Source organism: Zootoca vivipara, chromosome 5 (genome assembly GCF_965207765.1).
Source record: "Zootoca vivipara chromosome 5, rZooViv2.hap1.1, whole genome shotgun sequence".
NCBI classification, from domain to species: domain Eukaryota; kingdom Metazoa; phylum Chordata; class Lepidosauria; order Squamata; family Lacertidae; genus Zootoca; species Zootoca vivipara.
The window spans coordinates 93842779-93913611 of NC_142588.1; the positions used below are offsets into that span (position 1 = coordinate 93842779).

General features: G+C 48.7%; 1 protein-coding gene and 1 pseudogene across 1 annotated transcript; both read right to left on the reverse strand.

The window, feature by feature from the left end:
• Nucleotides 1–19248: 19248 nt before the first annotated feature.
• On the reverse strand, nucleotides 19249–20489 carry LOC132592122 (spermidine synthase pseudogene; annotated as a pseudogene).
• Nucleotides 20490–23026: 2537 nt separating this feature from the next.
• LOC148685810 (maestro heat-like repeat family member 5) lies at nucleotides 23027–60170 on the reverse strand. The gene is made up of 19 exons (XM_088669908.1): nucleotides 60155–60170; nucleotides 58686–58733; nucleotides 57825–57875; nucleotides 56223–56335; nucleotides 42081–42197; nucleotides 41116–41217; nucleotides 37773–37913; nucleotides 33254–33373; nucleotides 32435–32514; nucleotides 32096–32249; nucleotides 31402–31497; nucleotides 30418–30522; nucleotides 29826–29965; nucleotides 27899–27913; nucleotides 27632–27734; nucleotides 26956–27105; nucleotides 25122–25276; nucleotides 23296–23413; nucleotides 23027–23194 (listed from the first exon to the last, which is right to left on the reverse strand). Exons 1-19 carry the CDS (start codon nucleotides 60168–60170, stop codon nucleotides 23027–23029), a joined length of 1992 nt encoding a protein of 663 aa, XP_088526034.1.
• Nucleotides 60171–70833: the final 10663 nt, after the last annotated feature.

The following is a 70833-nucleotide window of genomic DNA, read 5'->3' on the forward strand; positions in this document are numbered from 1 at the left end:
GTCAAAGTCGGCAGTCAAGGCCAGAAGAAGCCGAGGTAGGCAATGCAGGTCAAAGTCGGCGGTCAAGGCCAGATGAAGCCGAGGAACGCAATCCAGGTCAAAGTCGGCAGTCAGGGCCAGATGAAGCCGAGGTAGGCAATCCAGGTCAAAGGCAGCAGTCATGGCCAGGTGAAGCCGAGGTACGCAATCCAGGTCAAAGGCAGCAGTCATGGCCAGGTGAAGCTGAGGTAGGCAATCCAGGTCAAAGTAGGCAGTCAGGGCCAGATGAAGCCGAGGTAGGCAATCCAGGTCAAAGGAAGCAGTCATGGCCAGGTGAAGCTGAGGTAGGCAATCCAGGTCAAAGTAGGCAGTCAGGGCCAGATGAAGCCGAGGTAGGCAATCCAGGTCAAAGTCAGCAGTCAGGGCCAGGTGAAGCCGAGGTAGGCAATCCAGGTTAAAGTCGGCAGTCAGGGCCAGATGAAGCCGAGGTAGGCAATCCAGGTCAAAGGCAGCAGTCATGGCCAGGTGAAGCCGAGGTAGGCAATCCAGGTCAAAGTAGGCAGTTAGGGGCAGATGAAGCCGAGGTACGCAATCCAGGTCAAGCCAGCAGTCAGGGCCAGATGAAGCCGAGGTACGCAATCCAGGTCAAAGGCAGCAGTCAAGGCCAGGTGAAGCCGAGGTACGCAATCCAGGTCAAAGTCAGCAGTCATGGCCAGATGAAGCCGAGGTACGCAATCCAGGTCAAGCCAGCAGTCAGGGCCAGATGAAGCCGAGGTACGCAATCCAGGTCAAAGTCAGCAGTCAGGGCCAGATGAAGCCTAGAAACACAATCCAGGTCAAGTCAGCAGTCAGGGCCAGATGAAGCCGAGGTAGGCAATGCAGGTCAAAGTCGGCAGTCAGGGCCAGATGAAGCCGAGGTAGGCAATCCAGGTCAAAGTCGGCAGTCAAGGCCAGATGAAGCCGAGGAACGCAATCCAGGTCAAAGTCGGCAGTCAAGGCCAGAAGAAGCCGAGGAACGCAATGCAGGTCAAAGTCGGCGGTCAGGGCCAGATGAAGCCGAGGTAGGCAATCCAGGTCAAAGTCGGCGGTCAGGGCCAGATGAAGCCGAGGTAGGCAATCCAGGTCAAAGTCGGCGGTCAGGGCCAGATGAAGCCGAGGTAGGCAATGCAGGTCAAAGTCGGCGGTCAGGGCCAGATGAAGCCGAGGTAGGCAATCCAGGTCAAAGTCGGCAGTCAAGGCCAGATGAAGCCGAGGTACGCAATCCAGGTCAAAGTCGGCAGTCAAGGCCAGAAGAAGCCGAGGAACGCAATGCAGGTCAAAGTCGGCGGTCAGGGCCAGATGAAGCCGAGGTAGGCAATCCAGGTCAAAGTCGGCGGTCAGGGCCAGATGAAGCCGAGGAACACAATCCAGGTCAAAGTCGGCAGTCAAGGCCAGAAGAAGCCGAGGTAGGCAATCCAGTTCAAAGTCGGCAGTCAGGGCCAGATGAAGCCGAGATAGGCAATGCAGGTCAAAGTCGGCAGTCAGGGCCAGATGAAGCCGAGGAGCACAATCCAGGTCAAAGTCGGCAGTCAGGGCCAGATGAAGCCGAGGAACGCAATGCAGGTCAAAGTCGGCGGTCAGGGCCAGATGAAGCCGAGGTAGGCAATGCAGGTCAAAGTCGGCAGTCAGGGCCAGACGAAGCCGAGGTAGGCAATCCAGGTCAAAGTCGGCAGTCAGGGCCAGATGAAGCCGAGGTAGGCAATCCAGGTCAAAGGCAGCAGTCATGGCCAGGTCAAAGCCAGCAGTCAGGGCCAGATGAAGCCGAGGTACACAATCCAGGTCAAAGGAAGCAGTCATGGCCAGGTGAAGCCGAGGTAGGCAATCCAGGTCAAAGTAGGCAGTCAGGGCCAGATGAAGCCGAGGTACGCAATCCAGGTCAAGCCAGCAGTCAGGGCCAGATGAAGCCGAGGTACGCAATCCAGGTCAAAGGCAGCAGTCATGGCCAGGTGAAGCCGAGGTAGGCAATCCAGGTCAAAGTAGGCAGTTAGGGGCAGATGAAGCCGAGGTACGCAATCCAGGTCAAGCCAGCAGTCAGGGCCAGATGAAGCCGAGGTACGCAATCCAGGTCAAAGGCAGCAGTCAAGGCCAGGTGAAGCCGAGGTACGCAATCCAGGTCAAAGTCAGCAGTCATGGCCAGATGAAGCCGAGGTACGCAATCCAGGTCAAGCCAGCAGTCAGGGCCAGATGAAGCCGAGGTACGCAATCCAGGTCAAAGTCAGCAGTCAGGGCCAGATGAAGCCGAGAAACACAATCCAGGTCAAGCCAGCAGTCAGGGCCAGATGAAGCCGAGGTAGGCAATTCAGGTCAAAGTCGGCGGTCAGGGCCAGATGAAGCCGAGGTAGGCAATCCAGGTCAAAGTCAGCAGTCAGGGCCAGATGAAGCCGAGGTACGCAATCCAGGTCAAAGGCAGCAGTCATGGCCAGGTGAAGCCGAGGTAGGCAATCCAGGTCAAAATTGGCAGTCAGGGCCAGATGAAGCCGAGGTACGCAATCCAGGTCAAGCCAGCAGTCAGGGCCAGATGAAGCCGAGGTACGCAATCCAGGTCAAAGTAGGCAGTCAGGGCCAGATGAAGCCGAGGTACGCAATCCAGGTCAAGCCAGCAGTCAGGGCCAGATGAAGCCGAGGTACGCAATCCAGGTCAAAGGCAGCAGTCATGGCCAGGTGAAGCCGAGGTAGGCAATCCAGGTCAAAGTAGGCAGTCAGGGCCAGATGAAGCCGAGGTACGCAATCCAGGTCAAGCCAGCAGTCAGGGCCAGATGAAGCCGAGGTACGCAATCCAGGTCAAAGGCAGCAGTCATGGCCAGGTGAAGCCGAGGTAGGCAATCCTGGTCAAAGTAGGCAGTCAGGGCCAGATGAAGCCGAGGTACGCAATCCAGGTCAAGCCAGCAGTCAGGGCCAGATGAAGCCGAGGTACGCAATCCAGGTCAAAGGCAGCAGTCAAGGCCAGGTGAAGCCGAGGTACGCAATCCAGGTCAAAGTCAGCAGTCATGGCCAGATGAAGCCGAGGTACGCAATCCAGGTCAAGCCAGCAGTCAGGGCCAGATGAAGCCGAGGTACGCAATCCAGGTCAGAGTCAGCAGTCAGGGCCAGATGAAGCCGAGAAACACAATCCAGGTCAAAGTAGGCAGTCAGGGCCAGATGAAGCCGAGGTACGCAATCCAGGTCAAGCCAGCAGTCAGGGCCAGATGAAGCCGAGGTACGCAATCCAGGTCAAAGGCAGCAGTCATGGCCAGGTGAAGCCGAGGTAGGCAATCCAGGTCAAAGTAGGCAGTCAGGGCCAGATGAAGCCGAGGTACGCAATCCAGGTCAAGCCAGCAGTCAGGGCCAGATGAAGCCGAGGTACGCAATCCAGGTCAAAGGCAGCAGTCATGGCCAGGTGAAGCCGAGGTAGGCAATCCTGGTCAAAGTAGGCAGTCAGGGCCAGATGAAGCCGAGGTACGCAATCCAGGTCAAGCCAGCAGTCAGGGCCAGATGAAGCCGAGGTACGCAATCCAGGTCAAAGGCAGCAGTCAAGGCCAGGTGAAGCCGAGGTACGCAATCCAGGTCAAAGTCAGCAGTCATGGCCAGATGAAGCCGAGGTACGCAATCCAGGTCAAAGGCAGCAGTCATGGCCAGGTGAAGCCGAGGTAGGCAATCCAGGTCAAAATTGGCAGTCAGGGCCAGATGAAGCCGAGGTACGCAATCCAGGTCAAGCCAGCAGTCAGGGCCAGATGAAGCCGAGGTACGCAATCCAGGTCAAAGTAGGCAGTCAGGGCCAGATGAAGCCGAGGTACGCAATCCAGGTCAAGCCAGCAGTCAGGGCCAGATGAAGCCGAGGTACGCAATCCAGGTCAAAGGCAGCAGTCATGGCCAGGTGAAGCCGAGGTAGGCAATCCAGGTCAAAGTAGGCAGTCAGGGCCAGATGAAGCCGAGGTACGCAATCCAGGTCAAGCCAGCAGTCAGGGCCAGATGAAGCCGAGGTACGCAATCCAGGTCAAAGGCAGCAGTCATGGCCAGGTGAAGCCGAGGTAGGCAATCCTGGTCAAAGTAGGCAGTCAGGGCCAGATGAAGCCGAGGTACGCAATCCAGGTCAAGCCAGCAGTCAGGGCCAGATGAAGCCGAGGTACGCAATCCAGGTCAAAGGCAGCAGTCAAGGCCAGGTGAAGCCGAGGTACGCAATCCAGGTCAAAGTCAGCAGTCATGGCCAGATGAAGCCGAGGTACGCAATCCAGGTCAAGCCAGCAGTCAGGGCCAGATGAAGCCGAGGTACGCAATCCAGGTCAGAGTCAGCAGTCAGGGCCAGATGAAGCCGAGAAACACAATCCAGGTCAAGCCAGCAGTCAGGGCCAGATGAAGCCGAGGTAGGCAATGCAGGTCAAAGTCGGCGGTCAGGGCCAGATGAAGCCGAGGTAGGCAATCCAGGTCAAAGTCGGCAGTCAAGGCCAGATGAAGCCGAGGAACGCAATCCAGGTCAAAGTCGGCAGTCAAGGCCAGAAGAAGCCGAGGAACGCAATGCAGGTCAAAGTCGGCGGTCAGGGCCAGATGAAGCCGAGGTAGGCAATCCAGGTCAAAGTCGGCGGTCAGGGCCAGATGAAGCCGAGGTAGGCAATCCAGGTCAAAGTCGCCAGTCAAGGCCAGATGAAGCCGAGGAACGCAATCCAGGTCAAAGTCGGCGGTCAGGGCCAGATGAAGCCGAGGTAGGCAATGCAGGTCAAAGTCGGCGGTCAGGGCCAGATGAAGCCGAGGTAGGCAATCCAGGTCAAAGTCGGCAGTCAAGGCCAGATGAAGCCGAGGTAGGCAATGCAGGTCAAAGTCGGCGGTCAGGGCCAGATGAAGCCGAGGTAGGCAATGTAGGTCAAAGTAGGCAGTCAGGGCCAGATGAAGCCGAGGAAGGCAATCCAGGTCAAAGTCGGCGGTCAGGGCCAGATGAAGCCGAGGTAGGCAATGTAGGTCAAAGTCGGCGGTCAGGGCCAGATGAAGCCGAGGAACGCAATCCAGGTCAAAGTCGGCAGTCAAGGCCAGAAGAAGCGGAGGAACGCAATGCAGGTCAAAGTCGGCGGTCAGGGCCAGATGAAGCCGAGGTAGGCAATCCAGGTCAAAGTTGGCAGTCAAGGCCAGATGAAGCCGAGGAACGCAATCCAGGTCAAAGTCGGCGGTCAGGGCCAGATGAAGCCGAGGTAGGCAATGCAGGTCAAAGTCGGCGGTCAGGGCCAGATGAAGCCGAGGTAGGCAATCCAAGTCAAAGTCGGCAGTCAAGGCCAGATGAAGCCGAGGTAGGCAATGCAGGTCAAAGTCGGCGGTCAGGGCCAGATGAAGCCGAGGTAGGCAATGTAGGTCAAAGTAGGCAGTCAGGGCCAGATGAAGCCGAGGAAGGCAATCCAGGTCAAGTCGGCAGTCAGGGCCAGATGAAGCCGAGGTAGGCAATGTAGGTCAAAGTAGGCAGTCAGGGTCAGATGAAGCCGAGGTAGGCAATGCAGGTCAAAGTCGGCAGTCAGGGCCAGATGAAGCCGAGGTAGGCAATCCAGGTCAAAGTTGGCAGTCAAGGCCAGATGAAGCCGAGGAACGCAATCCAGGTCAAAGTCGGCGGTCAGGGCCAGATGAAGCCGAGGTAGGCAATGCAGGTCAAAGTCGGCGGTCAGGGCCAGATGAAGCCGAGGTAGGCAATCCAGGTCAAAGTCGGCAGTCAAGGCCAGATGAAGCCGAGGTAGGCAATGCAGGTCAAAGTCGGCGGTCAGGGCCAGATGAAGCCGAGGTAGGCAATGTAGGTCAAAGTAGGCAGTCAGGGTCAGATGAAGCCGAGGTAGGCAATGCAGGTCAAAGTCGGCGGTCAGGGCCAGATGAAGCCGAGGTAGGCAATGTAGGTCAAAGTAGGCAGTCAGGGCCAGATGAAGCCGAGGAAGGCAATCCAGGTCAAAGTCGGCAGTCAAGGCCAGATGAAGCCGAGGAACGCAATCCAGGTCAAAGTCGGCAGTCAAGGCCAGAAGAAGCCGAGGAACGCAATGCAGGTCAAAGTCGGCGGTCAGGGCCAGATGAAGCCGAGGTAGGCAATCCAGGTCAAAGTCGGCGGTCAGGGCCAGATGAAGCCGAGGTAGGCAATCCAGGTCAAAGTCGGCAGTCAGGGCCAGATGAAGCCGAGGTAGGCAATCCAGGTCAAAGGCAGCAGTCATGGCCAGGTGAAGCCGAGGTACGCAATCCAGGTCAAAGGCAGCAGTCATGGCCAGGTGAAGCTGAGGTAGGCAATCCAGGTCAAAGTAGGCAGTCAGGGCCAGATGAAGCCGAGGTACGCAATCCAGGTCAAGCCAGCAGTCAGGGCCAGATGAAGCCGAGGTACGCAATCCAGGTCAAAGGAAGCAGTCATGGCCAGGTGAAGCTGAGGTAGGCAATCCAGGTCAAAGTAGGCAGTCAGGGCCAGATGAAGCCGAGGTAGGCAATCCAGGTCAAAGGTAGCAGTCATGGCCAGGTGAAGCTGAGGTAGGCAATCCAGGTCAAAGTCAGCAGTCATGGCCAGATGAAGCCGAGGTAGGCAATCCACGTCAAAGCCAGCAGTCAGGGCCAGATGAAGCCGAGGTAGGCAATCCAGGTCAAAGTCGGCGGTCAGGGCCAGATGAAGCCGAGGTAGGCAATCCAGGTCAAAGTCGGCAGTCAAGGCCAGATGAAGCCGAGGAACGCAATCCAGGTCAAAGTCGGCAGTCAGGGCCAGATGAAGCCGAGGTACGCAATCCAGGTCAAAGGTAGCAGTCATGGCCAGATGAAGCCGAGGTACGCAATCCAGGTCAAAGGTAGCAGTCATGGCCAGGTGAAGCCGAAGTAGGCAATCCAGGTCAAAGTCAGCAGTCAGTGCCAGATGAAGCCGAGGTAGGCAATCCACGTCAAAGCCAGCAGTCAGGGCCAGATGAAGCCGAGGTAGGCAATGCAGTTCAAAGTCGGCGGTCAGGGCCAGATGAAGCCGAGGTAGGCAATCCAGGTCAAAGTCGGCAGTCAAGGCCAGATGAAGCCGAGGAACGCAATCCAGGTCAAAGTCGGCAGTCAGGGCCAGATGAAGCCGAGGTACGCAATCCAGGTCAAAGGTAGCAGTCATGGCCAGATGAAGCCGAGGTACGCAATCCAGGTCAAGGGTAGCAGTCATGGCCAGGTGAAGCCGAGGTAGGCAATCCAGGTCAAAGTCAGCAGTCAGGGCCAGATGAAGCCGAGGTAGGCAATCCACGTCAAAGCCAGCAGTCAGGGCCAGATGAAGCCGAGGTAGGCAATGCAGTTCAAAGTCGGCGGTCAGGGCCAGATGAAGCTGAGGAACGCAATCCAGGTCAAAGTCGGCAGTCAAGGCCAGAAGAAGCCGAGGAACGCAATGCAGGTCAAAGTCGGCGGTCAGGGCCAGATGAAGCCGAGGTAGGCAATGCAGGTCAAAGTCGGCAGTCAGGGCCAGATGAAGCCGAGGTAGGCAATCCAGGTCAAGCCAGCAGTCAGGGCCAGGTGAAGCCGAGGTAGGCAATCCAGGTCAAAGTCAGCAGTCAGGGCCAGGTGAAGCCGAGGTAGGCAATCCAGGTCAAAGTCAGCAGTCAGGGCCAGACGAAGCCGAGGTAGGCAATCCAGTTCAAAGTCGGCAGTCAGGGCCAGATGAAGCCGAGGTACGCAATCCAGGTCAAAGTCGGCAGTCAGGGCCAGATGAAGCCGAGGTACGCAATCCAGGTCAAAGGTAGCAGTCATGGCCAGGTGAAGCCGAGGTAGGCAATCCAGGTCAAAGTAGGCAGTCAGGGCCAGATGAAGCCGAGGTAGGCAATCCACGTCAAAGCCAGCAGTCAGGGCCAGATGAAGCCGAGGTAGGCAATGCAGGTCAAAGTCGGCGGTCAGGGCCAGATGAAGCCGAGGTAGGCAATCCAGGTCAAAGTCGGTAGTCAAGGCCAGATGAAGCCGAGGAACGCAATCCAGGTCAAAGTCGGCAGTCAAGGCCAGAAGAAGCCGAGGAACGCAATGCAGGTCAAAGTCGGCGGTCAGGGCCAGATGAAGCCGAGGTAGGCAATCCAGGTCAAAGTCGGCGGTCAGGGCCAGAAGAAGCCGAGGTAGGCAATGCAGGTCAAAGTCGGCGGTCAAGGCCAGATGAAGCCGAGGAACGCAATCCAGGTCAAAGTCGGCAGTCAGGGCCAGATGAAGCCGAGGTAGGCAATCCAGGTCAAAGGCAGCAGTCATGGCCAGGTGAAGCCGAGGTACGCAATCCAGGTCAAAGGCAGCAGTCATGGCCAGGTGAAGCTGAGGTAGGCAATCCAGGTCAAAGTAGGCAGTCAGGGCCAGATGAAGCCGAGGTACGCAATCCAGGTCAAAGGAAGCAGTCATGGCCAGGTGAAGCTGAGGTAGGCAATCCAGGTCAAAGTAGGCAGTCAGGGCCAGATGAAGCCGAGGTAGGCAATCCAGGTCAAAGTCAGCAGTCAGGGCCAGGTGAAGCCGAGGTAGGCAATCCAGGTTAAAGTCGGCAGTCAGGGCCAGATGAAGCCGAGGTAGGCAATCCAGGTCAAAGGCAGCAGTCATGGCCAGGTGAAGCCGAGGTAGGCAATCCAGGTCAAAGTAGGCAGTTAGGGGCAGATGAAGCCGAGGTACGCAATCCAGGTCAAGCCAGCAGTCAGGGCCAGATGAAGCCGAGGTACGCAATCCAGGTCAAAGGCAGCAGTCAAGGCCAGGTGAAGCCGAGGTACGCAATCCAGGTCAAAGTCAGCAGTCATGGCCAGATGAAGCCGAGGTACGCAATCCAGGTCAAGCCAGCAGTCAGGGCCAGATGAAGCCGAGGTACGCAATCCAGGTCAAAGTCAGCAGTCAGGGCCAGATGAAGCCTAGAAACACAATCCAGGTCAAGTCAGCAGTCAGGGCCAGATGAAGCCGAGGTAGGCAATGCAGGTCAAAGTCGGCAGTCAGGGCCAGATGAAGCCGAGGTAGGCAATCCAGGTCAAAGTCGGCAGTCAAGGCCAGATGAAGCCGAGGAACGCAATCCAGGTCAAAGTCGGCAGTCAAGGCCAGAAGAAGCCGAGGAACGCAATGCAGGTCAAAGTCGGCGGTCAGGGCCAGATGAAGCCGAGGTAGGCAATCCAGGTCAAAGTCGGCGGTCAGGGCCAGATGAAGCCGAGGTAGGCAATCCAGGTCAAAGTCGGCGGTCAGGGCCAGATGAAGCCGAGGTAGGCAATGCAGGTCAAAGTCGGCGGTCAGGGCCAGATGAAGCCGAGGTAGGCAATCCAGGTCAAAGTCGGCAGTCAAGGCCAGATGAAGCCGAGGTACGCAATCCAGGTCAAAGTCGGCAGTCAAGGCCAGAAGAAGCCGAGGAACGCAATGCAGGTCAAAGTCGGCGGTCAGGGCCAGATGAAGCCGAGGTAGGCAATCCAGGTCAAAGTCGGCGGTCAGGGCCAGATGAAGCCGAGGAACACAATCCAGGTCAAAGTCGGCAGTCAAGGCCAGAAGAAGCCGAGGTAGGCAATCCAGGTCAAAGTCGGCAGTCAGGGCCAGATGAAGCCGAGATAGGCAATGCAGGTCAAAGTCGGCAGTCAGGGCCAGATGAAGCCGAGGAGCACAATCCAGGTCAAAGTCGGCAGTCAGGGCCAGATGAAGCCGAGGAACGCAATGCAGGTCAAAGTCGGCGGTCAGGGCCAGATGAAGCCGAGGTAGGCAATGCAGGTCAAAGTCGGCAGTCAGGGCCAGACGAAGCCGAGGTAGGCAATCCAGGTCAAAGTCGGCAGTCAGGGCCAGATGAAGCCGAGGTAGGCAATCCAGGTCAAAGGCAGCAGTCATGGCCAGGTCAAAGCCAGCAGTCAGGGCCAGATGAAGCCGAGGTACACAATCCAGGTCAAAGGAAGCAGTCATGGCCAGGTGAAGCCGAGGTAGGCAATCCAGGTCAAAGTAGGCAGTCAGGGCCAGATGAAGCCGAGGTACGCAATCCAGGTCAAGCCAGCAGTCAGGGCCAGATGAAGCCGAGGTACGCAATCCAGGTCAAAGGCAGCAGTCATGGCCAGGTGAAGCCGAGGTAGGCAATCCAGGTCAAAGTAGGCAGTTAGGGGCAGATGAAGCCGAGGTACGCAATCCAGGTCAAGCCAGCAGTCAGGGCCAGATGAAGCCGAGGTACGCAATCCAGGTCAAAGGCAGCAGTCAAGGCCAGGTGAAGCCGAGGTACGCAATCCAGGTCAAAGTCAGCAGTCATGGCCAGATGAAGCCGAGGTACGCAATCCAGGTCAAGCCAGCAGTCAGGGCCAGATGAAGCCGAGGTACGCAATCCAGGTCAAGGCAGCAGTCAGGGCCAGATGAAGCCGAGAAACACAATCCAGGTCAAGCCAGCAGTCAGGGCCAGATGAAGCCGAGGTAGGCAATTCAGGTCAAAGTCGGCGGTCAGGGCCAGATGAAGCCGAGGTAGGCAATCCAGGTCAAAGTCAGCAGTCAGGGCCAGATGAAGCCGAGGTACGCAATCCAGGTCAAAGGCAGCAGTCATGGCCAGGTGAAGCCGAGGTAGGCAATCCAGGTCAAAATTGGCAGTCAGGGCCAGATGAAGCCGAGGTACGCAATCCAGGTCAAGCCAGCAGTCAGGGCCAGATGAAGCCGAGGTACGCAATCCAGGTCAAAGTAGGCAGTCAGGGCCAGATGAAGCCGAGGTACGCAATCCAGGTCAAGCCAGCAGTCAGGGCCAGATGAAGCCGAGGTACGCAATCCAGGTCAAAGGCAGCAGTCATGGCCAGGTGAAGCCGAGGTAGGCAATCCAGGTCAAAGTAGGCAGTCAGGGCCAGATGAAGCCGAGGTACGCAATCCAGGTCAAGCCAGCAGTCAGGGCCAGATGAAGCCGAGGTACGCAATCCAGGTCAAAGGCAGCAGTCATGGCCAGGTGAAGCCGAGGTAGGCAATCCTGGTCAAGCCAGCAGTCAGGGCCAGATGAAGCCGAGGTACGCAATCCAGGTCAAAGGCAGCAGTCATGGCCAGGTGAAGCCGAGGTAGGCAATCCAGGTCAAAGTAGGCAGTCAGGGCCAGATGAAGCCGAGGTACGCAATCCAGGTCAAGCCAGCAGTCAGGGCCAGATGAAGCCGAGGTACGCAATCCAGGTCAAAGGCAGCAGTCATGGCCAGGTGAAGCCGAGGTAGGCAATCCTGGTCAAAGTAGGCAGTCAGGGCCAGATGAAGCCGAGGTACGCAATCCAGGTCAAGCCAGCAGTCAGGGCCAGATGAAGCCGAGGTACGCAATCCAGGTCAAAGGCAGCAGTCAAGGCCAGGTGAAGCCGAGGTACGCAATCCAGGTCAAAGTCAGCAGTCATGGCCAGATGAAGCCGAGGTACGCAATCCAGGTCAAGCCAGCAGTCAGGGCCAGATGAAGCCGAGGTACGCAATCCAGGTCAAAGTCAGCAGTCAGGGCCAGATGAAGCCGAGAAACACAATCCAGGTCAAGCCAGCAGTCAGGGCCAGATGAAGCCGAGGTAGGCAATGCAGGTCAAAGTCGGCGGTCAGGGCCAGATGAAGCCGAGGTAGGCAATCCAGGTCAAAGTCGGCAGTCAAGGCCAGATGAAGCCGAGGAACGCAATCCAGGTCAAAGTCGGCAGTCAAGGCCAGAAGAAGCCGAGGAACGCAATGCAGGTCAAAGTCGGCGGTCAGGGCCAGATGAAGCCGAGGTAGGCAATCCAGGTCAAAGTCGGCGGTCAGGGCCAGATGAAGCCGAGGTAGGCAATCCAGGTCAAAGTCGCCAGTCAAGGCCAGATGAAGCCGAGGAACGCAATCCAGGTCAAAGTCGGCGGTCAGGGCCAGATGAAGCCGAGGTAGGCAATGCAGGTCAAAGTCGGCGGTCAGGGCCAGATGAAGCCGAGGTAGGCAATCCAGGTCAAAGTCGGCAGTCAAGGCCAGATGAAGCCGAGGTAGGCAATGCAGGTCAAAGTCGGCGGTCAGGGCCAGATGAAGCCGAGGTAGGCAATGTAGGTCAAAGTAGGCAGTCAGGGCCAGATGAAGCCGAGGAAGGCAATCCAGGTCAAAGTCGGCGGTCAGGGCCAGATGAAGCCGAGGTAGGCAATGTAGGTCAAAGTCGGCGGTCAGGGCCAGATGAAGCCGAGGAACGCAATCCAGGTCAAAGTCGGCAGTCAAGGCCAGAAGAAGCCGAGGAACGCAATGCAGGTCAAAGTCGGCGGTCAGGGCCAGATGAAGCCGAGGTAGGCAATCCAGGTCAAAGTTGGCAGTCAAGGCCAGATGAAGCCGAGGAACGCAATCCAGGTCAAAGTCGGCGGTCAGGGCCAGATGAAGCCGAGGTAGGCAATGCAGGTCAAAGTCGGCGGTCAGGGCCAGATGAAGCCGAGGTAGGCAATCCAGGTCAAAGTCGGCAGTCAAGGCCAGATGAAGCCGAGGTAGGCAATGCAGGTCAAAGTCGGCGGTCAGGGCCAGATGAAGCCGAGGTAGGCAATGTAGGTCAAAGTAGGCAGTCAGGGCCAGATGAAGCCGAGGAAGGCAATCCAGGTCAAGTCGGCAGTCAGGGCCAGATGAAGCCGAGGTAGGCAATGTAGGTCAAAGTAGGCAGTCAGGGTCAGATGAAGCCGAGGTAGGCAATGCAGGTCAAAGTCGGCAGTCAGGGCCAGATGAAGCCGAGGTAGGCAATCCAGGTCAAAGTTGGCAGTCAAGGCCAGATGAAGCCGAGGAACGCAATCCAGGTCAAAGTCGGCGGTCAGGGCCAGATGAAGCCGAGGTAGGCAATGCAGGTCAAAGTCGGCGGTCAGGGCCAGATGAAGCCGAGGTAGGCAATCCAGGTCAAAGTCGGCAGTCAAGGCCAGATGAAGCCGAGGTAGGCAATGCAGGTCAAAGTCGGCGGTCAGGGCCAGATGAAGCCGAGGTAGGCAATGTAGGTCAAAGTAGGCAGTCAGGGTCAGATGAAGCCGAGGTAGGCAATGCAGGTCAAAGTCGGCGGTCAGGGCCAGATGAAGCCGAGGTAGGCAATGCAGGTCAAAGTCGGCGGTCAGGGCCAGATGAAGCCGAGGTAGGCAATCCAGGTCAAAGTCGGCAGTCAAGGCCAGATGAAGCCGAGGTAGGCAATGCAGGTCAAAGTCGGCGGTCAGGGCCAGATGAAGCCGAGGTAGGCAATGTAGGTCAAAGTAGGCAGTCAGGGCCAGATGAAGCCGAGGAAGGCAATCCAGGTCAAAGTCGGCGGTCAGGGCCAGATGAAGCCGAGGTAGGCAATGTAGGTCAAAGTCGGCGGTCAGGGCCAGATGAAGCCGAGGAACGCAATCCAGGTCAAAGTCGGCAGTCAAGGCCAGAAGAAGCCGAGGAACGCAATGCAGGTCAAAGTCGGCGGTCAGGGCCAGATGAAGCCGAGGTAGGCAATCCAGGTCAAAGTTGGCAGTCAAGGCCAGATGAAGCCGAGGAACGCAATCCAGGTCAAAGTCGGCGGTCAGGGCCAGATGAAGCCGAGGTAGGCAATGCAGGTCAAAGTCGGCGGTCAGGGCCAGATGAAGCCGAGGTAGGCAATCCAGGTCAAAGTCGGCAGTCAAGGCCAGATGAAGCCGAGGTAGGCAATGCAGGTCAAAGTCGGCGGTCAGGGCCAGATGAAGCCGAGGTAGGCAATGTAGGTCAAAGTAGGCAGTCAGGGCCAGATGAAGCCGAGGAAGGCAATCCAGGTCAAGTCGGCAGTCAGGGCCAGATGAAGCCGAGGTAGGCAATGTAGGTCAAAGTAGGCAGTCAGGGTCAGATGAAGCCGAGGTAGGCAATGCAGGTCAAAGTCGGCAGTCAGGGCCAGATGAAGCCGAGGTAGGCAATCCAGGTCAAAGTTGGCAGTCAAGGCCAGATGAAGCCGAGGAACGCAATCCAGGTCAAAGTCGGCGGTCAGGGCCAGATGAAGCCGAGGTAGGCAATGCAGGTCAAAGTCGGCTGTCAGGGCCAGATGAAGCCGAGGTAGGCAATCCAGGTCAAAGTCGGCAGTCAAGGCCAGATGAAGCCGAGGTAGGCAATGCAGGTCAAAGTCGGCGGTCAGGGCCAGATGAAGCCGAGGTAGGCAATGTAGGTCAAAGTAGGCAGTCAGGGTCAGATGAAGCCGAGGTAGGCAATGCAGGTCAAAGTCGGCAGTCAGGGCCAGATGAAGCCGAGGTAGGCAATGTAGGTCAAAGTAGGCAGTCAGGGCCAGATGAAGCCGAGGAAGGCAATCCAGGTCAAAGTCGGCAGTCAGGGCCAGATGAAGCCGAGGTAGGCAATGTAGGTCAAAGTAGGCAGTCAGGGTCAGATGAAGCCGAGGTAGGCAATGCAGGTCAAAGTCGGCAGTCAGGGCCAGATGATGCCGAGGAAGGCAGGCTGGATGGTGGCGGAGGCAGGAGGGCAGCGGAGGTTGGAGCACAGAGCAGGCTGAAGTGCTGCTGCTGTGTCTTCTTCCTAGCTCTTTATATCTCCTCATAAATTTCTTTGTCTCGTCCACATTTTTAAATTGAAACGTCTTTTATTTGTAGTAGAATGAGACCCTTTCCGGGAATTCCCATTTGAATTCAATCTCATTTTTTCTCAGTATTTTTGTCAGAGTCTTGTAAGTCTGTTGTTTTTTCAGGAGACGAAGTGGGGTGTCCTTAAATATGATTATCAATTTTCCATCAATACAGAGTCTTTTTTCTCTGTTTTTCTTCAGAATCAGATTCCTCATCTCTCTATCTTTAAATATGATCAAACAATCACCTGGGATTTTTTCTATAGCTTTAGTAGCTTTTGTTTTGATCCTGAAGCATTTTGAATTGTATGTACTACCTCCTCTGCTTCCCTACTTAACCATTGTGCAATCTCATTGGTCAATTTCCCCATGATATTTTCCTCTGGTGTGTCCTCCGTATTCCAGCCGTCAGATTCATATACACTTGACCCACATACCCTTCGCAAAAATAAAGCACCCCTAAATGAACCACTGAGGGGAAGGTCCACTTCTCCCCAACAAAAAATTATTTCAAAAGATGGGAAACCTGTGACTGAAACAGAAAACCGAGCCCCTTCCCCTCACGTTGTGCAAGAAAACCTACACAGTGAAGTTGTCGAAGTCTGTACTTTGAGTACGCCCCGGAGACCAGTCCTCCAACAGAGAACAAATCGCCCAAGACCACGGCGCTCCTGAGGGAACCATGCCCAGTTCGGAGATCCCACACCCCACCTCACCCCACTCAGGGTAAGATATCCCAGACCAGGTTCAGAGATCCCAGGGACCCGCGGTCGCACAGGAGATCATGTACCAGCGACCCCCTCCCACCCCGACCAAGGCCACTCCACACACACCCCCACCCCACGGATCGCACCCCCGCCGATCCCACCATCTCCTGTGACCCCCTCCCTCACCGAGCAAACCCACTCCACACCCCACCTCACCCCACTCAGGGTAATACAGTAATACAGAGATGGTGAGGGGTTTGAAGGTGGGAGTTTGTTGGGGGGGGTATCTTACCTGGACACTTCTGTGGAACGTAAGTCTGGGATGTGGTCTGTCTCCCTGGGCAGTCTGGGTGGAGGGGTGGGGTAGATCTGTGACCCAGGCTGTTTTCGTAGGCTGTCTGGGTCCAGCCGAATTGGCGGGGGCGCGATCCGTGGTGTGTGTGTGTGTGTGTGTGGAGTGGCCTTGATCAGGGCCAGAGGGGGTTGCGGGAGACGGTGGGATCGGTGGGGGTGCAATCTGTGGTGTGTGTGTGTGTGTGTGTGGAGTGGGGTTGTTCGGGGTGGGAGGAGGTCATGGGAGGCGGCGGAATCGGCGGGGGCACGATCCGTGGGGTGTGTGTGTGTGTGGAGTGGCCTTGGTCGGGGCGGGAGGGGGTCGCTGGTATGTGGCCGTTCCCCATCACTCCCCATCCCAGGCCTCGCCTGCTACAATGATTCCGCCACCAAGAAGGAGCAGACTAACCTGGGAGACAGACCACATCTAATATCCACCCCACCCCTGGAACTAGTCCGCCTATGAAAACAGCCTGGGTCACAGATCCAACCCACCCCTCCACCCAGGGAGACAGACCACATCCCAGACTTACATCCCACAGAAGTGTCCAGGTAAGATACCCCTCCCCCAACAAACTCCCACCTTCAAACCCCTCACCACCTCCGTATTACCGTATTACCCTGAGTGGGGTGAGGTGGGGTGTGGAGTGGGTTTGCTCGGAGAGGCGGCAGGATCGGCGGGGGTGCGATCCGTGGGTGTGTGGAGTGGGCTTGTTCGGGGTGGGAGGGGGTCGCTGGTACAGTGGTGCCTCGCTAGACGAATGCCCTGCTAGACGAAAATTTCGCTTAACGAAAGGATTTTCTGATCGGAGGTTGCCCCGCTATACGATGAGGTTTTCTATGGCCACCGCTTCGTCTTGCGAAGCGTGGCCATAAAAACCTCCGATCAGAAAATCAGGGCATTCATCTAGCGAAAGGGAAACCAGCTGTAGCGTGGAAAGAAGGCAAAGGAAGATGAACTGTCAGCGCCTGTCAGCTGATCTTCCTCTGCCTTCTTACCGAGCTGCAGCTGGTTCCCCTTTGTGTTCCACTGAGCAGCGGAACACAAAGGGTAACTAGCGCGGGAAGAAGGGGGGGAGAAGCGGAGGGACAGATCCGTTCCTCCGCTTTCCCCCACCACCACCCCGCCCGACAGAGCCTGCATTTGACGGGGCTTCCGAACCCCCATCAGATGTCGCCTTTGTCGGGCGGGGGGGGGGAGGCGAAGGAACTATCCTGTGCCTTTCTCCCATGCCGCCTTGTCCCCCGGAGCCGAAGTGCAGCGATGCGGGAGCTTTTCGCCGTTTGCCTTCTCCGAGCCAAGGGGGAGGCAGACGGCGACAAGTTCCCACAGCACCGCAATTCGGCTCCGTCCCCTGGAGTGCAGCGCTGCAGGGGCTTTTTGCCGGCTGCCTTCCCCTTGGCTTGGGGAAGGTAGCCAGCGAGAAGTCCCCGCTTTCTCCCGCTCGCCTCGGCGGCGGCGCTAAAACAGCCGATCCCGGGCCAGCTTGAGGGCGAGTGCAGCACGCTTTCTCTTGTTAGCCCCGTCCGCTGCGCTCGCCCTGTCCTATGCCAGCTCTGTCGGGCGCTTCTTCGCCCGACAGAACCGGCATAGGATGGGGCTTCCGAACCCCCGTCCTATGGCGGCTCTGTCAGGTGGGGTGGGGGGGAAAGCGGACTCTGCTTTCCCCTCACCCCGCCTGACACAGAGCAGATCAGACGGGGCTTCTCTAGATCAGACAACAGGGCAGCAGGGGGAGAGGAACGAAATTGTTCTTCTCCGCCTGCTGCTGAGCCTGCACAGATCCCGGGGTTCGGAGAAGCTCTTGCAGCACTTGTCCGAACCCCGGGATCTGTCCTTGCTGTCGGCGGCAGGGGGAGAGGAAGGAAGGAAGAGAAAGGGCTGCTTTCTCTTCCTTCATTCCCCCCCCCCAACAGAGCCTGCATCTGATGGGGGTTTGGAAGCCCCGTCAAATGCCGGCTCTGTTGGGCGAGGCGGTGGGGGGAAGAACCTCTGCTTCTCCCCCCCCCCCACGCCACCTGGCACACACCTCTTTTGGCTCAGGGAAGGCAGGCAGGCAAGAGAGCAAGCCCCTGCCTGCCTTCCGTGAGCCAAGAGAGCAAGTACCGTGCCGCCGCCAGGCCCCCGGAGCCCATAGGAACGCATTAATTGACTTTTAATGCATTCCTATGGGAAATGGTGCCTCGCTAGACGAAATTTTCATAGGACGAATTGAGTCCTGGAACGAATTAATTTCGTCTAGCGAGGCACCACTGTACGTAATCTCCTGTGTGACCGCGGGTCCCTGGGGAACGGTCTGGTCTCGGGTGTGGAATGTCCGAACTGGGCATGGTTCCGTCAGGAGCGCCGTGGTCTCGGGTGGTTTGTTCTCTGTTGGAGGAGTGGTCTCCGGGGCGTGAGGGATTGTGGGAGTATGTTTGTCCGTTGTTAGTTGAATGTCCACTGGGGGTGCAATTTTTTTGACCACAAATCCATGTTTTTACCTGTGTTAGGTGTGTCAGCTGGTCAGTGTAAGTGCATGGTTACCTGCCCTCATGTGACCCTGAGGTTGTGGCCAAATTTCAGGGCGAACGGATAAGTGCTTGTGGGAGAAAAGTGGGGAATAACACACACGCACCTTCACCATTTATATATATATATAGATGAAGAAAGTGTTGAAAAACACATTTGTTAAGAAAGCAGAAGCTTTTTTTACTTGGAATAATTAGAGAGGAACTACTTAAGAAAGATATTACGTTTTTTCTGTATGCCACAACAGCAGCTAGAATAGTATTAGCAAGAAATTGGAAAACTGAAGATTTACCTATGGTGGACAACTGGCAGTTGAAGCTGATAGAATTTATGGAACTGTCCGAGCTGACTGGGAGACTCCGTGACCAGAGGGAAGAGTCGGTGGAAGAAGATTGGAAGAAATTTAAAGTTTATTTAGGAAATAATGGTAAGATTAGCAGTGTTTAATAAAAGATTTGGAAGTATAAAGAGGTTGTAGATGAGGATTAGTTGAGTTATTATTGTATATTAAGACTTAGTTAAGTTATTGTATTAATATTTTTGGGAGAGATAAAAAAAAGGTTTTATTGTACAACGTGAGGGGAAGGGGCTCGATTTTCTGTTGTATATGAATCTGACTTACATTTCTCCCATTGAGGAGTATCAAGCTTTGTTTTCACTGGGGCTGAAAGTTTCTTTCTTTTCTTTTCTTTTTTAATTTGATTCCGTTTACTATACAAAGAGGTTAACGGTTCTCTACAGACAACTCTGGTCTTTGTCTGTAGCTCACCCAATTAAAACGCCGCCAAGAGATCCCGCTGATGGGCTCAGGAATCGAGGCAGGCAGGCAGGCAGGCAGGGGGCATGTGACCCAAACCACCTGATCAGGCAAGGAGGAAAGAGTTGTGGGCATTCCGTGGAGCTGGGGGGCAAGGGGGAGCAAGGCAAGGGAAAAGATATCCAACTATGCCAGCTCCCACCCCACCCAATGCCAATCCCCATGCCCCCTCCAAAGGCAGAGCATCAAACCATTGTGCCTGGTCTTTCCCAACTAGATGGCAACCACTTTCAAGGGAAATAAATGGTCAGTTATAAATAGGGCATTTTCAGGGTGGGGTTTTCAGGCTCTACATTCATGCTCCACAGGCTGGAGAGACGAGTTCAAGCAATGGCCCAATAGCAAAGCCTGAGCTAGGTAGGTGGGGGTGGGGGGTTGTTTGGAAGAGGGGTCCTGCGGCTGGGTGCAAACCCAGAGTCCTTTCCTTTTTTAAAATACCTAATTGGAATGAATGTTTAGCTGGCAGGCTAGAGGCCGCAAGGCAAGCGAGGACCATGTCAGGCCGCCCGCCCGCCTGCCAGAGGCGATCCGCTAGGTGGGTGAGGCTTCTGGGGTTTTCCGTCCCGCCGGGCCATCCGAGGCCAGAGGTGGATCTGCGTCGGGGTTCTCAGAGCCTTTCGTGCAAATTCAGGCAGGACAAAGGCTGCCCGGTGGACACCTGAGTTATACTTCAGATTCCTTGCTTCCACTTCCTTCTGGGACAACTGTTGGACAGGGTCCCTGAAATTAGGGTTTCAATTCTTGCTGCAGAGCATGAAGCCGATCTGTCCACTGGGGTAGGTCGGGGTGGTGCAGTAGGCGTACTCGGCCACGGGGAACAGCGACTTGCAGAACTGCCACATCTCCTTTAGGAGGTCCAGGTGCAGCCACTGGCATTCGCCTTGGCAGCAGAGAATGCCGTCGTCCCGCAGAGCTGTCTTCTTTGAAGAGGCTTTCTGCAGGACCCATGGGGTCGGAAGGGTCTGTGATTATCACATCCAAAGCCTTCTGGTTCTGCATCATGAATTCGAAGCCGTCCCCAACATGCAAGGTAAGTTTTGGGCTAGAATATCCCACGGCCATCCCTGGGAGGTACTTCTTAGATGCTTGGATCACATCCTCGTCGATTTCGCACTGTACCATGGACTCCACGGAAGGGTGCTGGACCACTTCCCGCAAGACTCCTCCATTGCTGCCCCCAATGATGAGCACCTTCTGTGGGTTTGGGGGACTGCACAAGGGAAGGTTAGCGATCATTTCCTGGTACAAAAACTCGTCCCTCTCTGGGCACTGGGTGACTCCATCAAGGACCAAGACGTTCCCGTATGTTTTGCTCCTGAAGACCAGGATCTCCTGGAAGGGCGACCGCTGGTGATGCAGGACCTCCTGGACTTGCAGAGAGAGGGCCTGCCCAGCCCAGAGGCTGCACGTCTCGCGGAACCAGCCCTCTTGGATGACGACTGCTGGGGCTGCTGTCTCCTCCTCTGCCTCCCCTCCAGCTGCTGCCCTTCCTCCTCCTCCTCTGCCTCCCAAGCTAAGCTCCATGGCCAGCCAAACTGGGGAAGGTGAAGCGGCTGCCCCTCTGCTCCACTCTGCCTCGCCTCCGCAAGCGCAGGCCACCTCGGGGCTGAAGGTTTCTGAGACAGGGTTTTCTCGTGAGGAGATGAGGAACGGCGAGAACCAACACCAGATATGCAGGATTTCCCTGCTGAGATAGTCTTCAGAAAAGATGATTGAGTTCCTGGCCCTGGAGATTCTGCCCTCAGACCAGATGAGGCGCTAGGGCACAGAAGCATCCGAATCTGATTCGGATTCGCACATCCCCTGTTGGAGCATAAAAAGTGCATTTTTTATTATGTATTCATAATTCTTCTATAAAAAATATAGTCCATACACTATATGTATGGCCGCCTCTCTGGAGCTCGCTCGCTCGCTCAAGGGCTGCTGGCTGTGCGCTCGCCCACCAATTGGACAAAGGGGCGCTTCTCCCGGAAACTGGCCCCTCTCCATGGGTGGAAGGGGAGCTGGCGCCCTGCTCCGGGTGCAAGGAGCGCCAGGCCAGCCGAGCAGAGCTGGTTTGTGCTTGCGACGACGAAGCGCAGCATTGAGGGAAAGGCGCCTGCCTTCTCTCCGCGAAACTCACCGGCAACCCCCCCCCAACCCGTCGCGCATTTACAAGAGCTCAAGCGGCTCCCTCTGAGGATTCCCTTTCCCTTCTGGGCCGGCGGGATACCTGCCTTCCTCGCTCGGCCCCTGCCCCCCCCCCCCGCCCCATGCTGGGTACGCCCATGAGCAGGAGCGCCTCTTTCCCCGTTTCCGACACTCACAGCAAAATAAAATGCCATTCCAATGGCTGTCTCTTTTCGGTTGCGGCGATGTACATATTTTCCGGCCTCTTTGAATATTCTTTTATAGGTTTTTTTTGAAGATGCCGCCAAAGTCCTGTAACATCAAAATAAGAGACAAAGGATGCACAAGCCTGAAGCTGGCACAACAACAACAACAAACAACAACAACAACAACAACATTACTTGCACCCCGCCCACCTGATTGGGTTGCTCCAGTCACTACCCTCTGCTCCTCTCCAATTTCACCCAAGTCGTATCCCAATATCTAGCTCTCCTTCAAGGAAGGGATGCTTGAGAGTGCATGGCTTGTTGTTGTTATTGTTTAGTCGTTTAGTCGTGTCTGACTCTTCGTGACCCCATGGACCAGAGCACGCCAGGCACTCCTGTCTTGCACTGCCTCCAGATGTTTAGAAAGCTGGTGCAAATGTTAATCTGGTTTTAGGTAAAGGTAAAGGGACCCCTGACCATTAGGTCCAGTCGTGACCGACTCTGGGGTTGCGCGCTCATCTCGCATTATTGGCCGAGGGAGCCGGCGTATAGCTTCCAGGTCATGTGGCCAGCATGACAAAGCCGCTTCTGGCAAACCAGAGCAGCACATCGAAACGCCGTTTACCTTCCCGCTGGAGCGGTTCCTATTTATCTACTTGCATTTTGACGTGCTTTCGAACTGCTAGGTTGGCAGGAGCTGGGACCAATCTGGTTTTAGTCTATTGTTATTTTAATTTTTCAAAAGTCTCAAATTATTGTTGTTAGTTTTTCTAATCGATATTTTCTTATCTTTTCTTTTCAGCCGCTTTGAAGTTTGTTTTACTACAAGCAACAGCACATACATTTTCTGAAATAAGTCATAAGTTTATCCCCATTTCCCAGAAAGCAGGCCTGGGGGGGGGGCTGCTCTTCTTGCCTCACCTGCCAGTCCTTTTCACCTTCTTACCTTGCAAGAAGACGGATGCCTTCGAAAAAGGTTTCTTTACGTGCCAGCATGTCCCAGCAGCTTTCTAAGTGGAACATTTCTCCGTCTGTGATGCCTCCAAAACGGCCAACCAGATATTTCATGGCCTGCACTGTGGTCCTGAGTCAAGTGAAGAAACCAAGAATATTGTACTATTTATTTTTCCATTTTAAAAATTTGCATACTGCCCTTCACCCGTAGATCTCAGGGCAGTTCACAACATAAAAATACAAGATAAGAAGCACAAAATAAATAAGAAAAACATGAACAAACCAAACCAATAACCCCTCTCCCTCTCACAGACACAGTTGAAAGGGCGTAGGATGTTAATCTGCCAATGGCCTGGTTGAAAAGGAACCTTTTTGCCTGGCATCTAAAGGTATATAATGAAGGCACCAGGCAAACCTCCCTGGGGAGAGCGTTGCACTAATGGGAGCCACCACAGAAAAGACCCCTTCTTCTTTTGCCACCCTCCAGACTTCTCGTGGAGGAGGCACATGACGAGGGGCCTCTGATGATGATCACAAGGTCTGGGGAGGTTCATCTGGGGAGTTTGAGGTCCTTGACATCTTGCAGTCTTGAGCTGCTTGGCCTGATGGATCCAACCACAACCATCGCCCTCTGCACCCTCCCACATGGTTCCAGCACAAGCTGCAACCTTTCGGCTGTGATGGAGACTTAAGGTTTCCTGAGACGTGAGTCTCACCCCACCAAAATCAGCCCATCCAACATCCTTTCCCATCCTAGTGTCCTTCAGGTGTTTTGGACTACAACTCCCATCTTCAGCCCAGTTGGTGGGAGTTGTGGTCCAAAACGACTGAAGAGTACAGGAGTTGGGGAAGCCTGGGTCTCTTAGCTACCTAACCTTAGCAGAACCTCCATGTAGAAAGGAGGCCTATCTCTTGGGGGGAGGGCTGAGCCATCACGGCTATGGGTCAGGCTGACAAGCGCCCAGAGAGAGAAGGGAGGGCCACCCCAAATGCATTAGTAGGTCCCTTACGCCAGCGGATCGAGGCAGGAAGAGGGGCCTGTGATGGTACTGCTGCTCTTTTCCAGGACAAAGCTGAGGCGGAGGCTGAGTGCCAGCAGGATCCTGGGGAAGTTCTGTTCCAGCAGCCCCGAAGCCTCCGGTAAGGTGAGTATCCGGGACAGAGCGCTGGTAGCCTGGAGGGACAAAGACAGGAGAACGTCATTCAGCAGAGGTCATCGTCAAATCTCCCAACTTTCTATGCAGGAAGCAACATAGAAACTGAATGGTTTCCTACCGCTGTTGGAACTTGCGGATTGGAGCCCTTCCCCAGGATCCTCCTCAGCATAGGTTTAATTAGCTGGCTGCTGGCATACTGGTTGCTGACCAAAGTTCTCCAGACCGCTGTGGCTCTTCTGCAATTTTTAAAAAGAGATTTTTTCTTTCCCCCCTTTTCTTAAAAAAAGTCAGGTCAGCCCCCCCCCCTTTAAGCTTTATATTGCACATACATACATTAAATTCAGCTCTCCCCATTTCCACCTCACAAAAGCTTTGCACATTGGCAAAGCAATCTCCCCTAATTCCTATATGTTATTTCCCCGTAACACACTCATCTCTTTTTTTTCCCCCATGTTAAAAATAAACTTTATTCAAGAAACTTTTAAAAAGAATTATACACACACCAGGGGATAAACATAAATACACATTTAAGCCACCCAACATAAATTAATCAACATAAATAGACAAACCAAATTGATCAAAACTCGCTGGGCAAATTAAATCTTTCAAACTGTAAATAATATACAATATCAAATTAAACAAACGTAACATAACATAACATAACTCATCCCCAAATCAAATCATAACACATAAACATACGCACATAAAATCAATTCATTTTAAATTAAAATTGGCTTCCAATCGCCAATATATCGTTTCCCTTACTATCATCCCTTAATTTGCTTTGCCTCTTATTAATTCAAATTGATTTATTCCTGCATGTTTTCTCTACTCAAAGCAAATCAATAACTCTGTTTCAATATTTTCTTCCACATATCTCCATTCTGCTTCTGTTCTCTGTTTTGGTATATTCCTCATTGCCGCCGTCATCCTTGCCAAATTCATAAACTCTACTACTTTAATTTGCCACTCTTGGATTGTTGGTATTCCGGTTCCTTTCCATTTTTGAGCTAATACTAATCTCGCTGCATCACAAGCATACAAAAAAATATTAACTCTATCTCTAGGGATATTTTCTGGGATTAAACTTAATAATAAATATTCAGGGTTTTTTTCAAATGTGACTTTTAACATTCTCTTCAATTTCTCATATATATCATTCCAAAATTTATTTATTTCTTTACACTCCCATCAAATGCCACCTGTATACAAGCTTCATCATGTTTTCTTTAATTCCTGAACACGCTGTAAATCTCATTGTTGATCTCCACAATTTATCCCACTGTGTTTTGTAAATTGGTCTTCCTAAATCCTGGGCCCACTTTGTCATTACAGATTTTATCTCTTCATCTTTTAATTCCCACTCTAATAAAAATTTATACATCTTGGATAGCGGTTTAACCATATTATCAATCAGAATTTCTTGTAATTTAGATTTCCCCCCAATAAATCCTATTTCTTTATGGTTTTTTAAAATAAACTTTGTATTTGGAGATAATGTAACCAGCTAGCACAATGATGTTTTGTCTGTTCATATGGTTTTATTACAAATTGATCTCCTTCCTCCTTCACTATCAATTCTTGATAGGTTGGCCATTTTCCACTTTTACCTCGGCCGCTCATCATCGTCATCTCCAATGGCAACGCCCACCAGGGCGTCTTTGTCTCTAATAAATTTTTGTATTCATCCCAGATTTAAAATACCAATTTTTTAAATTATATGATCCGTGAAACTTTTATCATTCCCTCTGCTTTCCTGTAATATGTATGCGTGCCAGCCTTTGTTATTCCTAAATCCCTCCAATTCCAAGAGCTCTTGATTTTCTAATACCATCCACTCTCTCATCCATCAAAAACAAGCGGAGGCTTAATATAATTTAAGATCAGGGACCCCCCAACCACCTCTCTCCTTAATGTTCGTTAATAATTTTAAGAGGCCCTTACTCATCCCAGTCAGTGGAGCAGTCTAACAGGCTGTCAAGCACTGGGGTCAGCCGCTTCGCCGCGATGTTGGCTACTGCTGTAAGGGCCTCGTCCTTTGTTCGGGCGTCTGGGATGCTCGGGAGATGGTGGTAGATCTCCCTGATGATCATGGGCAGCTGGAAGAAGATAAAAGAAGACCAGGATGAGAAAGTGAGGTGGACCTGAACGAAAGCGAGGGATTTCGGAGAAATGATATATGATGAGAAAAACAAACAAACAAAACAAAACTGAAGCTTTTGGGGTTATAGGGTCAGAAGTTCCAAAAAAGATGGTGAAGTTATTTGTGTATCCTGTTTCTCCTAAAATAAAACATACCCATAAAATAAGCCATAGCAGGATTTCTAAGCAATTGTGCAATATAAGCCATACTTGAATTATGGTGCTGGAGGAGACTCTTGAGAGTCCCATGGACTGCAAGAAGATCAAACCTATCCATTCTTAAGGAAATCAGCCCTGAGTGCTCCCTGGAAGGACAGATCGTGAAGCTGAGGCTCCAATACTTTGGCCACCTCATGAGAAGAGAAGAATCCTTGGAAAAGACCCTGATGTTGGGAAAGATTGAGGGCACTAGGAGAAGGGGACGTCAGAGGACGAGATGGTTGGACAGTGTTCTCGAAGCTACCAACATGAGTTTGACCAAACTGCGGGAGGCAGTGCAAGACAGGAGTGCCTGGCGTGCTATGGTCCATGGGGTCACGAAGAGTCGGACACGACTAAACGACTAAACAACAACAAGCCATACTCTGAAAATAAGACATAGTGATAGGCGCAGTTCTGGAGGGCGCCAAGGAAGAGGCTAGGCTGGACATATAATTAAAAAATAAGACATCCCCTGAAAATAAGCCACCGTGTTGTTGTTTTTTGAGGAAAAATAAATATAAGACGGTGTCTTATTTGTGGAGAAACACGGGGTATGTGACTACAGCTGCTAGGATTCTCTATGCACAGAAATGGGAAAACGTTCTAAGTCCCCTGACATACGATATCCCAGTGAGGCTGAACTGGCAGCAGCAGGAAGAGATAGCAAACCCTGCGACCGAAGATGAAAGAGAGCCAGGATCAAGCAGGGTTTTCTTTCTTTCTTTACAGCCCATGGAGGGGGAGGGAACACAAAGTAAAGAGACGCAGGAAAGTGAACAGGCAAGTTCACAGACCGTGCAAGGGTTAAGTTCCGAGTCAGGGGAGGGGCAAAGACCTGAGCCCCCTCGTGATTACGTGAACGTAGGTGGAAGGTCGGAAAAGAAGCCGCGAATCAACGATACAGATTGAAATGCCCAGTTGTGTAAATAGCAAGAAATAAAAGCTATAGAACGACATTGCCACTACTGTTTGTGTGTGAAGAGAGCAACTATGAGACCCTGACAGTGGAGGGGGGGAGAGGAAAAATTATTAGGTACTGGAATTTAATGACTACAGTATTCGTTTGTTTGCTTGAAAATGTGTATTTAGATTTTCAATACATGTAGCTTACAAAAGAGAACCACAAAAGAAATAGAAAACAGATCCAAGAGCCGGCTTGACTCATCTCTCCTGTTAACCCTAGGAATAGCAGTGGTCCATTGACCTCAGTGTTGTCTACATTCTGTTTCCTTTGCATTGACATGGACAGGGTGGAAGAATGTACTTAAAATACTGCCATTTTGGAAGCCAAGCTGCAGCAGAATGGAAACAGAGGCGCCCGCCACAGACGTGGAAACCAATGCCTTCTTACTACCCAGAAGCAAGCTAATTCTACGTTCAAAGAAAATGTTTCACTGATAGGAAACCTGCTCTCTGCCTCTGTTTTGAGCCTTACCTCTTCCATTTCCATCCCACATTCCTCAAGGAAGGAACTCAGCAGGACTCCTGCGGCCTGCGAGGTGGCTCTGCCTTCTACTGTCAAGTTGTCAATCGCCATCAGCACAACCTCGTTGATCTGGCTGGGCGTGAGGTGCTCCCCAAAGGCCTGGCACAAAGAAGAAAGAAGAGGGAGTTTTCTTCTGCTCCACATCTGGCCACTTTTCAGTAGACCACGGGCGCCTTCACAAACAAAGTGACCTATCTATCCACTCTGCCTTGCAGAGGGTTGAACTAGATGACCCCCAGGATCCCTTCCAACTCTCCAATTCTGATGGTTCTCTCTCCTCCCCATTTTATCCTCATGAGGTACTTTAGACCGAGAGGCTGTGACGGACCCCGTGAGTTTCCTGGCTGAGTGGGGATTTGAACAGGCTTCCTCAACCTTGGCCCTCCAGATGCTTTTGGCCTACAACTCCCATGATCCCTAGCTAGCAGGACCTGTGGTCAGGGATGGTGGGAATTGTCGTCTCAAAGCATCTGGAGGGCCGAGATGGGGGAAGCCTGCCCTAGGTGGTGTGGGCTGCCTGAGGAGGTTGGTGGGGCAGGGCCCCATTTGCCCGAATGGACAAACCTCTGCTATCTGGGAGCTGGCTGCGGTCTTAGCAAGAAAGAGTACAAAAAGCCACACCTACCTTGGCCACTTTGGTGATGTCATCGATGTAAATGGAGGGGCCAGAGATGAAAAAGTCCTCTCTGGCCCACTTCACCACGTGGCCCTTCCTCTGCAGCTCCCTGCTCTGCACTTCCGTTCCTAAGAAGGGTCATACAAAAGAACACAGCATTAGTGCTCCCTGCTCAAAACCTCCCGTTTTCCCATTGGGACCAACAAAAATATTATCAATTTCACCTCAAAAATTATAAATCAGGGGTTCCGGTTTCCGCCTGCAGGAATGGCGGACCTGTTTTCCATCTCTCTGACCTTTGTAAGGAATTTGGCGGTTGCTAGGGGAGTAAATGGCAACCCCCTACCCTCTCCGGGGGTTACGGAGAGGGGCCGCTGGCCCGCGATGCCCCCAGACCCACTCCGACTGTTTTTGGAGTGGGGGGAGCTTGGGCTGAGCACTTACAAGGGCCAGGACTCCCGGACGCTAATCTGCATGGCGGGGATTTCCATGGTTAAAGAAGATAATTAGGCTTAAATCTATGGACATACTTCAGAAGGAGGGAAAGAAGCGCTGTTTACTGCTGAGAAATTTATGCTGCCGAGTGAGAGGAGTCAAAGATTGTACTGCATCTGGAAGAAGGATTGATGGGGACGGAGCGATAAGGGGAGTGAGTTTTTATTTTATTTTTTTTCTTCATATTGTTGCCTCGTACCTTCCCGGACGCGATGTCCTGGCTTGTTTGGAGTGAAAGAGAAGCAAAAGACTGTGTGAGTTGAACCTTATAACTGTTGTTACTGAGCATATTTTTTTAAAGATGTGGAGTTGCCGATGAGAAAAGCCCCCCCCTAGTCGGACGGAAGGAGTTCTGAATGCGTTCGGAGGATTTATGAGCTGTGACGCACTTTAAATTGGAGCAGCGACCTGAAGCTAAGTTCAGCTATAGGGCAAGGAGATCCATTAATTTACCAAGAGTCTATGGTTTGATGTTTGGGTCTCCTGCCTGGAAAAGCTGTAAATTCTATAATGATCGTAAATTTTCATGGCCATGAGAGGAAAGCGAAAGTGATTTGAGCTTTTTAAGATGGCGCTACTTCGAATTGCTTCAACGCAACAGGAGCTCCATTAAGAAGATTTATGGGGAGGCTGGACTGATTAACTCACACAGGAGAAAGAACATCTGTGAGACTTTGTTTGATATTTATATCAGCAGCTGGGAAACAATCGTGAAAGTGGAAAACATCTTTGTGACTGTAAGGGGAAGATCTGGATTATTATGAACTTGAAGGACGATTTGAACTTTAGAAAAAAGACGGCAGTGGACAGTTGCGAGGAATTCCCAATTTCTTGAAGCATGGGAACCCAAATAAAAAATTCTTTAGATGATTTGGCATAACATTCGGTCTGATTGATATATATATGTGTATAATTTGAAATATTGAATGTGATATAATTGGTTTTAATTGGAAAATTAATAAAAATATTTTTTTTAAAAAAAAAAATTATAAATCAGAACTAAAAGGCAACCCAAAGGAGTGGGGTGGTTATGGAGCTCTATGGTTGCAGCATTGGGGGGGGGGGTTCCGTTTAGAAAAACGGCGAGGAAGAGGAGACGCAATGTATGGCAAGGGGGAAGTGGGGAGAGAGAAAGCTTCCTCTCTCTCCCTCCTAACATGAGAACTCCGGGGCCTCCAATGAAACTGAAGTTTCAGGATGGTCCTCCTTCTTGCAGTGCACAGCTAAACTTTGGAACTCCTTGCCACAGGAGCCATTGATGGCCATGGACCAAGATGGCTTTCAAAGAAGATGAGGCAAATTCATGGAAGAGAAGGCTACCCATGGCTATATTAGCCATGATGGCTATGCTCTGCCTCCGCAGTCAGAGGCAGCAAAGCACAGGAGAAGAAAGAGCTCTTGAGTTCGAATTCTGATTGCTGGTTTCCCACAGGATGCTGGACTGGGGTGGGCCACTGGTCTGATCCAGAAGGCTTTTCTTATGTTCCTAAGCAGTGAATCCCTCCCCTCAGACTGCCCTCTCATCTCTGGCCAACGGGGTGTTTGCTTTAGGCCAGTGCTGGCACGAATTCTGGCCCTCCTGAACTCCCATCAACCCCAGCGGCAGCCAGCATGGGCAACACTCAGGGATGTTGGGAGTTGGAGCAGCCGCTGTCGGGCTACAGATCTCCCACCCTGAGAAGAAACATACCCTTTCCCAGCATCCCACTCACCCATTCTGGATATCAAAATGTAATGGAGGTGGTACAAGGCCTCCGCGGATTGCGGCCCAATGTCCTTCCCGTTGTCTGCCAGGTGCAGGGATAAAAGTGCCACCAGCTGCCCCAGAAGGGGGAAATCCTGGGATATCTAGGAGGTGGAGAGAGAGAGAGAGGTGCACAGTCAGCCCTCGTCCCACACAGCCCAGCAAGAGAAAACCATCTGCCATGCTTTCAGTTGGCAAAGGTGGCAGAGGGGCGCAGAGCAAGAGACCTGTGCTTAGGTAGCCCACTCAAGGGCTTTTTTTCCAGCCAGAACTCACTGGAACTCAGTCCTGGAACCTCTCAGGTAGGCCTTGATGCCATTATAAGAGAATGAGGGAGGTGAGTTCATGGTGATTCCTCGGGTTAAGAACAGAAATTGCGCAGCGGCAGCAGGAGGCCCCATTAGTTAAAGTGGTAACTCAGGTTAAGAACAGTTGCAGGTTAAGAACGGACCTCCAGAACAAATTAAATTCTTAACCGGAGGTACCACAGTATAGAAATGTAATACATTAAAAATAAATAAATCTGAAATTTCGGCATTAAGCCTTGGTCACTCACATCAAAGTTTAAATGCTCGGAAACATATTTCATGAGAAAGCTGGTGGTCTTCACAGCTCTTTCCCGCTCGTAGATTTTGGGGGAGTCTATCCAGCTATTTGTGTGCTGCGGGAGAGAAATAATCATCATCACATGGACGGACAAGCATTAATCCGGGTTTGCAAATTCACAAAGCTTTAGCTACTGGCTGGATCAATCATGCTGGGACCATAGAGGGGACAAATTGCAAAAAGGGGTTGTTTTGTAAAGGAGAAAGTTTGCTCAATTTGGTCTCCTTTGTTGTTGTTGTTGTTGTTGTTATATACCCCACCTTTTTCCCTGACAGGGACTCAAGGCAGCTTACAAACAAAATAAGAACAACTTGAGATATAGAAAAAATAAGCCATTAAAAGAAACACATTGAACATTAATAGAATTAGAAATTAATTCAATCTTGGCTTGTTTTTGTTTTATTGTGTATTTTGTGTTCTCATTTTGTATTTTCATGTTGTGAACTGCCCTGCGATCTGCCATTTGTGTGTTTGTGTGTGTGATAATTACAATAATATAACATCCACCTCAGCCCAGCCGTAGCCATGGAATGCAGGCCGCATCCTTAGCCCAAGCCCAGCCATTCATGCACCAACCTTGGTGTTGCCCACAGGGAATGATGAATGGCAGCTGGCCCTTTGGGTTTTCAGACAGAGAGTCTTTTCCCAGCCCCACCTGGAGATGCTGAGGATTGAACCTGGGACCTTGAGCATCCAAAACAGATGCTCTGCCCCTGAGCTTCGGCCTTTCCCCTAATACCATCAGCAGAGGACATACGGTATCGTTGAACGTGTGCCTTGCACAAGCATTCCTAGCAGAACAGAGGCCCAGTTCACCATCAGCATCCACAACCAGTGAGTTGGCCACAGCTGCCCCCCCCCCCCGGTGCAATCATTTCAAGGCGTTCTGTCCTCCTGCCGGGGATCTGCTCTGACATCTTGGGGACTCCCTTACCTCCAATATCTGCTGCAGGGTCTTCAGGGAGGGGGCCTCCGACAGCAAGCTGCTCAGCATGTTTATGCATGCATTGACTGTCTGCTGGTAAAAGTCCTGAAAGGAGAGAAGCAAAAGCCATTAAAAGCTGAAGACCCCCATGGAAATCCCATGTGCTCTGGACTCCAACCACTCCTGACTCTTGGGCCAAGGGCAGCCCATCTGGAGAAGCACACATTCTTCAACTCTATTTCTTTTCAAAGAAAGAAAAGTCTTTTTGCAGCCCGTAGCCAGAACGAAAAATGAGGGGAAGAGCCACAGGGGTGGCTCTTGTGGTAAGACTTTATTTCTATACCACCTGTCCATTGCCCAGGTGAGGGAACACCTTTTAAATGGCACACAGAATCAAGAGAGTCACAGCAAGCTTCAGCAGATCCAGCTAGGGACCCAGTATATTAGGGCTATTGCAATAGGGCAGCCTTGGCCACCAGCTGCTCAGCCAATTTGTAACAAAGCTTATGCAGGGCTCCAAAGACAGCGCCCAAAGAGTCCTAAACATCCAACGTTCTTTGACATACATCAAGAAAGGTTACAGGTCATGGGATATAAAGATAGAGGACTCCACACTGGGCTCAACTTCCTTGGGGTGTTCCAAACCATTTGGCCCTAACTATCGTACTTCCACCTTCATTTGTAGCTTACACAGCTCAGGCACTTGAACCTGGCAACCCCATATTCCTCCATTCCTATCCCTAGAAGCAGAAAGTTCAGTTACCTGGCTCTGTGTAACGGGCAAAGCGAAGACCTTTTTTATTGTGCTCTGCAGTAGCCTACTCCGCAGGAGCTGGTTGGTGGGTGGTCTCAAGGCACTGAAGAGGAAAGAGAAAGGAGGGGAGAGGAAATGATCAGCACCCAGCAGTCCATCAACCTGGTGAGGAAATATCCACTGTGTCTGGCCAAGGGGTACAATTTCAGGGTATGGCAAGGGAAGTGCCAGGAATAGGTGGGGCAGTGACAAGCTATAGGGAGACTAGAAGTACCTCCCCATACTTACGTCATCTGTGCGACGGTCTCCATCGCCTGGCGGAGGAGGTAAGTTGAAAACGGCACCGCCGGCTCCGCTTTGATAATTTCCTGTGGTGGGGAAGCACACAGCAGCATGTCAGAGACCTGGAGGCTCCATCCCAGCCACCACCACACCAAGACCAAGACCTGAATTGTGCTCCCTCTCCAGCCCAGCCCACTTGACACCTTCTTTGCAATTGGCAAGTGGGTCCTCCTAGGGCCAGGGGAGAAGAGTGGGCTTCCTGGATCTGGGAATCAGATCCATCTTTCCTCATAAGAACATCAGACCAGCCTTCTGGACCAGGCCAATGGCCCATCTAGTCCAGCATCCTGTTCTCACAGCGGCCAACCAGACGTCTGTGTGAAACTAGGGAGCAGACCATGAGCACAAGAGCCCTCTCCCCGCCTGTGGCTTCCAGCAACTGATATCCAGAAACATTTCATCCTTCCTCTGTGGAGGTAGAACATAGCAATCATGGCTGGTAGCCATCGACAGCCCTCTCCTCCTGGGAGAACCTAGCCTCTTTTACTCAGGCACTGGTGACATCCTGCTGAGGTTGCCACAATGTAGGGCTGCCTTTCAAGAGGGTTTGCAGCAGAACGTGACCACCCAGAAATTGTTTGGGACCAGATGCTCAGAATATGAAACTCAGAGCTAGACCTACACCGCTATTTAAAACACGAGAGAAGGGGGGGTGCTACCCTGCACCCCCTCTCTGCACACACACACACACACACACACACACACACACACACACACAGTGGAAAACCCCCAGGAGATCCCCCTCTTTTTTTCTTTTTAACTCACTATGATAGAGCTGGTGACCTCTTCCTTGTGGGGGAAGATGTTATATCCCAAATTTAATTCCACAAGTGCCTTGGTGATTAGAATCGCTGCCTTGATGAAGCTCCTTTTCAGAGTCTCGTCCTAAAAGGAGAAGAGATTTTAAAAAATTGAGATTGAATCAAAATCACAAGGAAACATAAAGTCACACTGACCCTAACCCTAATTCTAATCCTTACCCTAACACTAACTCAATCCTGAAAATAACCCAGAAATGGTCTTGTTAGATCTTAGAATCATAGAGTTGGAAGAGACCACAAGGGCCATCCAGTCCAACCCCCTGCCAAGCAGGAAACACCATCAAAGCATTCTTGACATATGCCTGTCAAGCCTCTGCTTAAAGACCTCCAAAGAAGGAGACTCCACCACACTCCTTGGTAGCAAATTCCACTGCCGAACAGCTCTTACTGTCAGGAAGTTCTTCCTGATGTTTAGGTGGAATCTTCTTTCTTGTAGTTTGAATCCATTGCTCCGTGTCCGCTTCTCTGGAGCAGCAGAAAACAATCTTTCTCCCTCCTCTATATGACATCCTTTTATATATTTGAACATGGCTATCATATCACCCCTTAACCTTTTCTTCTCCAGGCTAAACATACCCAGCTCCCTAAGCCGTTCCTCATAAGGCATCATTTCCAGGCCTTTGACCATTTTGGTTGCCCTCTTCTGGACACGTTCCAGCTTGTCAGTATCCTTCTTGAACTGTGGTGCCCAGAACTGGACACAGTACTCCAGGTGAGGTCTGACCAGAGCAGAATACAGTGGTACTATTACTTCCCTTGATCTAGATGCTATACTCCTATTGATGCAGCCCAGAATTGCATTGGCTTTTTGAGCTGCTGCATCACACTGCTGACTCATGTCAAGTTTGTGGTCTACCAAGACTCCTAGATCCTTTTCACATGTACTGCTCTCAAGCCAGGTGTCTCCCATCCTGTATTTGTGCCTTTCATTTTTTTTGCCTAAGTGTAGTACTTTACATTTCTCCTTGTTAAAATTCATCTTGTTTGCTTTGGCCCAGTTGTCTAATCTGTTCAGGTCATTTGGAAGTGTGATGTGATCCTGTCCTCTGGGGTATTAGCCACCCCTCCCAATTTGGTGTCATCTGCAAACTTGCTCAGGATGCCCTCAAGCCCATCATCCAAGTCATTGATAAAGAGGTTGAATAAGACTGGGCCCAAGACAGAACCCTCTGGCACCCCACTAGTCACTACTCTCCAGGATGAGGAGGAGCCATTGATGAGCACCCTTTGGGTTCGGTCAGTAAGCCAGTTACAAATCCACTGAATGGTAGCATTGTCTAGCCCTCATTTTACCAGCTTCTTTACAAGAATATCATGGGGCACCTTGTCAAAGGCCTTGCTGAAATCAAGATAGGCTACATCCACAGCGTTCCCTTAATCTACCAGGCTTGTAATTCTGTCAAAAAATGAGATCAGATTAGTCTGACATGACCTATTTTTCAGAAACCCATGCTGACTTTTAGTGATCACAGCGTTCCTTTCTAGGTGCTCCTTGCTTAATGATCTGCTCTAGAATCTTTCCTGGTATTGATGTCAGGCTGACTGGGCGGTAATTGTTTGGGTCCTCTCTTTTCCCCTTTTTGAAAATAGGGACAACATTTGCCCTTCTCCAGTCTGCTGGAACTTCGCCTGTTCTCCAGGAATTTTCAAAGATTATTCCCAGTGGTTCTGAAATCACCTCTGCCAGTTCTTTTAATACTCTTGGATGTAGTTCATCTGGCCCTGGAGACTTGAATACATCTAAACTAGCCAAGTATTCTTGTACTACCGCCTTACTTATTCTGGGCTGTGTTTCCCCTGCTGAATCATCTGCTCCATATTCTTCAGGTCGGGCATTGTTTTCTTTTTTGGAGAAGACTGAGGCAAAGAAGGCATTGAGGAGTTCTGCCCATTCTCTGTCCCCTGTCTGCATTTCACCATATTCTCCTCTAAGTGACCACACTGTTTCCTTGTTCTTCCTTTTGCTACGGACATACCCATAAAAGCCCTTTTTGTTGCTTTTAACCTCTCTGGCGAGCCTGAGTTCATTCTGTGCTTTAGCTTTTCTGACTTTGTCTCTACATGTGCTGGCTATATGTTTGAATTCCTCTCTGGTGATTTCCCTTTTCCATTTTTTGTACATATCCCTTATGATATGATATGATCGTGAAGCTGAGGCTCCAATACTTTGGCCACCTCATGAGAAGAGAAGAATCCTTGGAAAAGACCCTGATGTTGGGAAAGATTGAGGGCACTAGGAGAAGGGGACGACAGAGGACAAGATGGTTGGACAGTGTTCTCGAAGCTACGAACATGAGTTTGACCAAACTGCGGGAGGCAGTGCAAGACAGGAGTGCCTGGCGTGCTCTCGTCCATGGGGTCACGAAGAGTCGGACACGACTAAACGACTAAACAAATCCCTTATGAATCTTAACTCAGTTAAAAGTTCTTTAGACAGCCACCCTGGCTTCTTTAGGCACCTTCCATGTTTCCGTCTCATTGGTATTGCCTGAAGTTGTGCCTTTAATATCTCCTTTTTAACAAACTCCCAACCATCATGAACTCCCTTCCTTTTTAGTATTTCTGTCCATGGGATCTCACCCAGCGTTTCCCTAAGTTTTCTGAAGTCGGCTTTCTCAAAGTCTAGGATTTGAGTCTTAGTATGCTTGGTTGCTCCTTTCCGCTGAACAATAAACTCCAGAAGAGCATGATCCTGCCACTTCTACCCCACTAACCAGGTCATCACTATTGGTTAGGACCAGATCTAAAATGGCTGATCCTCTCGTTGCTTCTCCCACTTTCTGGACAATGAAATTGTCGGCAAGGCCTGTGAGGAATCTGTTCGACCTTATGCTCTTGGCTGAGTTTGACATCCAACAAATATCAGGATAGTTGAAATCCCCAATTACTACTATCTCACTTCCTTTTGAATACTTGGCCATTTGTTCCAGGAAGGCATCATCTGTGTCCTCAGTTTAGCTTGGGGATCTATAGAAAACTCCCACAATGTGTATCTGAAGAAGTGTGCATGCACACGAAAGCTCATACCAATAACAAACTTAGTTGGTCTCTAAGGTGCTACTGGAAGGAATTGTTTTATTTTGTTTTGACTACGTCAGACCAATACGGCTACCTACCTGTAACTTCCCACAATGAGATCACTGTTATTTTTCTCTCTTAATTTTGACCCAGATACTCTCAACTTGGCTTTGAAGTTTTAAATCCTGGATCTCTTCACAGGTATACACATCCTTGACATATAACGCTACTCCTCCTCCTTTCCTGTTTGGTCTATTTCTCTGAAATAGATTGTATCCCTCTATTTCTACATTCCAATCATGAGACTCATCTCACCAGGTTTCAGTGATGCCTATTATGCCGTATTTAGTTTGATGTACCAAGAGTTCAAGTTCATCTTGTTTATTTCCCATGCTCTGTGCATTAGTATACAGACATTGAAGACCATTGATCATTCCCCCATGTCTCTTATTTAAGGATTTTTTCCTCCCACCACTAGGTCTGCGTGCTGTTTGCTCCATTTGGTCCTTGACAATCCAAGAGGCAGAAGCCCTTCTGCTCCCTCCTCAGTTGCTGCACTCCAAGCACTCCAAGATAATAAACTTCATGTAAAATTGCTGTTTTAGGGGTTGTTTTTAAAAGTCTGAAACAGATTAATCCATTTTGCATTGCTTTCTATGGGTAAGCATGCCTTGGTTTTGGAACGCTTTGGTTTTAGAACGGGCTTCCAAAACGGATTAAGTTTGAGAACCAAGGTACCACTCTAATACCCCATTTGTGGAGTCAGTATACACCCCAGTCTACATCCCTTTGCTGGATGAAGCCAGAGACTCTGCCCTAGGGCACAGTCTGAAGGCATGTGGTGCAAGGACCTTGACGGAGCTCAGGAGGTCTGCTCAGTGCCGGGATGGGGACCACTTGGGAAACAGTGGCACACCTCCTGGAGTCCTTTGACAGGAGAAAGGCAGGGTATACCGTATTTTTCCGTGTATAAGACACCCCCTATTTTTGGGGAGTCCAAATTAAGAAAATGAGGGGAGGATTGCCCAAAGTTGCTGAGCTTTCGGGGGGGGATTACCCACAGTTGTTCAATTATTTGGGGGGGGCTTTCAAAAAATGGCTCACCCGCTGGACTTATGCTGCCGCAAATGTGTCGCAAAACCCACCTATTGTCTGTCCCCTCGCCGGCAGAAACCACCAATCACCTTCCCAATTGCTGCAGCAACAGCCAATCAACCCCGCCCCTTGCTGCAGCCACCAGTAACACGCACAAGAGCCGCTGACAATCTCCGGCTTGCAGCGGCAACCAATCTCACGTTCCCCCTATGCACTATCTGTGTATAAGATGATCCTCATTTTGAAACATCCTTTTTTTAATTCCAAAAACACCTCGTCTTTTACATGGAAAAGTACGGTATAGCCGAGAGAACGAACAACAGGAATCTGTGGGGAAAGGAGAGCCCTACCTTCCTGGTGTTCTGGAATTGGAAGAGGAGCTCCTCCACGATGACCTCGATGAAGCACAGCAGGTCTTCTGGCCGTGCCCCAAGAGCCATCTGGCCATAGCAAAGCATGACGGTGAGACTGCCATTCCTCTCCCCTGTCTTCTGGAAGGAAAGGGAGGCGAAAGTGAGTTTGGAAACCTTCATCGCAATAGGAGGCAAACCACCACTTAGTTGGGACCTCTTAGCAGCTGGGAAAATCTGAGTAGTCAGTAAGTTGCTGTGCATCGGGATCTTCCTGCCTAAATGTGGAACCTGACATTTGACCCTCTTGAATTTCATTTTGTGAGTTTGGGCCCAGTAATCCAATCTGTGAAGGTTATCTTGAATCCCAATTCTGTCTTCTGCAGCACTGGCTACCCTTCCCAGTTTGGTGTCATCTGCAAATTTGTTGAGCACCCCCTCGATTCCTTTGTCCAGGTCATTTGTTAAAAAAAAGTTGGACAACAACGGGCCCAGGACAGAACCCAGTGACACCCCACTGGTCACTTTCCCCCCAGGATGATGAGGAACCATGAAGGAGTTCTCTTTGGGTTCGGTCAGTCAACCAGTGAGAAAGTGCAGGACAGTGTAGTGTAGACTGACCACCAGTGCTCTCTTCCACGGGAGCTGCTTTTTTAAAATTAAAATGAACCAGGTGGATCTGCACCTCTTCTCCATAGGGAGGGTTGGAAAATTTCCTTTGTCATTTCCCAACTCACAGAAAAAATCCAGGGGCAAGACACTCCTGGGTTTCATTTCTCTTGGTTGGCAGAGCACAAGAGAGTTCAGGGCTGCATTCCGATGTTTTGGACTCTAGCTCCCATTGGCCTCAGCCAGCATGGCCACTGGTCAGGAGGGATGGGAGCTGCAGTCTGTAGCATCTGGAGGGCACCATTTTGGTCACCTCCCCCGTGATAAACTATGGTTGATTATTGTGTGAATGAGCCTTGGACTCATCGGCTCCTGCTCCCTTCTCCTCTAGCACAGTTGCAAAAAGGAGGCTGGAAGCTTTTTCCTCCAAGTTTAACTAACCACAGTTTAGTGATGCCCGGATCAGGACACACTGCGGTTAATCTTAACAAAGGCTAACTGAAACAAGCCAACTTCTAACCATGGATTAGGAAACTGGCTCCTTTGAACAAATCACAGTGAATATTAACCATAGTTTGGGGCGTTTGAAGTAACACTAGATGGAAGTTAACAGAAAATGGAAGGAAAAGGTTCTGATCTCCTTCCAGCTGGCTTGGAGAATTGGAGAGTCAGGGGCACATGACTCCAAGGCCCCCTTAGGTTATGGAACTGTAATAATAATAATAATAATAACAATAATAATAATAATAATAATAATAATAATAATAATAATAATTTATTTACACCCCGCCCATCTGGCTGGGTTTCCCCAGCCACTCTGGGCGGCTTCCAATAAAAAGATAAAATAAAATAATCTATTAAAAATTAAAATCCTCCCTAAACAGTGCTGCCTTCAGATGTCCTCTAAAAGTCTGGCAGTTGTTTTTCTCTTTGACATCTGGTGGGAGGGCATTCCACAGGGCGAGCACCACTACCGAGAAGGCCCTCTGCCTGGTTCCCTGCAACTTGGCTTCTCGCAACGAGGGAACCGCCAGAAGGCCCTCGGCACTGGACCTCAGTGTCCGGGCAGAACGATGTTAGATCTCCACGCAGTTACTATGCCTTTGTAATAATTCACTTAATTATTATATGGAGGTGAACACAGAGAGTGATATATGGAGGTGAACACAGAGAGTGATACTCAACTATGCTTTCCTCCAAGGAGACCTATGGAAATGAATGGGCCTAACTTAGTCATGTTCATTCAATTCAATGGGTCTGCTCTAAAGCACACTTGAATGTGGCCAGCAGGCACTCCCAGAAGGCAGAAGAACCCTTACACGAGAGCAACTTGGGCAGCTCCCCTGCCCCCGAAATGCACCCCTTTTTTAAAAAAAAGAAGCTACTTGCAGCTGAAACCTCTCCCCTCTTTCTTTCTCTCTGCCTCTCCCAACCTGCCGGCTGCCTTCTCTCTTGGGTTTGGCTCCCTCCCCTCTTCCAAACTCTAAGAGGCTCTTCATTCAAAACCACAGAGAACCCCTGCAACTTCCTGACAGCAGAGCACTCTCCCTTGGGAGGTTGTGGATGACCATCTGTCAGGGATGCTTTAGTTGAGATTCCTGCATTGCAGGGGGTTGGACTAGATGACCCTTGGGGGTCATCGTCCCCATTAGCTTCCACTATTGAAGAAATGCCAACCAGCCATCTGACAACCAACCTAAAAACATGAGTCACTCTACTTTTGTATTGCTTGTACTTTTGTGATGACCAATGAAGAAAAAAAGGAGAGTATGGATTTGATATCCCGCTTTATCACTACCCGAAGGAGTCTCATACCGGCTAACAATCTCCTTTCCCTTCCTCCCCCACAACAAACACTCTGTGAGGTGAGGGGGGCTGAGAGACTTCAGAGAAGTGGGACTAGCCCAAGGTCACTGTTATGTACTGAGCTGAATCCTAGAACAATAGGATCCAGAATGCAGCAGTCTGCTTGGTCCGCAGGAGCCGCCCAATCCAGCTCCAGGTGGAAGTGAATCAGAAACCTGAATGGCCTGCAGGAGCAGCCCTGAAGTAGGCAATCACGCAAGGCCCATTGTGTAAATAATGTATATAGGAGACGTTTTGGTGAAAGAGCCATTCTTCCCTTCTTCTTGCTACTACAAGCCGAATAAAGAGCATGAAATTCACTCTCGACTCCGAGGATATTTCAGTCACCCAGCAGCTGCATGTGGAGCAGCGGGGACCTGAACCCGGTTCACCAGATTACGAGTCCACCGCTCTTGACCACTACACCACACTGGCTGATGAATCCCTTTGACTGACTGACTGACTGATTGACTGAGCAAAGGGATCAAATCAGATCTAGGGTCCGGCTCTAGGTGCAGTCCCGGTGGCCTGCACAAGACGGCCCTGAGGATGAATGAGACATACCCCCCAGAGGAAGTTTTCTGGCCTTCCATACTGAGAGGATGAGCAGATCCAATTGCCTTTTGGGAATGGTAAGGATCCCATCCCTTGAAAAAGAGCATATTTTGAAATGGGGCAGGATGAATTCTCTTCCAACGCAGCTCTGTTTTTCTAGATCAGAGGAACCCAGGGTCTGTTTCATATACTTTGGCTATGAAAGATTGGGATGGGTCCTTAGTGGCTATTTACATCCACGCCAATTCAAAACACATGGATGGGGAAGGGGCACCAGGCTGGGGGCGGCTAACCTACACGCTTGCTCTGCTCCTTCCTCACTTGACACCCTTACCTCTGACATCTCAGCCTTGCTTGTGTGCCCGAACTCCCGAACTCCCCTGAAAATCTGCGCGAGATGTCCGTACGCTGCCACGCTAATGGCCTCCGAAATGCCCTAGGGAGAATGATGCACGTCAAACGTCAAAGATGCACAATCTAAAGCAGGGTGCTCCAATTTTTCATAGCAAGTGGGCCACAAGAGTAGATCAGCACAGAACCTGTGGGCCGCACACTGACTTGTCGTGTGGGAGAGGGGAGCAAGGCCAAAATTTGACACCCACACACCCACCTGACCCACATGCTGCCTTCCCAAAGGTAGGCAGGTGAGGCTCTGGGTTTGGGGAAGGAGGCACGAGGCTCTGGCAGGACCTAGAGCCTTCCCACCGTCTTCTTCCCAAAGCTGGGAAAGAGCTAACTAGGCTTTGGGAAGGAAGCTGGAGGACTCCAGGACCCTGGCAGGTCACACATGCCTCCTTCCCAAAGCCCAGGGCAAGGCCTACAGGTGTGTATGGGTGCCTCAAAGGTTGCTGAGGGCCGCCCAGAAAGGCATTGAGGGCCACATGTTGGCTGCTCTGAGCTAACCCCAAATTAAACCAATCTGCCCCAGATGTATAGAATGCTGAAAAGCGGTTCCTACTATGTATAAGGGGCTTTGAGGGTGTGACTGGGGGGGGGGCACGAAAACCTTGGAGGGTGGTGTAGTTGGAGGAACGAAGGTCACGAGCAGAGACAATTCAGGAAAGAAGGACAGAGGGCTGGTGGGGACTGGCTGGCGGAGTAAGAGTGGTGGGCACCTAGAGCCTGGATCGTGGTGGTGGGACACTGGGGAGCAGCCTGGGGGAGGGACGAGCTGGGAGGCGCTTGAAGCAGAAGGTTGGAGCCATCAAGGAGGGTTCTGAGGAAGGAGGCTCTTCCAGGAGAAGGCTGGAGGTCGAGAGTCTCGGTGGGACCCCCCGGACATCCCACACATTCACTCACCTGTCTGTCTGCCTCCTCTTCCAGAGGCAACGTCAGCAGTAACTGCAAGTACTGGCGGACTGTCTCTGTGCTCCTGGAATCCCGCAGTTTGAGTCCATAGTATCGATAGAGGGCATTCTAAGGGTTGGGGAAGGTTTGGGTGAGTCACAGTGAGGAGACCCCACCAATAGAATTTCCATTTTACCTTCTGAAAATGTCAGGCAAGACTAAATAATAATAATAGATTGCAAGTACTAGACAATTGTTTGAATGATTTGTATGCAATTTTACACGTTTACACATAGTTTTCTTACCACGCAAAACTACATTCTATTAATTTAACCACATCTTCTGAATTCCGAGTCATGTTACAACTCTTTAAAGGTAAAGGTAAAGGGACCCCTGACAATTAAGTCCAGTCGCGGACGACTCTGGGCTTGCAGCGCTCATTTGGCTTTAGAGGCCAAGGGAACCAGCGTTTGTCTGCTTTCGCAGACAGTTTTTCCGGGTCATGTGGCCAGCATGACTAAGCCACTTCTGGCCAAACCAGAGCAGCGCACAGAAACACTGTTTACCTTCCCACCAGAGCGGTACTGATTTATCTACTTGCACTGTGTGCTTTCGAAGTGCTAGGTTGGCAGGAGCTGGGACAAAACAAAGGGAGCTCATCCCGTCGAGGGGATTCGAACCACCGACCTTCCGACCGGCAAGCCCAAGCAGCACAGTGGTTTAACCCACAGCGCCACCCGCACCCCTATTACAACAATTTGTTGTTGTTTAGTTGTTTAGTCGTGTCCGACTCTTTGTGACCCCATGGACCAGAGCACGCCAGGCACTCCTGTCTTCCACTGCCTCCTGCAGTTTGGTCAGACTCATGTTGGCAGCTTCAAGAACAAGAAGGCTGATTGCCGGAGAACTGATGCTTTTGAATTATGGTGCTGGAGGAGACTCTTGAGAGTCTCATGGACTGCAAGAAGATCATAGAATCATAGAATCATAGAGTTGGAAGAGACCACAAGGGCCATCCAGTCCAACCCCCTGCCAAGCAGGAAACACCATCAAAGCATTCCTGACAGCTGGCTGTCAAGCCTCTGCTTAAAGACCTCCAAAGAAGGAGACTCCACCACACTTCTTGGTAGCAAATTCCACTGCCGAATAGCTCTTACTGTCAGGAAGTTCTTCCTAATGTTTAGGTGGAATCTTCTTTCTTGTAGTTTGAATCCGTTGCTCCGTGTCCGCTTCTCTGGAGCAGCAGAAAACAATCTTTCTCCCTCCTCTATATGACATCCTTTGATATATTTGAACATGGCTATCATATCACCCCTTAACCTTCTCTTCTCCAGGCTAAACATACCCAGCTCCCTAAGCCGTTCCTCATAAGGCATCGTTTCCAGGCCTTTGACCATTTTGGTTGCCCTCTTCTGGACACGTTCCAGCTTGTCAGTATCCTTCTTGAACTGTGGTGCCCAGAACTGGACACAGTACTCCAGGTGAGGTCTGACCAGAGCAGAATACAGTGGTACTATTACTTCCCTTGATCTAGATGCTATACTCCTATTGATGCAGCCCAGAATTGCATTGGCTTTTTGAGCTGCTGCATCACACTGCTGACTCATGTCAAGTTTGTGGTCTACCAAGACTCCTAGATCCTTTTCACATGTACTGCTCTCAAGCCAGGTGTCTCCCATCCTGTATTTGTGCCTTTCATTTTTTTTGCCTAAGTGTAGTACTTTACATTTCTCCTTGTTAAAATTCATCTTGTTTGCTTTGGCCCAGTTGTCTAATCTGTTAAGGTCATTTTGAGGTGTGATCCTGTCCTCTGGGGTATTAACCACCCCTCCCAATTTGGTGTCATCTGCAAACTTGCCCTCAAGCCCATCATCCAAGTCATTGATAAAGATGTTGAACAAGACTGGGCCCAAGACAGAACCCTGTGGCACCCCACTAGTCACTACTCTCCAGGATGAGAAGGAGCCATTGATGAGCACCCTTTGGGTTCAGTCAGTTAACCTGTTACAAATCCACTGAATGGTAGCATTGTCTAGCCTGCATTTTACCAGCTTCTTTACAAGAATAGCATGGGGCACCTTGTCAAAGGCCATGCTGAAATCAAGATAGGCTACATCCACAGCGTTCCCTTCATCTACCAGGCTTGTAATTCTGTCAAAAAATGAGATCAGATTCGTCTGACATGACTTATTTATGAGAAACCCATGCTGACTTTTAGTGATCACAGAGTTTCTTTCTAGGTGCTCACAGACCGTTTGCTTAATGATCTGCTCTAGAATCTTTCCTGGTATTGATGTCAGGCTGACTGGGCGGTAATTGTTTGGGTCCTCTCTTTTCCCCTTTTTGAAAATAGGGACAACATTTGCCCTCCTCCAGTCTGCTGGAACTTTCCCTGTTCTCCAGGAATTTTCAAAGATTATTCCCAGTGGTTCTGAAATCACCTCTGCCAGTTCTTTTAATACTATTGGATGTAGTTCATCTGGCCCTGGAGACTTGAATACTAAACTAGCCAAGTATTCTTGTACTACCTCATTACTTATTCTGGGCTGTGTTTCCCCTGCAAACCTATCCAGATCAAAACTATCCAGTCTTAAGGAAATCAGCCTTGAGTGCTCACTGGAAGGACAGATCCTGAAGCTGAAGCTCCAATACTTTGGCCACCTCATGAGAAGAGAAGACTCCCTGGAAAAGACCCTGATGTTGGGAAAGATGGAGGGCACAAGGAGAACGGGACAACAGAGGACGAGATGGTTGGACAGTGTTCTTGAAGCTACGAACATGAGTGGAGCTTGCTCTGCTTGATATGAGACAAAAATCCAATGTCCTTAGAATAAGAGATTTGCCAGAAAAGGAGGGAGAACAGGATTTTACAACGTACGGTACATAGCCAAGACATTGGCAGACTAGATGGGGGAGAGTCAGGAATTTTTGATGGAATCAATAGAGAGTTACAGCATTCGATCTAATAGATCACGAGAAAGAGGTCAGGCTTCAAACTGCTTGGTGGTAACATTTACTTCTAAGAAAATTAAAGATGCTATCCTGCAGAAAAGCTATGAAAGCAGTCTCTCGGATGATGGGTCTCAAGTGACTATGTACAAGGAAACCCCCCAATCGTAAGGCAACAACATCACAGATACCAGTTCATAACAAATGGTCTGAAAAAAGCCAACCTAAGATTCAGATGGGAATTTCCAGAAGGACTTTCCTCTAAATTTAAAGGTAAAAAACACAGGTTGGCAACTGAAGACCAAGCACATGAATACTGTCGCATATACGGCAAAGATTTTGAATTTGATCAGCCATAATAAAGGACAAAAGTGGTAAGGACCTAACAGAAGCAGAAGACATCAAGAAGAGGTGGCAAGAATACACAGAGGAATTATACCAGAAAGATATGGAGGTCTCGTACACCCCAGGTAGTGTGGTTGCTGACCTTGAGCCAGACATCTTGGAGAGTGAAGTCAAATGGGCCTTAGAAAGCACTGCTAATAACAAGGCCAGTGGAAGTGATGATATTCCAGCTGAACTATTTAAAATTTTAAAAGATGGTGCTGTTAAGGTGCTACACCCAATATGCCAGCAAGTTTGGAAAACTCAGCAATGGCCAGAGGATTGGAGAAGATCAGTCTACATCCCAATTCCAAAGAAGGGCAGTGCCAAAGAATGCTCCAACTACCGCACAATTGCGCTCATTTCACACGCTAGCAAGGTTAGGCTTAAAATTCTACAAGGCAGGCTTGGGCAATATGTGGACCGAGAACTCCCAGAAGTGCAAGCTGGATTTCGAAAGGGCAGAGGAACCAGAGACCAAATAGCAAACATGCGCTGGATTATGGCGAAAGCTAGAGAGTTCCAGAAAAACATCTACTTCTGCTTCATTGACTATGCAAAAGCCTTTGGCTGTGTCGACCACAGCAAACTATGGCAAGTTCTTAAAGAAATGGGAGTGCCTGATCACCTCATCTGTCTCCTGAGAAATCTCTATGTGGGACAAGAAGCTACAGTTAGAACTTGATACAAAACAACTGATTGGTTCAAAATTGGGAAAGGAGTACGACAAGGTTGTATATTGTCTCCCTGCTTATTTAACTTATATGCAGAATTCATCATGCGAAAGGCTGGACTAGATGAATCCCAAACCGGAATTAAGATTGCTGGAAGAAATATCAACAACCTCAGATATGCAGATGACACAACCTTGATGGCAGAAAGTGAGGAGGAATTAAAGAACCTTTTCATGGGGGTGAAAGAGGAGAGCGCAAAATATGGTCTGAAGCTCAACATCAAAAAAACCAAGATCATGGCCACTGGTCCCATCACCTCCTGGCAAATAGAAGGGGAAGAAATGGAGGCAGTGAGAGATTTTACTTTCTTGGACTCCTTGATCACTGCAGATGGTGACAGCAGTCACGAGCATCTTAAAAAGCAGAGACATCACCTTGCCGACAAAGGTCCTTATTGTTAAAGCTATGGTTTTCCCAGTAGTGATGTATGGAAGTGAGAGCTGGACCATCAAGAAGGCTGATCGCCGAAGAATTGATGCTTTTGAATTATGGTGCTGGAGGAGACTCTTGAGAGTCCCATGGACTGCAAGAAGACCAAACCTCTTCATTCTGAAGGAAATCGGCCCTGAGTGCTCACTGGAAGGACGGATCCTGAAGCTGAGACTCCAAGACTTTGGCCACCTCATGAGAAGAGAAGACTACCTGGAAAAGACCCTGATGTTGGGAAAGATGGAGGGCACTAGGAGAAGGGGACGACAGAGGACAAGATGGTTGGACAGTGTTCTCGAAGCTACGAACATGAGTTTGACCAAACTGCGGGAGGCAGTGGAAGACAGGAGTGCCTGGCGTGCTCTGGTCCATGGGGTCATGAAGAGTCGGACACGACTAAACGACTAAACAACAACAACATTCAGGCCCAAATCTCCAAAGGGAGCAGAAGGAGGGGCAGGCGGTGCCACGGGGGGTGGGGGACATAGATAATTTAAATAATCAGGAAAGAGGAGAAGTTAGGCTAAACATCATCATCTACAATACTCAGGACTTACCCTGTTATATCCAGCCTGGGATGTCTTCTGCTGTGCAGGGACAGCAGCTCTGAGGCTGGAGGCAGGTGTAACCTGGGACAAGGCAGAAGAAAATGGTCATGTTTCTTGCCTAGAGAACAGTTGACATTTATTTGCCACTTATCTTCTCTAAAAAAAAACCCACATGCCTAGAAACAGACTTCTTGCAAAAATCATTTGCAGTAAAATCTATTGCAATCAATTCTTTTTTTTAAGTAACACTCCTTTTTTAAGTAATAATTTTTATTGATTTTATGCACTAGTAACAAAACAGACAAACAAGCAAGCAAACAAACAAACAAAAGAAAAGAAAAAAACAGCAAAAAATTAACACCTATAATTTTACCATTCCTTACATTGTCCTTTTCAATATATGGGGACTTGCCTCATTCTCCCCCTCTGAGCTACATTGTCCATTTTTTAACTTTCAGCAGGTTCCTCTTCTAAAACCATACATTTCAAAAAAGAATTTTTTAAATCATATATTCCTTTTAAAAAAAAACAAAACAAAAACCATTTATTAAATTTTCCAATTACAAACCAATTATATCACATCAATTATTTCAGATTATACAATTACATATCAATTAAACCAAATATTATGCCAAATCATAAATTTTTTGACTTCCCATGCTTCAAAGTCTGGGGATTCCTCTAGTTATTACCTCCTCTTTTGTCGCAGCTTTTGAGATAAACATCCTAATTTCTCATTTGTTCCAAATATTTAGGACCGTCCGTCAGGGAAGGTGTTAAGTACATCTTAAGGTATAGAAAATAAAAAGTTCTCCTCCCTTTTCGTTCCGTCCAAATCATTCTTTTTTCCTTGATGTGGTATTCCCTCGATTCTCTTATCACTCAGCAGCTGGAATTCCTGGCAGTATCTTCTCCCCCGTCTTTTGAAGCATGTCCATGAATTTAAATTCAATTATTTCTCTTAAATCATGGAACTCGCGCTCGAACAGGGTGGCCTCCAGGAGTTCCGGCCCCCATGGGTGCTCGGCCCAGCCCCCCCCCCTCATAGAATCATAGAATCATAAAGTTGGAAGAGACCACAAGGGCCATCCAGTCCAACCCCCTGCCAAGCAGGAAACACCATCAAAGCATTCTTCACATATGCCTGTCAAGCCTCAAAGCATTCAAAGCATTCTTGACATATGCCTGTCAAAGACCTCCAAAGAAGGAGACTCCACCACACTCCTTGGTAGCAAATTCCACTGCCGAACAGCTCTTACTGTCAGGAAGTTCTTCCTAATGTTTAGGTGGTATCTTCTTTCTTGTAGTTTGAATCCATTGCTCCGTGTCCGCTTCTCTGGAGCAACAGAAAACAGTCTTTCTCCCTCCTCTATATGACATCCTTTGATATATTTGAACATGGCTATCATATCACCCCTTAACCTTCTCTTCTCCAGGCTAAACATACCCAGCTCCCTAAGCCGTTCCTCATAAGGCATCGTTTCTAGGCCTTTGACCATTTTGGTTGCCCTCTTCTGGACACGTTCCAGCTTGTCAGTATCCTTCTTGAACTGTGGTGCCCAGAACTGGACACAGTACTCCAGATGAGGTCTGACCAGATTAGAATACAGTGGTACTATTCCTTCCCTTGATCTAGATGTTATACTCTTATTCAGGGCTGGCTCTACGGCCAGGCTGGGTGGCGCAGGCTGCCACGGCGCCGGCCCGCCAGGGGGGGCGCCACACAGCCGCGCTGCCCGTCCGCTCCGCCGCGCAGCAAGCCCGCCCGCCCGTTGCGCAGCAGTGTCCTTGACGACCACGCTGCACGCTGAGCCCGCCCGCCCGCCGCGCTGGAAAACGGGGCGGCGGTGGGCGGCGGAGGGATCCGTCGCACCATGGCGCCAGGGCGCCAAAGGTGCTTAAGACGGCCCTGCTCCTATTGATGCAGCCCAGAATTGCATTGGCTTTTTTAGCTGCTGCATCACACTGCTGACTCATGTCAAGTTTGTGGTCTACCAAGACTCCTAGATCCTTTTCACATGTACTGCTCTCAAGCCAGGTGTCTCCCATCCTGTAAATGTGCCTTTCATTTTTTTTTTGCCCAAGTGTAGTACTTTACATTTCTCCTTGTTAAAATTCATCTTGTTTGCTCTGGCCCAGTTGTCTAATCTGTTAAGGTCATTTTGAAATGTGATCCTGTCCTCTGGGGTATTAGCCACCCCTCCCAATTTGGTGTCGTCTGCAAACTTGCTCAGGATGCCCTCAAGCCCATCATCCAAGTCATTGATAAAGATGTTGAACAAGACTGGGCCCAAGACAGAACCCTGTGGCACCCCATTAGTCACTACTCTCCAGGATGAGGAGGAGCCATTGATGAGCACCCTTTGGGTTCGTTCAGTAAGCCAGTTACAAATCTACTGAATGGTAGCATTGTCTAGCCCGCATTTTACCAGCTTCTTTACAAGAATATCATGGGGCACCTTGTCAAAGGCCTTGTTGAAATCAAGATAGGCTACATCCACAGCGTTCCCTTCATCTACCAGGCTTGTAATTCTGTCAAAAAATGAGATCAGATTCGTCTGACATGACTTATTTTTCAGAAACCCATGCTGACTTTTAGTGATCACAGAGTTTCTTTCTAGGTGCTCACAAACCCCATCAAACCCGGTGCTCCCATCAAACCCGGGAGGGTGGGGAGACTGCTTTACTCCCCTAGCAGCCGCCAAATTCCCCATGGAGGTCGGGGATGATGGTACGGGTCAGCCATAACTCCCGACGAGCACGAGCGGAAGTCTTATCTTTCTAACCTAAATACAATTTCTGTTATATTGCCTAAAGCCTATACACTGCTTCCTTAAAGATTAATTAGATCTTGCAATATTTCTTTAAATAGTCTCTAAATTTCTTCCAGTCTTCTTTGACCGTCTCCTCCTTCTGGTCGCGGATCCTTCCGGTCATCTTGGCAAGTTCCATATAGTCCATCATCTTCATCTGCCAGTCATCAATGGTGGGTATTTCTTGAGATTTCCAAGATTTAGCTATTAATAATCTAGCTGCAGTTGTGGCATACAAAAAGAATATACCATCTTTTGGGGGGATCTCATCTCCAACTATTTCAAACAAAAAGGCCTCTGGGGTTTTTTTTAAAAGGTATTCTTGAAAACCTTTTCATTATAGATTAGTAACACTCCAAACAAGATGGAATAAAGCCTCTGGACTGAGAAACACCCCATTCATTTAAAGCACTTTGTTTCCTGCCATGAACCGACAGAACCTAGGCATTGTGGCTATTCCTATTCTTTATTAAACTTCTGTACTGCCCTTCTTCCAAAGATCACAGGACGGTTTACAATATAAAAGCACCAAAATACATACCATAATGACAAACAGAAAAAAGACCACCCCCTAGTCTTCTGATTGATTCAGTTTTCTGTTGCCTAAAGTATTTGCTTGCGTGCTCTGCCAAATGCACATGCCTCACATGCCTGGCAAAGAAACTGCTCTTGAGAGCCTGAACTGTCGGGCTCCCGACAGTTCAGGCAGAGGCAAACTCGGCCCTCCAGCTGTTTTGGGACTACAATGCCCATCATTCCTGACCACTTGTCCTATTAGCTAGGGATGATGGGACTTGTAGTCCCCAAACAGCTGGAGGGCCGAGTTTGCCTATCCCTGTGATAGTTCATGGCAGTTCCCCTCAACTTGAACCCTTCTACATGCTCTCACCAGCCCCAGCCAGCATATGGTCCAGAACATTTAGAGGGCACCAGGTTGGGGGATCCTGGTTCACGCTGCGTAACATCAGACCAGGGTGAATAAAAATCAATGATAAAAAAATCAGATTTCTTTGATTTAAATCGGATTTTTTTTAAAAAAAACAATAAATTGGATTTCTATAATAACATGCTTTTGGAGGAGAAATCTTTCGAAATATAGTTTTCTGTTTAAGTTGCATTATAGTCCAAAGGCTATTCACTGGGAAATAAGGATTTGTTTTAAGTTTTTCATATGTGCTAAAATTCAGTCTCCCCTTCATGGATCAATACCTTGTCGCGGCGAAGGGGCTTGAATAACTCAGAGAAGCTATGAGCTATGCCATGCAGGGCCACCCAAGATGGATAGGTCATAATGGGGAGTTTTGACTAAATGTGATCCACCTGGAGAAGGAACTGGCAAGCCACTCCAGTATCCCTGCCAAGAAAACTCCATGGACAAAGACAACAGGCATATAAAAGTTATAACGCTGGAAGATGAGCCCCTCAGGTCGGAAGGCATCCAACATGCTACTGAGGAAGAGCGGAGGACAAGTACAAGTAGATTCAGAGCTGATGAAGCGGCTGGGCCATAGCCAAAAGGTCGCTCAGTTGCGGATATGCCTGGAAGCGAAAGGAAAGTCTGATGCTGTAAAGAAAAGTATTGCATAGGAACCTGGAATGTAAGAACCATGGATAATGGTAAGCTGGATGTGGTGAAAAATGAGATGGCAAGAATAAATATTGACATCCTGGGCATCAGTGAACTAAAATGGAAGGGAATGGGTGAATTCAGTTCGGGTGACTATCATATCTACTACTACTGTGGGCAAGAATCCCGTAAAAGAAATGGAGTGGCCCTTATAGTCAACAAAAGAGTGGCAAAAGCTGTAATGGGATGCAATCTCAAAAATGACAGAATGATCTCAATACGAATCCAAGGCAGACCTTTTAACATCACAGTAATCCAAGTTTATGCACCAACTACCGGTGCTGAAGAAAGTGAAATTGACCAATTCTATGAAGACTTACAACACCTTCTAGAAATGACACCAAAGAAGGATGTTCTTCTCATTACAGGGGATTGGAATGCTAAAGTAGGGAATCAAGAGATAAAAGGAACAACTGGCAAGTTTGGCCTTGGAGTTCAAAATGAAGCAGGGCAAAGGCTAATAGAGTTCTGTCAAGAGAACAAGCTGGTCATCACAAACACTCTTTTCCAACAACACAAGAGACGACTCTACACATGGATCTCACCAAATGGGCAGCATTGAAATCAGATTGATTATATTCTCTGCAGCCAAAGATGGAGAAGCTCTATACAGTCAGCAAAAACAAGACCTGGAGCTGACTGTAACTCAGATCATCAGCTTCTTATAGCAAAATTCCAGCTTAAACTGAAGAAAGTAGGAAAAACCACTGGGCCAGTAAGATACAATCTAAATCAAATCCCTTATGAATACACAGTGGAAGCAAGGAACAGGTTTAAGGATTTAGATTTGGTGGACAGAGTGCCGGAAGAACTATGGATGGAGGCTCGTAACATTATACAGGAGGCAGCAACGAAAACCATCCCAAGGAAAAGGAAATGCAAGAAAGCAAAATGGCTGTCCAACGAGGCCTTACAAATAGCGGAGGAGAGGAGGCAAGCAAAATGCAAGGGAGATAGGGAAAGATACAGGAAACTGAATGCAGATTTCCAAAAAATAGCAAGGAGAGACAAGAGGGTCTTCTTAAATGAGCAATGCAAAGAAATAGAGGAAAACAATAGAATGGGGAAAACCAGAGATCTGTTCAAGAAAATTGGAGATATGAAAGGAACATTTCGTACAAAGATTACCGTAATAAAGGACAAAAGTGGTAAGGACCTAACAGAAGCAGAAGACATCAAGAAGAGGTGGCAAGAATACACAGAGGAATTATACCAGAAAGATATGGAGGTCTCGTACACCCCAGGTAGTGTGGTTGCTGACCTTGAGCCAGACACCTTGGAGAGTGAAGTCAAATGGGCCTTAGAACACACTGCTAATAACAAGGCCAGTGGAAGTGATGATATTCCAGCTGAACTATTTAAAATTTTAAAAGATGATGCTGTTAAGGTGGTACACCCAGTATGCCAGCAAGTTTGGAAAACTCAGCAATGGCCAGAGGATTGGAGAAGATCAGTCTACATCCCAATTCCAAAGAAGGGCAGTGCCAAAGAATGCTCCAACTACCGCACAATTGCGCTCATTTCACACACTAGCAAGGTTATGCTTAAAATTCTACAAGGCAGGCTTAGGCAGTATGTGGACCGAGAACTCCCAGAAGTGCAAGCTGGATTTTGAAGGGGCAGAGGAACCAGAGACCAAATTGCAAACATGCGCTGGATTATGGAGAAAGCTAGAGAGTTCCAGAAAAACGTCTACTTCTGCTTCATTGACTATGCAAAAGCCTTTGACTGTGTCGACCACAGCAAACTATGGCATGTTCTTAAAGAAATGGGAGTGCCTGATCACCTCATCTGTCTCCTGAGAAATCTCTATGTGGGACAAGAAGCTACAGTTAGAACTGGATATGGAACAACTGATTGGTTCAAAATTGGGAAAGGAGTATGACAAGGTTGTATATTGTCTCTGTCATGGATATGGCATGGGAGTTATAGTATGAACAATTCTGAATCCTTGGTTAAGAGCAATGGATGCTGGGAGAGACAGCAAGAGGAGGCTGGGCCTTTAACAAAACTTGCCAAGTCCCTCTCTGCTAGCCCCAATTAGCTGCCTGCAAAGGAATGTGGTAATTGCCTTTGGCTGAAGAAGAAACACCGGTGTTCCCTATTTCCTTATGGTACGGACGGGAGGGGGTTTAATCAGACTATCCTGTCCACCTGAGGTCGGTTTGACCCTGATAAGTTGGGAGGGAATGAGAGAACTGTCTTACTATTTGCTAGTGTTAAATCAGAGTGTGAAGTAAGACAGGTGAAGACAAATGGGTTACACCTGCCATCATTGGTAAATTGCTAATTGGAGCCTTATTTCCATTGGTGGGAAAACGGAACCCCACCTGACCCTTTCCCCATAACTTGGGAGTTCTAGCGTTAGAACTTTGCATTTTGCCACTTGCAATTTTGCCAGAGCTTCTGCCAGTATGAAGCTGTGAGAAGGGAAGGGGGGCCTGCGGGCTGCGCCTTCTGAAAGCTTTACAACAAGATATATCTGCGTAACCGTATGTATCCTTTAGTTAGAGCAATTTGTATGCTTATGTTTATTATTTGCTATCTCTGTAACCTCACAAGTTGTATGTTTTACACTTTTTAATAAAGCCTTGAAAAGGTATATTTTGGTTTGGACCTTGAGTATTGTTCAGGGTGGGGCAACTAGTCCGGTCCCTTGACCATTTGGTCGCATACTGAGTGTTGGGCTGCACAAGTGAGTGTGCCTGGGTTTGAGTAAAGAAACCAAACCAGTTGAATTTCTGCCAATTCTACTAAGAGTAGTCAGAGGCTTGCAACCTTGTAACAAGGCGGAGAGCTATCCCTTTTAGACTCTCTGGCCAGGTGCAAGTGAGAAAGGGTGGTGGTAGCGAACTACTGGGAAATTGTTTTGACTACGGCTCACAAGAGAAGCGCCGAGTTGTGTGTTTCCCACAAGCTGCTCAAGTCAAGAGATTGGCTGGGACGGGCAAGTGAGAGCCACCGACCATTACAGTCTCCCTGCTTATTTAACTTATATGCAGAATTCATCATGCGAAAGGCTGGACTAGATGAATCCCAAATCGGAATTAAGATTGCCGGAAGAAATATCAACAACCTCAGATATGCAGATGACACAACCTTGATGGCAGAAAGTGAGGAGGAATTAAAGAACCTTTTAATGAGGGTGAAAGAGGAGAGCGCAAAATATGGCCTGAAACTTAACATCAAAAAAACCAAGATCATGGCCACTGGTCCCATCACCTCCTGGCAAATAGAAGGGGAAGAAATGGAGGCAGTGAGAGATTTTACTTTCTTGGGCTCCTTGATCACTGCAGATGGTGACAGCAGTCACGAAATTAAAAGACGCCTGCTTCTTGGGAGAAAAGCAATGACAAACCTAGACAGCATCTTAAAAAGCAGAGACATCACCTTGCTGACAAAGGTCCGTATAGTTAAAGCTATGGTTTTCCCAGTAGTGATGTATGGAAGTGAGAGCTGGACCATCAAGAAGGCTGATCGCCGAAGAATTGATGCTTTTGAATTATGGTGCTGGAGGAGACTCTTGAGAGTCCCATGGACTGCAAGAAGATCAAACCTATCCATTCTTAAGGAAATCAGCCCTGAGTGCTCACTGGAAGGACAGATCCTGAAGCTGAGGCTCCAATACTTTGGCCACCTCATGAGAAGAGAAGAATCCTTGGAAAAGACCCTGATGTTGGGAAAGATTGAGGGCACTAGGAGAAGGGGACGACAGAGGACGAGATGGTTGGACAGTGTTCTCGAAGCTACGAACATGAGTTTGACCAAACTGCGGGAGGCAGTGCAAAACAGGAGTACCTGGCGTGCTATGGTCCATGGGGTCACGAAGAGTCGGACACGACTAAACGACTAAACAACAACAACAACAACATTCAGTCTAATTTTTTTAAAAAAATGTTTAACCACATCAGTTAACAAACATGAATACATATGCTATAATCTTATTGTTTTAGTTAAATAAATTGTTTAAATTGTTATTAAGGAAATGATTGTTCATCTCCTTCCAATAAAGTATAGCAGAAAAGTTGCCCAAATATACACAGTTAACTTATTAAACCTCACAATAATTTCATGATTATCTGTCTATGCATTTCTAACAGTATAACCAAAGCAGAAATAATAATTTAAATAATAATTTATTATTTATACCCCACCCATCCGGCTGGGCTTCCCCAGCCACTCCGGGCTGCTTCCAACAGAAATATTAAAATACAATAATCTATTAAACATTAAAAGCTTCCCTAAACAGGGCTGCCTTCAGATGTCCTCCAAAAGTCTGGTAGTTGTTTTTCTCTTTGACATCTGGTGGGAGGGCGTTCCACAAGGCGGGTGCCACTACTGAGAAGGCCCTCTGCCGGGTTCCATGTAACTTGGCTTCTCGCAGCGAGGGAACCGCCAAAAGGCCCTCGGTGCTGGACCTCAGTGTCCGGGCAGAACGATGGGGGTGGAGACGCTCCTTCAGGTATACTGGACTGAGGCCGTTTAGGGCTTTAAAGGTCAGCACCAACACTTTGAATTGTGCTCAGAAACGTACTGGGAAATTTTTGGTATAACTGTAAAAACTACTCTGAAAATTTATTATTCCCAAAATGAAACCTTCATCTGGTTGTAAATATTAAGCAAGAATGTAAAATCAAGTCTTACTGACTAGTGATTTGAATCACACACACCTGGGGAGGTTGCCGGAGGTGTTGGAGGATGGTGTCCAAAATTTCCCTCTCACCCATCTCTTCCGGCATCTTCTTCCCCGCCCACAAATACTCGAAGTTTTCATCTGAGAGTTCTTGAGAAAGAGAGAGAGAGAGAGGTGAGTAAATGAAGCGGACGAGAGGGAAAGGTACCATATTTTCCCGTGTATTTGCCCAGAGTTGTTGAGCTTTTTCTGGGGGGGGGGTAGCCATTAATCGCTCACCCGCAAACCAATCTCATGCATCAACCAAGTCACCTATCGTCTGCCCCATTGCCACAGCAACAGCCCATCGACAACAGCCAAGAAACAGCAGACAAATCACCGCTGGAAATCTCCTCCTGGCGGTTACAACCAACCGCCGCCCGTCCCCCCTCAGCACTACCCATGTAGAAGAGGAGCCCCCATTTGGGGGATAAAAAACCTCGTCTTCTACACGAAAAAAGAGGGCCAGTTCTTTGTCAGGGGGCTTCTCGACTGTTGCAATGAGTGGGTGCATGCCACATGTGAACAGGGATCATAGAACTGTAGCGCCTGAAGGGACCTGTGGGGTCACCTAGTCCAACCCCCAGCAACGCAGAACAGGGTCAGCCACCCGGAAGTCCCTGCTCCATGTGACACGCCTCTTCCAAAGGAGGGGGGGGGCAAGAGAGTGTTGCAAAGAAGAGGAGGAAGAAGATTGGAATGCTCCACAAGTGTGAGATGTGGGAACAGGATTCAGAAGTGGACCAAGGGCGCCTCGAGGGAGAACCAGAGGATATTGTTGCTCTCCTAGTGAGAGAGGGAGGGCAATGTACACTCTGGGAAAATGGGAAGGGAGGTGGAGGATGTTGGGAAACAGGTGGAAAAGGGAAGAAACAGCAAAGCTGTCTTTAAAAAGTCTGGGGAAAGGGTGGGAGTGGGTTAAAAAATTTAAATGCTTGATGTTAGGACGGATTGATTGGAAAGGTCCGAGACTGGAATGAATTACGGAATTCGCTGAGCCACCTGGGAAATCTAGATCCAGGAGAGGGGGGGGATGAAATTATTTTTAGTTTGTTTAAAGGTATTATGAGAGAAGTGGTAATATTATAAATTGTGAATCATTGTTGGTAAAAAGTATAAGCTAAGGGGAGAAATAATAGCAAGATTAGATATTGGAATTTTTTTAGAGATATGAATTAATTGTTTGGATGTTAATAATATAAATTGGGGGTTTGTAGATTGGTATTGAATTGAAAGGTATAGAGAGAATTGTAATAAGAGGTTTAAAATATTGTGAAAACTGCTGAAAGGTTAATTTTAATAGGGACCCAATGAGGGTCCACAATGCAATGAAAAAGTTAAGAGTAATATTCTTTTCTTCTTCTTTTGTCTTTCTTGCATTTTTGCTGTTGTTGTTTGTTTTTGTGTTTCTTTTTATGTGTTGATGAACTATTTTGTATGGGTGGATTATTAATGTGAATTGACTGTTTTTGTTCTTTTTATAAAATTAATAAATATATTTCCCCAAAAAAAGAGGGGGGGGACCAAGAGAGACCCTGGCCTCGTAGGATGGAGGCATTGCCAAGGGGAACCCAAAAGGGATCTGGTTCTGTCTACTCACCTGGCAATGCTGGCCCAGAGGTCTCGGCTTTCCTACCGGTAGGAGCCTCTGCTGCCGATGTTGAAGGCAATGCCAGTGTGGACGGGCACTGCCCCTCCTGCTGCTGCCGCCGCTGCTGCCCCTCCTGCTGCCGTTGCTGCCCCTCCTGCTGCTGCTGCTGTTGCTGCAGCTGCTGCCCCTCCTGCTGCTGCTGCTGCTGCTCCTGCAGCTGCTGCTCCTCCTCCTGCTGCTGCTGCTCTTGCTGCAGCTGCTGCTCTTGCTGCAGCTGCTGCCCCTCCTGCTGGCATTGCTGCCCCTCCTGCTGCTGTTGCTGCAGCTGCTGCCCCTCCTGCTGGCACTGCTGCCCCTCCTGCTGCTGTTGCTGGCGCTGCTGCCCCTCCTGCTGGCACTGCTGCCCCTCCTGCTGCTGCTGCTGCTGCTGGCGCTGCTGCTGTTGTTGCCGCCGCTGCTGCCCCTCCTGCTTGCGCTGCGGGTGCTGCTGTTGTTGCTGCCGCTGCTGCCCCTCCTGCTGGCGCTGCGGCTGCGGCTGTTGTTGCTGCCGCTGCTGCCCCTCCTGCTGGCGCTGCGGCTGCGGCTGTTGTTGCTGCCGCTGCTGCCCCTCCTGCTGGCGCTGCGGCTGCTGCTGTTGTTGCTGCCGCTGCTGCCCCTCCTGCTGGCGCTGCGGCTGTGGCTGTTGTTGCTGCCGCTGCCGCCCCTCCTGGGCAGGATAGATTTTGTTTCGGTTTTTGAATTTTCTCCAAATAAACGACATCCTGCAAGAAAGAAAGGAAACGGCCCGCATAAGTCAATGGAAAGTGAAAAGGCCTGAAGTTCGACCTTGAAATCCAGGCCATTTCAGGAGGTGTTTGGACCCGGTGTCACCTGTGTCCTTGGACTCCAGGTCTGGGCGGATGGAAGCCAGGGAGGGGCCTGGCAAGAAGGGCAGCTGGAAGGGGCTGATTTGCCCCTTGAAAGCCCTCCAAGGCCTCGGGCCCACGGGGTCGCCTCTCCTGCTGTGCCCCAGAGGATCCAGCTGGCCTTTCCCCCAAGACGGAGCTGCTCCGCCAGGCCGTGGGGCAGGACGCAGGTGGACTTTCTTTCCTCTGCAATTGTTATTATACAGCCTATTAAGTTTGCCTGTTGTTTCAATTGGATCGAATGATCAGCCGTTACAGCAATTTAAACCCACCTGATTCCAACCTATCTATCACACTCTTCCACCAATTGGTGCTCTGTGATCTAGACAAACTTGAAAAGAGCCCCCCACTCTTTGGTGGGTATCTCCATTAGAAGTCATTTCAATTGATATTTATAAAGATAATTATGAACAAAAATCTAGAATGGAATAAAAAGGTACAATCTGGAAATATGGAGTAGCATGAATTTATCATTCTTAGGAAGAATTGTGGCAATCAAGATGAACGCATTGCCAAAAATGTTGTTTGTATTCCAGACAATTCCGCTTTCCAAAATGGCAAAAAGATATTTCAAAATTCATCTGGAAAGGGAAGGACCCAAGGATAAAATATAAAATACAGCCATAAAGACAGAGGAGGATTCTCCCAGATTTTAAACTTTATTATGAAGTGGGCTGGGTTACTTGGTTCCGGGATTGGATCAAATTAGAAAATACAGATTTGTTTTCTTTTGTTTTTCCTTTTTCCTTTTTTATCAAATTTAATACAGATACCAAAAGAAAAATTACAAATAAGTACAAATAAACCTCAGTTGGGTAAAGGTAAAGGGGCCCCTGACCATCAGGTCCAGTCGTGATCGACTCTGGTGTTGCAGCTCTCATCTCGCTCTATAGGCCGAGGAAGCCGGCGTTTGTCCGTAGACAGTATCCGGGTCATGTGGCCAGCATGACAAAGCTGCTTCTGGCGAACCAGAGCAGCGCATGGAAACGCCGTTTACCTTCCCGCCGGAGCGGTCCCTATTTATCTACTTGCACTTTGATGTGCTTTCGAACTGCTAGGTGGGCAGGAGCTGGGACCGAACAACAGGAGCTCACCCTGTGGCAGGGATTCGAACCACCGACCTTCTGATCAGCAAGCCCTAGACACTGTGGTTTAAGCCACAGCACCACCTGGGTCCCTAAACCTCAGTAAAGACATATACAAATATAAAAAATTACATAAAAAGATATTACACCAAACCTTCCCCCTATCCCACCCACCACCTTATCATAAACAAATAATCCAATTTAACATATATTAAACTAAAATGCGACTTGCTTCCATCTATGCTGGACTTTGATTATACATATGTTGTCTTTTTTGTTGTGTTGTTATACTGTACTTTATTTTATAATATATTTTATATTTATTTTGTTTTATTCCCCCCCCCCTTACAAGCTTTACCATACATATACCATTATTTCTGTCTCTGAACAATGTTTCAACTATCCTGATATTTGTTGGATGTCAAACTCAGCCAAGAGCATAAGGTCGAACAGATTCCTCACTGGCCTTGCAGACAATTTCATTGTGGGGTAGAAGTGGCAGGATCATTAGGTGGGAGTGGTCATGCTCTTCTGGAGTTTATTATTCAGCGGAAAGGAACAACCAAGCATACTAAGACTCAAATCTAGACTTTAAGAAAGTCGACTTCAGAAAACTTAGGGAAACGCTGGGTGAGATCCCATGGACAGAAATACTAAAAGGGAAGGGAGTTCATGATGGTTGGGAGTTTGTTAAAAAGGAGATATTAAAAGCACAACTTCAGGCAATACCAATGAGATGGAAACATGGAAGGTACCTAAAGAAGCCAGGGTGGCTATCTAAAGAACTTTTAACTGAGTTAAGATTTAAAAAGGATATGTACAAAAAATGGAAAAGGGGGGAAATCACCAGAGAGGAATTCAAACATATAGCCAGCACATGTAGAGACAAAGTCAGAAAAGCTAAAGCACAGAATGAACTCAGGCTCGCCAGAGAGGTTAAAAGCAACAAAAAGGGCTTTTATGGGTATGTCCATAGCAAAAGGAAGAACAAGGAAACAGTGGGGTCACTCAGAGGAGAAGATGGTGAAATGCAAACAGGGGACAGAGAATGGGCAGAACTCCTCAATGCCTTCTTTGCCTCAGTCTTCTCCAAAAAAGAAAACAATGCCCGACCTGAAGAATATGGAGCAGATGATTCAACAGGGGAAACACAGCCCAGAATAAGTAAGGAGGTAGTACAAGAATCCTTGGCTAGTTTAGATGTATTCAAGTCTCCAGGGCCAGATGAACTACATCCAAGAGTATTAAAAGAACTGGCAAAGGGGATTTCAGAACCACTGGCAATAATCTTTGAAAATTCCTGGAGAACATGGGAAGTTCCAGCAGACTGGAGGAGGGCAAATGTTGTCCCTATTTTCAAAAAGGGGAAAAGAGAGGACCCAAACAATTACCGCCCAGTCAGCCTGACATCAATATCAGGAAAGATTCTAGAGCAGATCATTAAGCAAACCGTCTGTGAGCACCTAGAAAGAAACTCTGTGATCACTAAAAGTCAGCATGGGTTTCTGAAAAATAAGTCATGTCAGACTAATCTGATCTCATTTTTTGACAGAATTACAAGCCTGGTAGATGAAGGGAACGCTGTGGATGTAGCCTATCTTGATTTCAGCATGGCCTTTGACAAGGTGCCCCATGCTATTCTTGTAAAGAAGCTGGTAAAATGAGGGCTAGACAATGCTACCATTCAGTGAATTTGTAACTGGCTTACTGACCGAACCCAAAGGGTGCTCATCAATGGCTCCTCTTCATCCTGGAGAGTAGTGACTAGTGGGGTGCCACAGGGTTCTGTCTTGGGCCCAGTCTTATTCAACCTCTTTATCAATGACTTGGATGATGGGCTTGAGGGTATCCTGAGCAAGTTTGCAGACGACACCAAATTGGGAGGGGTGGCTAATACCCCGGAGGACAGGATCACACTTCAAAATGACCTTAACAGATTAGACAACTGGGCCAAAGCAAACAAGATGAATTTTAACAAGGAGAAATGTAAAGTACTACACTTGGGCAAAAAAAAATGAAAGGCACAAATACAGGATGGGTGAAACCTGGCTTGAGAGCAGTACACGTGAAAAGGATCTAGGAGTCTTGGTAGACCACAAACTTGACATGAGTCAGCAGTGTGATGCAGCAGCTAAAAAAGCCAATGCAATTCTGGGCTGCATCAATAGGAGTATAGCATTTAGATCAAGGGAAGTAATAGTACCACTGTATTCTGCTCTGGTCAGACCTCACCTGGAGTACTGTGTCCGGTTCTGGGCACCACAGTTCAAGAAGCATACAGACAAGCTGGAACGTGTCCAGAAGAGGGCAACCAAAATGGTCAAAGGCCTGGAAACAAAGCCTTATGAGGAACGGCTTAGGGAGCTGGGTATGTTTAGCCTGGAGAAGAGAAGGTTAAGGGGTGATATGATAGCAATGTTCAAATATATAAAAGGATGTCATATAGAGGCAGGAGAAAGATTGTTTTCTGCTGCTCCAGAGAAGCGGACACGGAGCAATGGATTCAAACTACAAGAAAGAAGATTCCACCTAAACATTAGGAAGAACTTCCTGACAGTAAGAGCTGTTCGACAGTGGAATTTGCTGCCAAGGAGTCTGGTGGAGTCTCCTTCTTTGGAGGTCTTTAAGCAGAGGCTTGACAGGCATATGTCAAGAATGCTTTGATGGTGTTTCCTGCTTGGCAGGGGGTTGGACTGGATGGCCCTCGTGGTCTCTTCCAACTCTATGATTCTATGATTCTTTGTATATTTTTTTAAACATTCCCAATTCTTTAATAGACTTTGTTTTGATTGTCCTCTAATAAGTGCTGTCAATTTTGCTGTTTCTGTGTATTCAATAAACTTATTTTGCCACTCAATTATTGCTGGTATTTTATTTCCTTTCCAATTCCTCGCAAGACGGCCTTCTTAAAAGAGCAATGCAAAGAAATAGAGGGAAAAAATAGAATGGGGAAAACCAGAGATCTGTTCAAGAAAATTGGAGATATGAAAGGAACATTTTGTACAAAGATTACCATAATAAAGGACAAAAGTGGTAAGGACTTAACAGAAGCAGAAGACATCAAGAAGAGGTGGCAAGAATACACAGAGGAATTATACCAGAAAGATATGGAGGCCTCGTACACCCCAGGTAGTGTGGTTGCTGCTGACCTTGAGCCAAGCATCCTGGAGAGTGAAGTCAAATGGGCCTTAGAAAGCACTGCTAATAACAAGGCCAGTGGAGGTGATGGTATTCCAGCTGAACTATTTAAAATTTTAAAAGATGATGCTGTTGAGGTGCTACACCCAATATGCCAGCAAGTTTGGAAAACTCAGCAATGACCAGAGGATTGGAGAAGATCAGTCTACATCCCAATTCCAAAGAAGGGCAGTGCCAAAGAATGCTCCAACTACCGCACAATTGCGCTCATTTCACACGCTAGCAAGGTTATGCTTAAAATTCTACAAGGCAGTCTTAGGCAATATGTGGACCGAGAACTCCCAGAAGTGCAAGCTGGATTTCGAAGGGGCAGAGGAACTAGAGACCAAATAGCAAACATGCGCTGGATTATGGAGAAAGCTAGAGAATTCCAGAAAAACATCTACTTCTGCTTCATTGACTATGCAAAAGCCTTTGATTGTGTCAACCACAGCAAACTAAGCCAAGTTCTTAAAGAATTGGGAGTGCCTCATCACCTCATCTGTCTCCTGAGAAATCTCTATGTGGGACAAGAAGCTACAGTTAGAACTTGATACGAAACAACTGATTGGTTCAAAATAGGGAAAGGAGTACGACAAGGCTGTATATTGTCTCCCTGCTTATTTAACTTATATGCAGAATTCATCATGCGAAAGACTGGACTGGATGAATCCCAAACTGAAATTAAGATTGCCAGAAGAAATATAAACAACCTCAGATATGCAGATGACACAACCTTGATGGCAGAAAGTGAGGAGGAATTAAAGAACCTTTTAATGAGGGTGAAAGAGGAGAGCGCAAAATATGGTCTGAAGCTCAACATCAAAAAAACCAAGATCATGGCCACTGGTCCCATCACCTCCTGGCAAATAGAACGGGAAGAAATGGAGGCAGTGAGAGATTTTACTTTCTGGGGCTCCTTGATCACTGCAGATGGTGACAGCAGTCATGAAATTAAAAGACGCCTGCTTCTTGGGAGAAAAGCAATGACAAACCTAGACAGCACCTTAAAAAGCAGAGACATCACCTTGCCGACAAAGGTCCGTATAGTTAAAGCTATGGTTTTCCCAGTAGTGATGTATGGAAGTGGGAGCTGGACCATAAAGAAGGCTGATCGCCGAAGAATTGATGCTTTTGAATTAGGGTACTGGAGGAGACTCTTGAGAGTCCCATGGACTGCAAGAAGATCAAACCTATCCATTCTGAAGGAAATCAGCCCTGAGTGCTCACTGGAAGGACAGATCCTGAAGCTGAGGCTCCAATACTTTGGCCACCTCATGAGAAGAGAAGACTCCCTGGAAAAGACCCTGATGTTGGGAAAGATGGAGGGCACAAGGAGAAGGGGACGACAGAGGACGAGATGGTTGGACAGTGTTCTCGAAGCTACCAACATGAGTTTGACCAAACTGCGGGAGGCAGTGGAAGACAGGAGTGCCTGGCGTGCTATGGTCCATGGGGTCACGAAGAGTCAGACATGACTTAACGACTAAACAACCACTACAACAATTCCTCGCTATGAGCACTCTTGCCACTATGAGCACAAATTCTCTTATTTGTGGGGATCTCATTTGTAACTAATCCCAGCAAATATGCTTCTGGCTTTTTTAAAAATGACTTTTTATAAATCTTTTTTATTTCTTCATGGGCCTCATACCAGAAAGGTCTTATTTCTTTGCACCCCCACCAAATATGATACATTGATCCTACCTTCCTCCCCCACAACAAACACTCTGTGAGGTGAGTGGGGCTGAGAGACTTCAGTGAAGTGTGACTAGCCCAAGGTCACCACCCAGCAGCTGCATGTGGAGGAGCGGAGACGCAAACTCAGTTCCCCAGATTACGAGTCTACCGCTCTTAACCACTACACCACACTGGTTCTCTTTCAGATCTGGCAAAGAGATAGAAACTGTGCCACTAAGAAAAAAAAACCCTGTGCCAATGCTAAGGCTGAGGTTCAAAGAAGAACCAGAGAACTAAAAAACACCTGGTGGATAAAAAAAAAGCTCAAGAGATCCAGCACTTAGCTGATACTCATGATGCACAGAGTTTCTTCAAAGCCACAAAGACCATCTATGGGCCAATAAATCATGGCATATGCCCCCTACGCTCAGCAGACGGTAACACACTTCTAAAAGATAAAGAAGCTATTGCACTGCCCTGGAAAGAACATTACCAACATCTCCTTAACTGCAGCTCCCCCGTAGCTGCTGAGGTCCTCTCACAAATGCCACAAAACAAGTTAGAGATGAGCTTGCAGCATCTCCAAATCTGGGAGAGTTGTGTACAGCTATTAAATACCAGATGAAAAACAACAAAGAATCATAGAATCATAGAATCATAGAATCATAGAATCATAGAGTTGGAAGAGACCACAGGGGCCATCCAGTCCAACCCCCTGCCAAGCAGGAAACACCATCAAAGCATTCCTGACAGATGGCTGTCAAGCCTCTGCTTAAAGACCTCCAAAGAAGGAGACTCCACCACACTCCTTGGCAGCAAATTCCACTGCCGAACAGCTCTTACTGTCAGGAAGTTCTTCCTAATGTTTAGGTGGAATTTTCTTTCTTGTAGTTTGAATCCGTTGCTCCGTGTCCGCTTCTCTGGAGCAGCAGAAAACAACCTTTCTCCCTCCTCTATATGACATCCTTTTATATATTTGAACATGGTTATCATATCACCCCTTAACCTTCTCTTCTCCAGGCTAAACATACCCAGCTCCCTAAGCCGTTCCTCATAAGGCATCGTTTCCAGGCCTTTGACCATTTTGGTTGCCCTCTTCTGGACACGTTCCAGCTAATCAGTATCCTTCTTGAACTGTGGTGCCCAGAACTGGACACAATACTCCAGGTGAGGTCTGACCAGAGCAGAATACAGTGGTACTATTACTTCCCTTGATCTAGATGCTATACTCCTATTGATGCAGCCCAGAATTGCATTGGCTTTTTTAGCTGCTGCATCACACTGCTGACTCATGTCAAGTTTGTGGTCAACCAAAACTCCTAGATCCTTTTCACATGTACTGCTCTCAAGCCAGGTGTCTCCCATCCTGTATTTGTGCCTTTCATTTTTTTTGCCCAAGTGTAGTACTTTACATTTCTCCTTGTTAAAATTCATCTTGTTTGCTTTGGCCCAGTTGTCTAATCTGTTAAGGTCATTCTGAAGTGTGATCCTGTCCTCTGGGGTGTTAGCCACCCCTCCCAATTTGGTGTCATCTGCAAACTTGCTCAGGATTCCCTCAAGCCCATCATCCAAGTCATTGATAAAGATGTTGAACAAGACTGGGCCCAAGACAGAACCCTGTGGCACCCCACTAGTCACTACTCTCCAGGATGAGGAGGAGCCATTGATGAGCACCCTTTGGGTTCGGCCAGTAAGCCAGCTACAAATCCACTGAATGGTAGCATTGTCTAGCCCACATTTTACCAGCTTCTTTACAAGAATATCATGGGGCACCTTGTCAAAGGCCTTGCTGAAATCAAGATAGGCTACATCCACAGCGTTCCCTTCATCTACCAGGCTTGTAATTCTGTCAAAAAATGAGATCAGATTAGTCTGACATGACTTATTTTTCAGGAACCCATGCTGACTTTTAGTGATCACAGAGTTTCTTTCTAGGTGCTCACAGACTGTTTGCTTAATGATCTGCTCTAGAATCTTTCCTGGTATTGATGTCAGGCTGACTGGGCGGTAATTGTTTGGGTCCTCTCTTTTCCCCTTTTTGAAAATAGGGACAACATTTGCCCTCCTCCAGTCTGCTGGAACTTCGCCTGTTCTCCAGGAATTTTCAAAGATTATTGCCAGTGGTTCTGAAATCACCTCTGCCAGTTCTTTTAATACTCTTGGATGTAGTTCATCTGGCCCTGGAGACTTGAATACATCTAAACTAGCCAAGTATTCTTGTACTACCTCCTTACTTATCCTGGGCTGTGTTTCCCCTGCTGAATCATCTGCTCCATATTCTTCAGGTCGGGCGTTTTTTTCTTTCTTGGAGAAGACTGAGGCAAAGAAGGCATTGAGGAGTTCTGCCCTTTCTCTGTCCCCTGTTTGCATTTCACCATCTTCTCCTCTGAGTGACCCCACTGTTTCCTTGTTTTTCCTTTTGCTACGGACATACCCATAAAAGCCCTTTTTGTTGCTTTTAACCTCTCTGGCGAGCCTGAGTTCATTCTGTGCTTTAGCTTTTCTGACTTTGTCTCTACACGTGCTGGCTATATGTTTGAATTCCTCTCTGGAGATTTCCCCCCTTTTCCATTTTTTGTACATATCCCTTTTAAATCTTAACTCAGTCAAAAGTTCTTTAGATAGCCAGCCTGGCTTCTTTAGGCACCTTCCATGTTTCCGTCTCATTGGTATTGCCTGAAGTTGTGCTTTTAATATCTCCCTTTTAACAAACTCCCAACCATCATGAACTCCCTTCCCTTTTAGTATTACTGTCCATGGGATTTCACCCAGCGTTTCCCTAAGTTTTCTGAAGTCGGCTTTCTTAAAGTCTAGAATTTGGATCTTAGTATGCTTGGTTGCTCCTTTCCGCTGGATAATAAACTCCAGAAGAGCATGGTCACTCCCACCTAATGATCCTGCCACTTCTACCCCACTAACCAAGTCATCACTATTGGTTAGGACCAGATCTAAAATGGCTGATCCTCTTGTTGCTTCTCCCACTTTCTGGACAATGAAGTTGCCTGCAAGGCCAGTGAGGAATCTGTTCGACCTTATGCTCTTGGCTGAGTTTGACATCCAACAAATATCAGGATAGTTGAAATCCCCCATTACTACTATCTCACTTCCTTTGGAATGCTTGGCCATCTGTTCCAGGAAGGCATCATCTGTGTCCTCAGTTTGGCTTGGGGATCTATAGTAAACTCCCACAATGAGATCACTGTTGTTTTTCTCTCCCTTAATTTTGACCCAGATACTCTCAATTTGGCTTTGAAGTTTTAAATCCTGGATCTCTTCACAGGTATACATATCCCTAACATATAAAGCTACTCCTCCTCCTTTCCTGTTTGGTCTATTTCTCTTAAATAGATTGTATCCCTCTATTACTACATTCCAGTCATGAGACTCATCCCACCAGGTTTCAGTGATGCCTATTATTTCATATTTAGTTTGCTGTACCAAGAGCTCAAGTTCATCTTGTTTATTTCCCATAAACAAGTGGACCTGACGGGATACCTTCCGAAATCTGACGCCAGTGGACCTGACGGGATACCTTCCGAAATCTTCAAAGTGGGCGGAATTGAACTTACACAACAACTTCACAAGCTCATTGAAAAAATCTGGGAAAGAGAAGAAATCCCAGCAGACTTCAGAGACGCCAAAATTATCAATCTCTTTTAAAAAGGTGACAGAACTGATTGTGGACACTACTGAGGCATCTCTCTATTAGCTGCGGCCGGCAAAATTCTTGCAAGGATCTTAGCAAACCGTCTCGTAACAATATCCGAGGTGACCCTTCCTGAATCCCAAAATGGTTTTCAGTCTTCTAGGGAAACAGTGGACATGATTTTCACTGCTTGACAGCTTCAAGAAAAATGCAGAGAGCAAAACCAACCCTGTATATGGTGTTTATTGACTTGACTAAGGCTTTTGACACTGCAAATCGTAATGCCCTATGGACTGTCCTTCTGAAAATTGGCTGCCCAGATAAATTTGTAAACATCATTCGGCTCCTCCATGATCATATGACAGCAACAATCGCAGATAACAATGGCTCTCAAAGTGAACCATTCACAGTGGGATCAGGTGTTAAACAGGGTTGTGTTATTGCCCCGACTCTATTCATTATTTTCATTGCCATGATCCTACACTTTGTCAATGGGAAACTTCCCACCAGAGTAGAAATCATATATCGAACAGAGATGGAAAGCTCTTCAATCTGAGCAGGCTGAAAGTGAAGAGTAAGGTTACCGTAACTTCCGTCATAGAGCTTCAGTATGCTGATGACAATGTAGTGTGTGCACGCTCAGAGGATGACCACCAAACCATCCTAAATATCTTTGCAGAAGCTTACGAAAAGCTTGGCCTATCACTCAACATCCAAAAAACCAAAGTGCTGCACCAACAAGTACAAAATAACCCCTCTGCAGCGCCACAAATCTAACTCAATGGTGTAACATTGGAAAATGTCAATCACTTCTCCTACCTAGGCAGTTACCTTGCCACAAGGGCCAACATTGATGCCAAAATCCAGCATCGCCTGAGCTCTGCAAGTGCGGCTTTCTCCCGATTGAAGTGCAGAGTGTTTGAGGACCGGGACATTCGCAGGGAAACCAAAATGCTTGTTTACAAAGCTATTGTACTACCAACCTTACTATATGCTTGTGAAACATGGACCACTTATAAACACCATCTCAAACTCCTCAAAAGATTCCATCAATGGTGTCTCTGAAAATTTTTACACATCACTTGGGAAGACAGGCGAACTAATATCAGTGTACTGGAAGAAGCAAAGATCACCAGTGTCGAAGCAATGATTCTTCAACATCAACTTCGTTGGACTGGTCATGTTGTGCGGATGCCTGATGATCGTCTTCCAAAGCAACTACTCTATTCCAAACTTTAAAATGGAAAGTGCAATGCTGGTGGTCAACAAAAGAGGTTCAAAGACTCTTTCAAGGCAAATCTAAAGAAAGGTAGTATAAACACTGACAATTGATAAACACTGGCCTGCGAGCGCTCCAGTTGGAGAACAGCCTTTACCAAAGGTGTCAGCAAATATAGTCCAGCAAATAAAGAGAGAGAAAATAACCCAGGAATGCACTTTAAATAAAAGGACATAATAATAATAACAACAACAACAATAATAACATATTTATTATTTACACCCTGCCCATCTGGCTGGGCTTCCCCTGCCACTCTGGGTGGCTTCCAACAAACATTAAAATACATCAAATATCACAGATTAAAAACTTCCCCAAACAGGGCTGCCTTTAGGTATTTTCTAAATGTCAGGTAGTTGTTTATCTCTCTGGCCTCTGATGGGAGGGCGTTCCACAGGGCGGGTAGACACATTCTACTCATGTAGACCAGGCATCCCCAAACTTCGGCCCTCCAGATGTTATGGGACTACAATTCCCATCATCCCCGGTCACTGGTCCTGTTAGCTAGGGATCATGGGAGTTGTAGGCCAAAACATCTGGAGGGCCGCAGTTTGGGGATGCCTGATGTAGACACATTCTACTCATGTCAAAACACCAGGCAGGGCCCACAAACAACCCAGAGATACATTTTAAATAAAAGGACCCATTCTACTCGTGTCAAAACACGCTGCCCAGGTTAACAACCAAAGGAAGCCCATTGGATATTACCTCTCACCACTAACTCCTCGACTCCTCAGAACTCTCACAGAAGAGGGCCCCTCCTCCCCAGCTTTCCTAGGCATGAGGTCACAGCAGCATTGTGACATCATCAGGGGGGAAATTGCAGTAAAAACAGCACAGCACAGGCCATTTCATTAAAAGCACATTTTAAATTTATATTCCATGTACTGTATGCTTTGGTTACCATTGAATTGTAGAGTCAAAAGGGACCCTGAGTGTCATCCAGTCCAACCCCCTGAAATGCAGGAATCTTTTGCGCAACATGGGGCTCAAACCCACGACCCTGACATTACAAGTCTCGTGCTCTATCAACTGAGCTGGAGTCTTGTTCAAAATTTTAGGCCTTTATAGATCCCTGCAGCCTTATAGCAAAGGATCCTCAGATTATTGGAATTCTTTTTTTAAATACAGTTATAAAATATTTTGTACTTCTTTGTTTTTACCACCTGAGGGACTGATTTGTTTCGGGGTGGGGGCTCCAGATCAGCTGGCTTTGCTCTGATCGTTCCTTTTTTAAGCCCCCTGTTTC

What these genes read in the sequence shown, in the direction of transcription:
- LOC148685810 (XM_088669908.1), bottom strand. An exon ending in CCGAGCATTTAAACTTTGAT is followed by an intron (nt 29,966 to 30,417) that starts GTGAGTGACCAA and finishes TCCACCTCCTAG; the next exon opens with ATATCCCAGGATTTCCCCCT. An exon ending in GTGGGATGGAAATGGAAGAG is followed by an intron (nt 25,277 to 26,955) that starts GTAAGGCTCAAA and finishes ATCTTCTTCCAG; the next exon opens with CTGCCCATGATCATCAGGGA.